This window comes from Equus caballus, chromosome 30 (assembly GCF_041296265.1).
Source record: "Equus caballus isolate H_3958 breed thoroughbred chromosome 30, TB-T2T, whole genome shotgun sequence".
Classification (NCBI taxonomy): domain Eukaryota; kingdom Metazoa; phylum Chordata; class Mammalia; order Perissodactyla; family Equidae; genus Equus; species Equus caballus.
In genome coordinates this window covers 21,445,035-21,517,123 of record NC_091713.1, presented here as the reverse complement: position 1 = coordinate 21,517,123, position 72,089 = coordinate 21,445,035, and the positions used below count along the sequence as shown (strand labels likewise).

Here is a 72,089-nt window from a genome sequence, read left to right as displayed (position 1 = left end):
GGTTTAAAAGAAATACTGTATATGGTGTTAAGAGAACAAGTTCTGGAGTCAAACTTTCTGTTTTGTTTGATGGTTTTTATTTTTGGTTTAATCTCAGCTTGCCAACTAACTCTTAATTCTAACTCCATGACTTTTGGCAATAATCCCCCCCATTCCGCCACTTCAATATTTGTAAAATAGTAAAAATCATTGTACATATCTCATAGGATTATAATCAAGACTAAATGATATACTACAAGTTAGAGGCACAGCATAATACCTGTCACACAGTAAAAACTCCATAAATGTATAAATATGTGCTATTATTACTCAGAAAGGATGAAAGACAGGTGCCCCAAAATGCCTTTAAGGTTACCACAAAGAATGCATATGTTTTCTCAAATTCATACAAAATATTCTCTAATTGAAAGATCATATCTCAAAGAGTACTGTTACTTATCACTCATATGGTGATATGAGATCAGAAAAGCATCATTTGGGAGCCTGACATTTAAGTTCAATGTTATCAAGACAGGCAAGATGTACAATAAAGACAGACCCAAATGAAGTGTCCATGCTAAGAATTTACGTTAAGTACAACAGAAGAGATAAATGCATTTTTGTGGTTTACTTCTTGGAACCTCTGGTATGATGAGTCGGCTCATTACATTTGTTTTTTTAAAGGAACCTCATAAGACATTATCCAGGGAACTTTTCAATCCAATCTATTTGTGATTGCATCTTTGTTTTCAAAGAAACTATTTTTGGAATTGTTGGTTTAGAGTTCCAGCTCTTGGTGTTGTCAAAATTAACTAGATAGAGATACTGGGCAGGATGTAACTGAATCAGCTAATGGAACTCATGTGTTGAAGAAAAATGACTTGACAAAAAAGAATTGAAAGTTGAGGGAATAAAACAACCCTTGGGAATGATAATGTGATGTGGAATATGCCTTAATACGCTGGAATCTGTAGAGATTTTATATCATCTTCTTTCTTGAAAGGAAATTAAACTGGAGTAAGAGGTTATGCTATCCTAAAATAGTAGCCATCTTCTTGTTTATTTTTAATTAAATTCCATCCAGATAAGGGATCTTCATCTTCTTTTATATGGGTTTGCTGACTGCCACTGCTCCATGTGCCAGATAAACAAAACACCTTCCAAATTTGATCCATTTGGGATAGCTCCTTTTAAAAGCAGTGTTTTAAGAATCAGTTAACCTGTAATATCTTTCGGTGGGGAAAGAGAAGCCTCTATTTATTTTGGTAACTGAAATCACCTCTGAGGGCTGAGAGAAAAGTTACCAAACAAAGGAGTATTTAATCTCATCCTCTCTGAATACTGCTAGGGAAAGTAAGCAGCTGCCTAATAGTTATCATTTTAACGGCTTTCTGAGAGCTCCCTACCCTTTAAAATAAGCAAACAAAGCAACAAAAACAATAATCACTTATATCCATTAGCCTTCCAAGCTGTTCACAATTCTTCCATTCATTCATTCATTCACTAGTTAGTGAGCTCCAGTTGTGCACAGGGAACTGTGCCAGGCACTAGAAACCCAGTGCCTGCTCTCGCAAGCTTACATTCTACCTGCATTATGCAACCCCTTGGTTAAAAAATGCTTTCCAAAGTGTGTTCTACACAATAAGCTTACCGCGTAATATAAATTGCAATCTATAAATAAGGTAGGAAGCTCTGTAAGAAAATAGACTTGCAAAATACAGTTACATATCATTTATACAATTTTCATTTCTTTAGTACTTCTTAGCATCTTTGATATGCCCCCAAACACTGTTGAGTGCCCTAAAGAGGAAACAATGAAGACAGCAGGGTCGGGTGAAGCTCTACCTGGAATGATCAGACTTTTCTATTAGCCCTTCTATTTCTCCCACTGTCACTGCATTTCAGTTCTATTGTTACTGCAAAGTTTTGCAATAAAAGCCAGTATTCAATTTTAATTTTGTCGCTTCACAGTTTCCCCCTGCTATATTATTTCAGGCTATACATGTTCCCAAAACCTGCACTGCTTCGAGACAATAGAGACTGGAGAAAAGGCATGAGTTTGTAACTTAAAACAGCCTTGGCACACCACAGACACAGAATGGAGCCTCGAAAGTACTTGTTAAACAAATGAACAGGAGCCAGCCCCAGTAGTTAAGTTGGGCACGTTTTGCTTTGGCAGCCTGGGTTTGGTTCCCGGGCATGGATTTACACCACTGGTCAGTGGGCATGCTGTGGCGGTGACCCACATACAAAATAGAGGAAGACTGGCAACAGATGTTAGCTCAGGGCAACTCTTCCGTAGCAAAAAAATAAGTTAAATAAATGAACAGATGAAAACATGTGGGCTCAAATTCCAGTTCTGCCATTTCCTAGTTGTTATTTGAACATTCTTAGCCCTAGTTTCTTACACTGTAATGTGGGATGATACCCATACTTGAAGAAGGTGATCAATAAGTCAGCTCTCTCCTCTTTCAGTGGAAGTAAATTTTTCTTTTCTTTTTTTGGAACCACCTTACCTGAGGTTTATATAGCTTCTCCTCCTATTTCTTCTGTTGTTTTAATGCAAATATTAACTAGGCCACTTATTCCATGTCTGGATTTTGCTGTTTGTTTGTATACTTGTCATCATCAAAACTTTTACAGATATCTGAAGGATCAATTCAAAGGATATTACAGTTCTTCATTCCTTCAATAATAATTTAATTGAATGCTGAGTATGCTGAAAGTTCTGTGTGAAGCACTGAGGATACAGCAGACAAGGGTGCTACCCATAGGAATATTAGCAGCAAAAGAAACCAATGGGATCCAGAATTAAGGGATACTCATCTCCAGAAAGACTGGGTACTTGAAGTACCCAGCACATAATTGGATAAAAAGCCACAGGGTAGCAAATCATCACAACACTTCTTCAGTACTATAGGAATAATGGGAAGATTTTTAAAGCAAAAGGGTAAAAAGAGGCTATACAGAAAGAAACAGAATCGGAACACCAACAGTCTTCTCACTAGCAGCATCAATGCTAGATGCCTGGGGAGAAATGCCTTCAAAACTCTTTTACCTCCCATGACTCTTCATTAGGAAATTACTGGAAGAGGCACACCAGCAAAATGAGGACGAAAAACAAAAATAAAAGAAGACACAGAACCCAGGAAACAATGATTTCAATACAAAAAAAGTGGTGAAACCAATCCTAAGGTAATAATTATGGAGCAGGTTTAGATAGAAAACTGTCAAATCGAAGCGAGGGGCAGAAAGTTCTGGAACAGAGGCTTGCATGAAGAGTGTGAGGACTTGAGGGAACAGATGGTCCAGTTGAACATTCTGAAAAGGATGTGTATAAAAATTATGCAAGTGAAAGTATGATGTCATTCATCATAAGGAAATGAGCTAAGCACTTGTATTAATTTCTTAGGGCTGGCATAACAAAATACCGTAAACTGGATGACCTAAACAACAGAAATTTGTTATTTGCACCGTTCTAGAGGCTAGAAATGCAAAATCAAGGTGTCGGCGGGCTATGTTCTCTTTGAAACTCTGAGTAGAACACTTCCTTTCCTCTTCCTAGCTTTCGGTGGTGGCCAACCATCTTTGGCATTCCTTGGCTTGCAGGAGCATGACACTCGTCTCCACTTAGGTGGTCACATGCCATTCCCCTTATATGTCTCATCTTCACATGATGTTTTCCTCTTCTTATAAAGACAGCAGTCATTTTAGATTAAGGCTCACCCTAATGACTTCATCTTAACTTGATTATATCTGCAAAGATCTTATTTCCAAATAAGGTCACATTCATGCATACCAGGGGTTAGGACTTCGACATATCTTTTGGGAGGGCATAATGCAACCCATAATTGCACTCACTACTGAATTTGCTAAAATTAGTGCTATAGATATTGAAAGAATAGAAGAGAAAAGGTGGTGCTGGTGTTAAAAGTCAAATGCCTATCTATCTTAAAATATCCATAGATGACATCTGAAATCTTGAAATTGAGATACAGCAGTATAAACCTATTATTAGAACTATGGAAGCAACTATTAGAACGAACAGTCACCTACAAGAGTTTAAAGTGGTTTCTTCCAGAAAATGGGACAGAGAGGTTTGAAGTGATAGGCGGAGGCTTAGTTATAGCCTTTTGGTATTAAATTTTCACTCTATGTGTATGTGTTGTTAATGAAAAAATAATAGAATATTAAAGGATGAAAAAGAGAAGAAGAAACTAGTGATGAAAATATTTGGGTTTTTATTACTTCAAAGTATTTTAGTATTATTGAGTGTAGATTGGAAGCTTCCTGTGATCATAGAGTATTAAAATAATGCTGAGTTATAATAATACCACCTTGATTGTAGACAGCATGGTATAATGGAAACAAGACTGGCCTGATTCTAATTTTAATTCTGCAGTTTCCTAGCTGCGTAGCCTTATATTCTCACAAGGATATAGACTGATATGGAAAAAAAAGTGCATTTCTGTAAAATAAGACGTGCACTAGAACAATTGAAAAGTAACTTCTAAATCTAATTTTATACGGCTCTATGAAAAATAAACTATGGAATGCATAAAATACTTACCCACCACAATATCTCATCTGGAGGGCTGGAGCTCTCTGACCTAAAGAAACTATATCAATTTATCCACAGAAATGAATGATCTGAATGTCCTTCTCAAAACTTTTAGGACTTTTGTGCAACATTGGGAGAATCCATTTAGACTGGTCAATTCCACTCTGATTCATTCTGCTATATTTTGTAAATAAACTTTTTAAAAAATTGTTTAGATTTACAGAATAATTGAGAAGACAGTGCAGAAAGATGTCATAGATCCCACACACAGTTTCTATTATTAACATCTTGCATTAGTATGCTATGTTTGTCGCAACTAATGAACCAATATTGATAAGTTATTATTAACTAAGTTTAGACCTCATTCAGATTTTTTTAGTTTTTACCCAATGTCCATTTTCTGTTCTAAGATTCATCCAGGGGACCACATTAAATTAGTCATCTTGTCTCCTTAGGTTCCCCTTATCTGTGACAGTTTCTCAGTCTTTCCTTGTTTTTGTTGACCTTGACAGTTTTGAGGAGTACTGGGAAGGTATTTTGTAGAATGTCCCTCAATTGGATTTGTCCAATGTTTTTCTCATGATTAGACTGGGGTTATGGGTTTTTAGAAGGAAGATGACAGAAGTAAAGTGCCATTTTCAGCTCATCATACCAAGAGTATGCGCTATCAACATGATTTGTCACTATTACTGTTAACCTTGCTCACCTGGCTGAGGTAGTGCATGTCAGGTTTCTCCGCTGTAAAGTTACTCTCTTTCCCCATTTCCAAACTATATTTTTTGGAAGGAAGTCACTATGCACAGTGCACACTTAAGGAGTAAGAAATTCCTTAGGGGTAATGTATTCATATAAATTATTGGAGATGCTTGTACATGAGAGATCTGTTTCTTCTCTTCTGTTGTTTTATTTCATAAGACAGTGGCCTTACTGGCACACCAGTGACTACTAACATCATCATTATTGCGCTAAACCAATACTCTAAAATTTTAAAACTTTGATGGGAAAAATAGAAACATGAAAAAAAATCCACGTTAAAGCTGCAAGGAATTTTCTTAACTGGAGGCTATGGAGACCTTGTCTTTGGTGTTCTTTTTCTTGGACGAGCTAAAGAAATGGCGCCTTAGTTATGCACACTTAGCAAAGACCATTCTTTGAAATGGAGATGTTTGAGGGCAGCAATTCTAAGGAACTGCCCTGTGTCGCATTTTGTAAGAGATGGTCCATGATGTAGGCAGATGTGATGAGTAAGAATTTGCAAACAGAACTTCTAATGTCCTATAAACGGTGTTTATTTTCTCTAAATTAATGTAAAACTGATTCTGAATCAATTCAATCTCAGCTATTATTGAATCTGACAAAGGTCCTACAGTCTTAAACACTCCTCCCTGGTCACTAGTAACGTCTTTGTCCCATCGCACCTGGACTCTTCATGTTGGTAGCTCTGCTGCCTCAATCCCAGAACAAGAAATCTCTGCCAGGCAATCATATACCAAAGTGCAGCCTTCTCAAGCATGCCATGCAGTCATCCCTTTGTGGTCTTGCTTTGCACCCAGGGTACTGCTATGGGGCAGAACTTGGCAGACCTGGGTGCTGTCACTAAGTGAGTGCCATGACTTTTGCCCCCTTTCCAGTATCAGGAATCCTCATTTGCATCTGTGTCTTGGATGCTCTCCCCTGACTTCCTTCCTACCCAGGACCCTTCACAGGTTTCATGAAGAAATTGCAATTGACAAAACAAACAGAAGCCTGACTTCATCAGCTCCTGCATTCTCCCCAGCAAAAGTTCTTGGGGCGTGGGAATCCAAAATGCCTGGCTACCTACTGGGAATCAGAAAAGAAAGCAAGAGGAGCAAGCCACAAATTAAAATCTCAAAAACAGTTCTCCTTCCACATTCTCTGCTTGTAAATCTATCTGTTTCAGCCAAGAGTAAGTATTTCCAATTCCAATGCCCCCCACTGAGAGGTTGGACCTGGATCTTTACCCAGAGCTGGGCAACTCCCTTTGACAAAGATTAAGAAAAGCAACCCCCACACACAAAGCTGCCCAGTCCGTTTGGGTGATATTTCCCTCAGGCTCCCTAGGCCCAATGAGAACTCAAACCTCCCCATCCCTCCCAGCACTGGCTCCCGCCCATCCTGGGGCCTCTGGCTCAGCTTTTGCTTAAAGACTGTTTGAGGGCTTTTTTTAAAAAGACTTTATTTTTAAGAGAAGTTTTAGGTTCACTGCAAAATTGAACAGAAGGTACAGAAATTCCCCACATATACCCTGCCCCACATACACACAGCCTCCTCCACTATCAACATGCCAAGCCAGAGCAGTACATTTGTTACAATCCATGAAGCTATGTTGACACATCATAATCAGCTAAAGCCCATAGTTTACAGTAGGGTTCACTCTTGGTGTTGTACATTCTATGGGTTTTTACAAATGTATGATGACATATATCTACCGTTATAATATTATACAAAATAATTTCACTCCCTAAAAATCCTCTATGCTCCACATATTCATCCCTCTCTCACCTCTAATCCCTGACAACCACTGATCCTTTTACTGTCTCCATAGTTTTGCTTTTCCAGAGGGTAGTTAGTATTATACAGTATGTAGACATTTCAGATTGACTTCTTTCATTGAGCAATATGCATTTAAGTTTCCTCCATGTCTTTTCATGGCTTGATAGCTCATTTCTTTTCAGTGCTCAGTAATATTCCATTGTCTGGATGTACTGTAGTTTATTTATCCATTCATTTACTGAAGGACATCTTGGTTGCTTCTAAGTTTTGGCAATTATGAATAAAGCTTCTATAAACATCCATGTGCAGGTTTTTGTGTGGACATAAGTTTTTAATTCATTTGGGTAAATACCAAGGAGTGTAAGTGCTGGTTCAAATGGTAAGAGTATGTTTGGTTTTGTAAGAAAGTACCAAAGTCTCTTCCAATTGTTTGAAGATCTTAATCTTGGCAGAAAGTCCAGCTGGCCTCCAACCAAATCTCCAGCCATGCCTCTTATTCCTTGGAATCCCTGCCCCAGAGGTTAGGAGTTAGTTCTCAGAACCTAAGAGGGAGAGCAGGTAAGTAGCTGTCTTGTGAGTGGCCGGCCACCCCAGGGCCAGGCATTCATCACTCAGGGAGTATTCTGGTCTTGATATCTCCTCTTCCAGATTATGGGAGAAAAGAATGCTAATGACTGAGCCTGTGCTCTTAGAAGACCAAAGTTGGTCTGTGCTCTGGCTCCTCTTTGGGTTTCTGAGCCCCCATCCCAAACACAAACACACACACATGCACACAACCACTCTTAAGTTTCCACTTCATTATCTTACACATTATTAGCTGAACCAAGAGGGTGTTTATGGATGTTCCCCTCTGAGGCTGGAGAGTTGTCTCTCCAGTTATGCTATGTGGCTATGAAATTCCAGCTTCTGCACAGGTGCCACCACATCAGTGGCAGGTAAAGGGACATATAGGCAAATGACCTGGAGTGTCTTGCCTCAGTTGTACAATTAGACAGACTCTGGAAGGAAATATGTCCACAGCTAATGTCCTAAAGTCTAAAAAGAGGTTGTCAGGGCTCTTAATTGCTCTGCTAAGTCCTCAGGATCCCTGATAGGCTCGAGGCTGGTGCCAGAACCATGGGGGTCAGTTTCCCTTGCTTGAGAAAGGGACCGACTATCTCTACTTCTTCCTCATCCTTTATCATCTACAGTAGTTGCACAAAGTTCGCAGAGGGGTCATTTTCAGCATGGAGAGGATCATGGATCTGAGCCAGGAGACTTGGAGCAAAGACTCCATGAGAAAAGAAGCTAATCTGTGAACTCCAGGAACAAGCCATGTGAAGTGGCAGATGAGAGTCACTCACAGTGTTAAAATTTCATTTGTTACTCCAAAGCCTTCAGGAAAATGTTGTGAAAATTCAGAATTGTAGCATTCAAAATTTAATTTCACCAAATCAAAGATTTGAAAACTAGTGTGAGCCAAGCTTGTAATTTAAGTATTTACTCTAGTAATTTGCACTCTATTTTGATTGCATCCTCTACTTTTTCATAATCCTGAGCAAAGACAATAGTTGTATTGCAAAATCAAGTATATTCTCAATTTCCTTATGCTCCTAAACTGGAGTTGGAAGCTGTTCTTAGAAAGTAGAAGTCACTCACCCACTTCCCTTAAAATTGTTCAGTTTAGTTCAGGGCAGTTCAAACATTGATGATTTTGCAAACCTCTTGAGTAACCTACCCATAGCCTATTTTTTTTTCTCCAAAGACTTTCTTCATAATTTGATAATGTTGCTTTTGTTTGAGTAGGTTGGACAATTGTTAATAAAATTGCTGACCACTTGCAAAAGAAACATTGAAGTGTCATGGAAAAACACATCTCAGAAAAGAAAAAAAAAACCCACAATAATTAGAACCATGCATTTTTCCTTACTGGGGCATCTTTTATTCCTAACCACAAAACACCATTAGAGTGAATTCTGGGTTTCTAAGTTTTGGGAATTAATTTTAATGTTGGATTTCATATAAGTAGATGTAGCATACTTTTTAAAAAACAGACAAAATAATCTAAATCTATTCCGAAATTTTTGTTTTGCAGGTTAGTTATTTTAATTTAGAAATATATAAAGTATTTCTAAATGGAATCCACTTTAAGCAAACACCCCCTGGGAAATCTAGACTGGTTTTGAAATTTGAATTTTTAAATAAAAATTCAAGTGAAAAGTAAACAATTTTCTTGGCCATTTGACATGGCCAATAAACCAGAAATACCTCCCAATATGATCTGAAATATTTCACAATTTTGGTGAACTGTGTGTAACATAAAATTACTAAAGTAATAATTTTAAAATAATAGATTAAGCCCAATTTAGGAACTAGTTGGGTCATATACTCAATCTAGCTACAGAATTGTCAGACATAAATGATATGAATATAAAATTGACTTTCAGCTATTCAATCCAGTGGCCTACAATGTTTTTCAGGGTGAAAGTTGGTGACATCACTGTAAGAAGTCAGAACATATGTGAACAAAATGAGCACCCTACCTGAGAACCCTGGGGAACAGCATGGTGTCAGCTGGAGCTGCAGTCACAGCCAATTCTACCATTCACAAACATTTGAGGAAGCCACTCAACGTCCTGAAATCTTAGGTAGATACTTCACAAGGTTATTGTGCTTAAGATATTTTGCTATTGAAAGTGAACAAAGCTTATGCCAGACTTCTATTAATTACATAATATCCTATGGATTAAACCCAGACTTGGGCTCTAACCCCAAAGATTTGTAATCATCCTCAAGGCTATCAAAAAAACACCTAGACATCCTCTTGTACTAGAAGACATATGAGTATTATCTGCCACGCGTGTATGCATGACAAAACAGAAGAGAAGGAGGAATAAGCAGAGGAGGAGGATGACAGAAGGTGGGCAGGGGGAATTTCAGGATGAGTTAATTTCTTGACAAAAAGGTAGATTTAGAGGATGACTCAATACGATGCAAATAAGGGAGGAATTTAGAAAAAGTAGGAAAACTCTGAAAAGTTAAAGGATTACTAATTTTAAGATGGTACATTTTACCACTCATCAAGTAATCCCTTGTATTTTGTGTACTTCTGTTTCATCAACAAAGATTTGATTGTGACCTTTCAGGATGAAAGAGGATGTGTAACTAGTCTTTCCGAAAGTGGTCAGATCACTCTGAGCTTTGAAGGAACTCTCAGTGAGTTACCACAACCGACTCTGATTGACCTCTTAGAAACACCCAGATATGACTTTTTTCCCCCAAATTAGCTATCAGATTTCCATTTGGGAAATAGCTTCATTCCTAAAATCTAGAGCAGGAGTCAGAGGATATTTTCTGTAAAGGGACAAAGAGTAACATTTAAGATTTCTGTAACTTTGTTGCAACTACTTAACTCTACCATTGTAGTACAAATCAGCCACAGATCATATGTAAATGAGTGGGCATGGCTGTGTTCCAACAAAACTTTATATACAAAAACAGAGAGCAGACTGTTTTGACCCATGGGTCATAATTAGCCAGCCCCTAGTCCAGAGAATCAGGAGCTTTATATTTTACCTATACATCAGCTTCTTTCATGAAAGATAAGATTTGCCCAAGGGCAGCAGGACATGGTGGTAAAACAAATGCTATGCACAGGACAGGAGAGAGATATTATGACTGGACAAAGGACCCATAGCCCCATCTATGTCACCCATTCCCTTTGTCCAGAAGAAAATAAGTTGGTGATAAGACATAGAAGAAATTTAATAGTTATCAAAAGGGTAAAAGCCCAGCAATTATACAAGAATCAAAACATAAAACATGAATGTCTAAAAAGAATTAATAATAAAAGAGCAGAACTTGAAAACCAGGATCAACATAAGACAACACCTAAGCTGCACAAATGACTATTTTACCTCTGGAGAAAACTGAGGGGAGGTGGAGTGGGAGGACATCCAACTATCTGGATGTCTACAAGGACAGTAGAAACTTGATCCTGGCACTTAGACTCCTTAGTAGGATAGAGTTATAGACTTAAGGAAATTCTAGTAACTTACAAATTTGGATGCACATATACCAAATATTAGTCATCTTTAGTCATTCACTTATTCAGTCAGCAATAATTTGCTCTTACTCATAAAAATGAAAATCTATGAGCTTGCACATCATTCCTTCTTCCCACAAGAACCCACGAAAGAACATGCAAATTGTTCACCAGTTTACAAATCAGGAAATCCCCAGATCATCCTTTGTGAAAGAGCAGTGTAAAATTTTCCCACCTTCATGTCTTTGCTCACAGACTCCATTTCTTCTAGAATACCTTTCTCTACTCATCCTTTCCTCCCTTCTCTCCTCATCTCCAGCACCCACATTTCATACCTTTACCGTCATAGCCCTGGCAAGCCCTTCTTCTTCACAAAGGATGGCAGGACATTTTCATTTTCTTCTCTTACCAACTGGAAGTAATTTGCTGGCCCCCAATCCCACGCAAAATATTCACAGAACTGTGCTACAGCCCTCACCTCATGGCATTTTTTGACATTCAACTTTGTGTTGTGGTTGTGCGCGTCCATGTTTTTCTTGTAAGTCCTTTAAGAGAGTGGCTATATATTCTTTTGCTGTGGTGGATCACTATGTTTTGAGCAGTAGTTTGAGCATAGGCAAATATCAGAAACATAAATGAACGTCTTAGTGGGATACGCAAAGTTGTTATACCTATCACATCAAAGTCATATGTCATTCTCTAAAGACTAAGATTGAATCTTAATTGTCAACTAGACAACTTCATTCCATTGTATATGCTTACTTACTAAAGTATTAAGTTGAGTACTTACATTACTGAAGAATAGTAATTATTTATACAATTATATAGAGTTTATGAAAACATTTTTTAGACATTATTTAATTGGAGTTGACAATAACCCTGAAAAGATGTCAAAGAATGTTACAGATGAAAATCCAAAGATCAGAGAGTTTAAATGGCATCATACTTAGTAAGTGGTGGAAAATAAAGCGCTATGGAAAATAGAAATGCTCTCTCTCTCTCGCTCTCTCTCTTGCTTTCATGCTGTCTCTCCACCCCTTGGGAATTTTACAAACTTTTAAGCAGAAGACAAATCCTATCCTAACAAATCTCATCCAAAGGCAATATACTCTAAAGAATATTATATTTACACTGAAAATAATTAGGATCACTGCATAAGGCACTTGACTTATTGGAAGAAACTACATGAAGAAAAATTTTATTTTTGAAAATTTAGGAGTAAAGACAGACTCAAGTAAAAGAATTTCATTCCAGATAAGTTTTGCTTAATTATTCATCTCATCTAATAAAACTATAAACTTAACATTGAGAATTTAGATCAACCGTCACATTACTCTGAAAGAAAAGTCAAATATACTAGGCTCTGAAATGAAACTTTTTGAAATAAATTTCAAATGGTTTAAAGTCATCTAGATTTAGTGAAGAAAGTAGTCACGCAATATCTGAGACTTTTAGTGAGCCCTAGTAGGACTGAAGACCGTATCACATTAGCCACCTGCCTGCCAAAGCAGTTACTCACAATTATGGTGAATTGGGTGCATTTTGTGCCCCAGACTGTTTCATATAGACTAGGTTGGGATTGGGACAATGCAAGGAATGTTAGAGGATGGCAAAGGGTCAGAGGAGGGCATCTTCCCTTCATGTCGAGGTGACATCCACACACTGACATCGTCACTCCTGCCATTCATAGCAACAGAGATCACAGCAAGAGGGCCTCCACCCACACTGCTTCTTCATCTTATCATGGCTCCCTTCCCACTTTGCCCAGAAGGACCACCTCTCCCCTTGGTTAGGGCTGATGTTTCAGGAGGAGCACAACCAAAGAGAGCAGGTCTTGAGATATGACATGGACAGGTTCAAGTCTTTATTCCCTACCATGAGTAGTGTGACCTTGACAAAGTTACTTGACCTCTCTGTCTTTGTTTTCTCATACGTAAGAGAATAATAATAAGATAGCTAACATATATTTAGGGCTTATTATAGGCCAGATATTCTTCTAAGCACTTAAAGTATACAAACTCTCTTAATCCACACATATGTTACCATTATTATCCCATTTTATAGATGACAAAACTGAGGCACAGACTGTTTAAGTGACTTTCCCAAGTTCACAGCTAATAAGTGGCAGAGCTAGGATTCAAACGTAAGCAGTGAGAGTTCCAATTCTTTTCATCTGTCCTTTACTGGCCATAGCTCTAAAGTTAATACAGCTTAAAATCAGGTACTTGTCTGTGTGATTACTAGTCTAATGTCTGTCTCCCTTGCTGGACTGAAGATGCCCAAACCTCTAAATGCTCGATCACCACATTTATAAAATGGGGACAATAATGATTGCACCTACCTCATTGAGTTGTTTGTAGGATTCGAATGGGAAGTATATGTAAAGCTTTCAATACAGGGCCGGGCCACAGGGAGTGCTGAATTCCAGGTGCCTTATAGAATTGGAACTTTTAGTGACCAGATGCACTTATTGTCCTGTGGTTGGTTCCTTTACCATTTTGATGATATATACAAAGATGCCATCTCCTGTCTAAGTATATCATTATGCTTCAGCCATCTTATTTATTGCCTACACTCAGGTAGCCTAAAAGAAGAAAAGTTTCTGAGACAAGGAAAGAAAATTCTTACCATTTCAGGAGAATTTTGTAGCTCCTGAGGTCCACTTCCATTATGGAAGCATTTTTCTCCCCACTACTCAGTCACTCTAAAGAACAACTAAAAATTATCTTTCAAGTTCTACATAGATGTAAGATCCGTGAAGTAGAAACTTCACAAGAAGATTTCAGAGCTTCGTGTGGAGAGATGGGTTTAACATAACTGACCCCGAGTCTCATAAGTGAGTGTTTATACTCTTTCGTTTGAGCCACAGGTAATTTTGGCTTGTTTGTAGAGAAGCTGAGACAAAAGATGAAACATAATGATGTCCATCCACATACATCTATGCTTCTGACTCAAAACCTGGTGGATCTGTCCTAGAGGAAAATTAGAATGGGATTCCGGCATGTAGCAGTTTTTATCATTAGTATTTTTCTAAATAGAAACTGTTCCTCTCACTTTGTCCTCCTCGTGCCATCAGCTTTCAATTCTGTCCCTCGCAGAGTTATTACTCACATGAGAGAAGTGTCATAGTCAGAAAAACACTTGTAGGACTTGGTTTTTGCTTTTGTTACAGAAGTTTTTTCCAGTGGTAAATGTTGCAATAGTAGCAGCAGCAGGGTTGTTGATCAGAGAAGCAGGAAGGGCCAGCATTTATTAACTGAGGCAGGTTTCTAAGACACTTTCGTAGTTTATCTCACTTAATTACCACAGCAACTCCATCAAGTAGGTTCTTTTATATCCCTAGTTTATGAATAAAGAAATAAGTGTTAGTGGGGCTGATTCTCTTGGCCAAGGTAATATGGCTAAGAAGGAGCAAAACTGAATCAGATCACTTCATTCTACGACCTCCTAATCCCATTCTAATAACATGCATCATATTTTAAATAATCATTAGTTTTATGTAAACAAGTGTAAAACATCCTGAAGTCCTTTAAGGTTTCCCACTTGGTCCTTTGGACTTCCTTGATATTCCTCATCCTGCTAATAAAAGTTTTCTTCCTTAGTGTTGCCGAAGCTGATTCTTATATGATATTTTGTGGCTTTTGCACCCATCAATTACAGCATAAAAATGTTGAACCCAAATGGAAAAGGCTTTCTTGCTTTATAGATGTCAGGTAGAGTCAGATTTGAAAGATGGAAAAAAGGAGTAGATCTAGAGACAACATAAATATGAATTCAGTGGTCACCTCTTTTGAAAATATCAGGCTGTTTTGTGGATGAGCTTTTGAATTTGATATGCAGATATTTTACAGAATGAATGTTTTATATGCAGTCATCCTGTGCATACAAAAGAACACTGCTTGGTTTCTGAAATGTGAAATGCACTATTTTCACCAAAGTTGCAGTGCAGTTTAAGAAGACGAAAGTTGGAAGTTGCCCAACCTTTCCTTCCTCCCCCCAACCTCCCTGCAAAAGGATGGCAGTGACTCCGGTTGTCACTGTTAACTTTGCCGATGTTAGAAAGGGATGGTTGGAGGAAGTGCTCATCATCCACCAAGCTCTGCTTCATTCTTTTCCATGATCATGTCTTTCCCAAGCTGCAAAACAACATTAAAATTGCTACTTGTATTCATGAGCTCAGAAATTTTTGAGAGTTTTATTTTCCATTTAAATTGTAGTTTAAATTTGTAGGAAAACCAGAAATGGCCAAATTTTCCATTTAAGATATCCCAGCAAAGTTTGTGACCCAGGACAGTCTCTCAACACAAATTTCCAAATTAGTTTTCTCGTAACTTTGGCCCTTAGGCAGGTACCAACTATAAAAGGCTGTGGCCGTGATGGTTCTGCCTGGGAACACGCTTTCAAAAATTTCCAGATTTCCATCTTGCCATGACTGTTGGAAGACTTTTGGCTTCATTCAGAAAGCCATAAAACCATAAAGCAGATCTGAGTAAAAACCCACAGCTGCATACATCTGATGACAGTCTTAAACTGATTTTCCAAAGATAGGGAGATCAGCAAAACCCAAACTCCATGATGTCAACAATACTGGGCTTTTACTCTTTAAGCCAGTGGGTATTCTGTGGAAGATTTAATCCATGTGTTCCTAATCTATTTACAGTTAACTCATCAAAATGCCATTTGCATAAGTATTTCCAAAGTTTCATGGGCTTTTATTTGTTGGTCTCTCAAATGGTTGCTGGTGGGAGGCAAGTTTTGCCAGAGAAACACAACTTCCACGGTCTAAGTTATTTTCAAAACCAAGACTTTGTAAATTTCAAGTAGTTATTTTAACTATCACTTATAACAGTCTTTATTTTCAGCAACTACATAGCTCCTCATTAAAAGTGTTGTAGAAAAACAGCCTTTTACTACCCCACCAGAGTAGTGGGACAAGCTTTTTACCAGGCTTTCTGCTCCCTGTGTTTTTCCACTTTAAGGAGTTTACAGTTTAACAAGGATATTGGACATGGCCACAAATAACTGCAAGATGTGGCATAATCTTACAGTGGCTAAAGATCCTGCAGTGGCTCCCTCTTGTACCAAATTAAAATTCATCAGTTATCACCTTCCTCCTTCTGCACACAGGTAGCATTTTCAAACGCAACTTCTAAACTGCAGGTGCCTTTTTTATTTCACCCTACCTTATATAGTCTTCTGCCAATAGTTTTACTGTAGTCTTACTTCTAATGTATGTTTTGATAGCTAGGTAAAGACTAGCCTAGCAGGGTGACCCTCTGGTAATTGTATGTGTATATGTGTGTGTTTGCTTCCGTAGCAAGAAATCTGGCCTTATCAGGAAAAAGATACTGTTGCTATCATTGAGCCAATTTTACCTTTGAGAGAAGGTAAATCAGTATTTCTTGGATTGCTACAGTGGGACACCACAGATTGTCCATCAAACTTTTCATTATGGACCACAAATTACTTTGGTAAGAGAAAGGAGCAAAATGGGCTTTTTAGGGGCTGAAAGACCAAAAGAGAGAGAAAGCAGGAACTCTGAGGAAAAATAGGAGTCAATGTATGTATGCCAGTTTGTTTGCCCCCTAATCGTGGCTCTTGTAAGAATGTATATGGCATCTCTGTATCTAAGCATCAAGACTGCATACGCAAATCTTTGGACCATCACATCCAGTAACACTTGGAGTAAGAACTCCCATGCCTATTTTGGGGTTGACTTGGGATGTTTTCTGTACCCCAAGCTGAAGACAAGGGGTAATAGAGACCTCTAGACGTATTTAATCTGAACTCTTGTTCCCATTCAACAAATACGTATTGAGCAATATTCCAGGTTAACACTGTACAGTTTAATGGGAAATTCAGTTATACATAAAATGTAATCCCTGTCCTCAGGAAGCTTACAGTTATCTCGCACTTTGAAGCATAGATCCTTAGAGCTAGAAAGAACCAAGAAAATCCAAGTGCCTCATTATTTAAACAGAAAACTGAGGTTGGAGAGATGATGTGACTGGCTTACATCAAAATCCTGTCTAGAACTCAGGGTTTCTGATTCAATTCTGTGCTTTTCCATTACATGAAGCTTTGAGAACTTACATTGTTTTGTTGATTTTTTTCCCTCCCTAGCTAGATTATGGGGTTCCTGAAGGCAAGGAGTAATGTCTCATATTTCTTTCACATTCAGCCCACCCAAGGATGTTATGCATAACTAGACAGATTTAAGTACTCAGTAAATGCTTGTGGGATGAACAAGTAAGAAAAATAATGAATGAATAGGTGATATTAACATGAATTGCTAAATGGGTGAGAAAGCCTAGAAAACCCACATTCCTTCCTATTCCATGCCTCTAGAGTGATTGCCCTTTGGTTTGTGGGTTAGCAGCCGTTGGTGTGAAAAGGATTTAGAAGATTAGTTGACTCAAACTGCTAGTGTAAACTTAGGTCTCATTAAAGGACATGTAGTGTCCAACCAGGGGAGGTCATATTCCACTCAAACCCTTCTGATGGTCCATGCCTAGGTATTAGTTTTTAAGGAGACTTTTGACAATAGCTAATTTTATGCAATTGTATTTAAGGGAGACTTAAAAACCCTAAACGTGTCTTATTCAATTTTATATACTTCACCTAACAAAATTCTTCCCCCAAAGTGGAACTGGAACTGCAATGTGCCTAAAGGAGACAGACTAGAATGGTGAATGGTTCAAATCTGTATCTATGAGGGATGGTTTATGGAATTGAGGGAGGGAGCGCTTTAAATATCTGCAGGCTGTGTGGAAAAAGAGTTGGATTTATTTCACATGCTGTCAGAGGACAGAACTAACAACAATGACTAGAGGGGCACTACAGATGCTACTGGGAAGTGGATTTTGGATGAACACAAGCAATTTTTTTTTGGTTAAAGAGTTATGTGCAAATATAGCTGACTGTCTCCTGAGGTGGAGTATGCCCTGCTGCTGAAGGTGGAGCAGGGTCTGAGTGGCTGCTTGTCTTAGGTGATGTGCTGTACCAGACCTTCTAGATGGATCCTTCAAACCTTGAAATTTAATGATGATGATGGTTGCATTTCTACCACTAACATGTTGCCACTCAATACCTTGGCTGTGTAGCTTGTTCTTATTTCTTCCCCAGCATTCACTTCTATCTGCCAATTTCTTAATAGTCCATAATTGTCAATGGAAACCCGACTTTAGCAGATTATTAAAGCATTTCTCCTCTCTTGCTAGTCCTGTAAAATTAATTTCACTAGACAGCGTGTGTTATATTCATCCCCCCAACACCTCAACCTAGTATGATTTTTAATTGAAAAGACAACATCACATAGTTCCCAATGTGATCAACAGAGTTCAAATCCTCGCTCTAACACTTAAAATTGGGGCAATTTTCTTAGCCTCTCTACCTCTCATTTTCCCAAACTATAAAATAGGGCAAATAGTGTTATCTGTCTCAGCAATGCAGTAAGGATTAAATGAAATAATGCATGTGAAGTGCTTAAGCACAGTGCCTGAAATATAGCAGATACTCACACAATGTTAGCAACTGTGTTCTATTGTTAATAAAAGAAACAAATTTCTTTGAGCTGCTTTGATTTAAGAAGACAATACCATTTCCAGACATCTCTTTCCTGGGGTTAGCTATATTAGTATTCTGTCCTGATGGGAAAGAAGAAACATCACTGGCAGTGAATTGCCAGATTAGAAACAAGATGGATATGAGGGATGGATATGAGGTAAGCTGAAATGTTACCCCCTGCTGGCTTTTTGAAATGCAGATTCATCAATCTCTTTGATGTCCCTAGCCACTTCCAATGAACATCTTTCAGCATATTATTTGCTTTCTTAACCACATCACTTTTCACTGAGTTCAACATTCCTGTAGGATTCAAAGGATCTTGGTACATTCTTCCAAAATGAATTCAGAAGGTAAGTCAAAGAGAAGGGAAAACATCTTTGAATAGGACTCAGGGTTCAGACTGGGGGTGGAAGGAGGGGGGTGCCTTGTGACTCAAAGGGCTAACAGTAAATTCATCCTCAGGCTTTCCGTGTGGCAGTCCACTCTGCCAGTGGCCTGATGACTAACCACAGCCAAGTAACCCACCCTGCTCCTTTGTCTAAGTAAGGGATATAATGGCACTCTGTGCCTCCTGAAGGGGAAGGGGAAGACCACACAAGGAATCAGAGGCTCTCCTTGGGAAAGCAGAAGTTGAAGGAGCCGTCACTTTTAGTCTTCCCTTGATCTCCTTTGCTATTTCAGAGGGCCCACGTTAATAATAGAATATTTCTCCCTTTAAAGTTAAGCACTTTAACATATGTGTTTATACTGAAAACACAGATGCAAAAGATTGCTCATCAGTGGCCTTGTCCATACCTGTCTCTAATACTGTGCTGGCAACATGGAAGGATACGTCTCTGTTTATGTGTCTATGTCTTTACTAGAGTGTAGGCTCCTTAAGGACAGGAACTGACCCTTACTCATTTTGTATCCCCAGCAGCTGGTAGGAATGTACATCAGATACTACACATTTGGCTTACTTAACTATATTATATCCTTCTTGCAGAAAACCATACTCTATGGTGGAGGCCAGAAAGCTAACAACATTAGAGACATTTTGCAGACTCCCTTAGAGTGAAGGTCCCCTCTTGAACCAGCTTCCACCAAGCAGACTCGCCCAGTGAGATTTAAAAATGACAGTATCATGAGGCGGACCCATGATCTTGCTTACCAGTGCAGTTATGAATACACCTGGCTTTTCTGTGGCAGCTAGAGTCTCAGTTTTCAGGCTTTAGTTACATGAGTATTGGCCTAGACCCCTGGTTTCCAGAGTCTTCTGTTTTGTAAGCACCTAATTCTCCATATTAAATAGCTTTCTGATGAAATTAGTTCAATAGTTTCTATTATCTGCAACTGAATTCTGATTTGGTGCTCATCAAATGTTTATGGAACGAATACACTGGGGAAACTGGTTCCATCTGCGAGGTCCACTTTAAATCAGTTACTCACACCTGGGCTCCTGAAATCACCTGTTGATTCTCAAAGTGGCTGATTCATTAACAAGTGAAAAGAAGGAAATCCCAGAAATGCCTCTCTTAGGATTCTAAAATGGAGTAAAAAGAAAAAAAATGACTGCAAAATCCCACTGAGACAGAGAGATGCTTTTCTCTTTTAATCTTACCATTATCTAGAAAAGTCACAGAGTAGCTTATTCTTGTCACTTAGTTCTAATCAAAATCAGGGTGTTGCTGTATTTTCTAAATGACCACAAAACTGCAGGTGATAAAAGATTATTCATTCAAAAAAGATTATTCATTCAAATTTTGCTTTCTGAAGTAAATGTTTTGTGTGAAGCTGGGGAGCTAATAGAATTATGAGAGTGAGGCATTTCCTTCAATCCCCAGATTTGGGTAAGAGGCTCGACCTCTGAGAACACATATTTAAGATGCTGTTTATTCCTGTGAATCTCGTAAAAGGCCTTTGGAACCCAGAAGTTTTGCTAGATTAACTTAAGGCTTGGAGCAACACACATCAGCCTAAGCACTCCGAGGCAAGGCTTGACTTCTACTTGTGCAGATGAGGAAGAAGGCAAAGAGCACTCCTCTGAATTTCTTCGGTGCAAGAATAGCAGCTGGACTCCTTGAGCTAACACTTCTCTGTAAAACTATTGTCTTCATGTAATTGAAGCCTCCTAGCTGTGGCTTATGCCTCTCACCCTATCTGAAAAATGCCCTTTCCTTCAGCAATATCGTGTTTTTCAACTCTTAAGGCTGACTTATCAGCGCTATCCCAGTTTAGCCAAGGATTAATGCAGCCTGCCCAGATGTTTCTGTGATGGATCGATGTGTTGACTGATGAGAAAAGCTGCAGTCTAAAAGGAGATTGGAAGAGAGCTGACTTGCCTTACAAGAAGAGTGGGGATTAGTGAGCCCTTGCTGCAATCACAAAATTATCGGCATTGTTCTTAGGACATCCCACCCTCTTGTAACTGAATGTGATGTTGGACTGGAAAAAAAATAATAAAGCACAGTGCTGGGCCTGAAATAATGGTCCAGCTAGTCCGGATCCCATGTCCCCTTATCTTGGGAGAAAGCATTCCTTCCTTCTTTCTTGCACTCTTTGCTACAACAGATATCTAATGAACACCTATTATGTACCAAGCTCTACTTGGTGGGCGCCAGACATCCCTGGGTGAACAAAAGCTTCGTAGTCGTTGCTGTCTTGGTGATTATACAATCAAGTAGGGTGACGTAGACAACAAACAAAATAAACAAATAAAATTACAAATCCTGTGAAGTGCCTGCAGAAAAAGATAGGCTCCTTTGGGAGGGGAGTATGGAGGAGAGGATACATGTACCACTGCTATTCTGCAAGAGATTGTCACACCACCTGGCTGTTGAGAGACAGTGATGGTGGAAGGAGGAGGGATAAGGGCTTGTTCTGCTGTTGGATGAAGCTAGGAGAGGGGATGCGGAAAAAATCTTATCCCCATCCTGTCAGTGGTGTCACTGTGCTATGAGCCTTCTCAGGACTGCCTGGGGATGGTTCCTGGAGCTGTGACAGCATCCTTTTTGATGCAAGAAATAAAAATTCCAACCAAACATATCTTAGTGAGAAGATTCAAAAACTAAGATATAAAGTGATTCCAAGAGGGGTCCAGTGACTCAATAATGTCATTAAGGACGCAGGAACTTTCTGTCTTCTTGCTTTCATCCTCAGCATGTTGGACCTTTCTATTTCAATAACTTTTTGAGATATTTTCCTAAACAAAGACAGTTCTTCCTCAAGAGAAAATCACCTGGTAGCTGTTAGATAAAATTCGGCATTAAATTATTTAACAAAAAGTTATTAGCCTTTGCTTTACTTACACCTCTTTGACAGGTTTAGTTTACAATGTTATCTTCTTAATGATAATAATAAAAGGTCAATGATGCTTCCCACATTCATTCAAAACTCTGTAATGTCTATTGTCACACAGCTCTGCTCAAGTATTGCTGTCCACACAGTCTGCACTAGAATGCAATGGTGTGAGCAGAACTACCTCAGCCCTCCTCTGCTGGCCTTTTCATCCCACCTTCAACTCCATCTATCACTAGAAGCCCCACAGACAGATGCATGGACATGTTAGCCCACACATCTAAACTCCAGCCACAGATTCTGTAAAGAGTGGCCCCATGGTCATGGGTGAGCTTTGAGGTGCTTATGCCAGTAGTGCAGTCTGCTCTTAAAAGAAGAAATGGGGAAGAGACTTACACAGACCTGGAAGCAGGCTTGGGCCATTTGAACGTGGAATTCTGGGGTCCTGGGTATCTAGGGGGCAGGGTTCTATTACGTCTTCATTAAGCCTAAGGCACTCTTACCTTTATGAGCTCCCTTCCTCCCTAAGAAATATTAAAAACCACATGTTACAACCAAATTGACATAGAGACAAACATGTTAGTATTATGTAGAACATATTTGCAACCTAAAAGTTCATGTTTTCCTCTGATTTTAAAAGAAATTAAAACATTTTTGCAGCTTCTAACAGCATCATGGGCCCTTGGCACTGTGCCTAATGCATACATCAGGCTTCCTGGAGTGTAGTCTACAAGGGGAAACGGGAATGTGCTCTCAGTAGGCACATCCATTTGGCCTAGAGATTCACTGCCCCATAGGGACTAGCGTGGCCAGAGCAGAGCTGGATAGTTGGACCATGTAAAGCACATGGCCCAGATTTGAGTTCCTCATCCCTGAGTCTAAGGTTGTTACTATTTTAGAATAAACCATGTGCATTCAGGTAAAGAGTGATTTTATATTATTATGAAGAGCATTGAATTAGTACCTGCTTTACATTTGTATTAGTAAAGGATCTATTCTGGTGGCTTGCCCTCCAAAAGAGAACAGGAGACCCTGAGAAGTGAAACTACTTCTAGGGAGTCAAAACAATAGCAGCTTTTAAATGATAGTTTTTCCAGCTTCTATACATCAGTGTTTAAAAAAAACAAAACAGGGCCAACCCCAGTGGCCTAGTGGTTAAGTTCCGCATGCTCTGCTTCAGTGGCCCAGGTTTGGTTCTTGGGTGCAGACCTACACCACTCCGTTAGTGGCTGTGGTGTGCTGGTGGCCCACAGACTGAAACATAGAGGAAGATTGGCATGAATGTTAGCTCAGGGAGACTCTTCCTCAGCAAAAAAAAAACCATAAAACAGCTCAGGGTTTAGTTTGGGAACTCTGCTCTACTCTTTTCTTGATAAACTAGAAAACACAGCATTAAGCAAGAAGGCCACAAGAAAACTTGAGCATATGTAGTGTTCTGTGGTCCATCTCTCTTGCCTCCAGTGTATATAGTGTGGGCTGGGCATTTGTGACGTCTTCTGCTCTGACTGTAGTTTATTTCTCTTCTTACCATTTGTTTGAAATGCTCAGTGCTTCTCCCTGGAAAGGAATTGAAAGTGTCTTCCATTGGTCTCGAGAGAGTCAAAGTGCCTGGGCCTGTCTTCTTAGCCTTTAGACATGCATGTGAGTCCATGTGTGAGTGTAAGACGGACTACCCCCGGGCCGGGGGAGCTCAGAGCAGGAATGTGTGTCCCTGCCACCATTAGCTTTTGAGACTGTCACCTCTTCCCACCAGGTTTCCAGATCCTACCCATCATCACACTCTTAAAGTCCTATTAACATAGAAAACTTCTCAGTCCCCACTCCACTGTATCCCTCCTAAATGGCTCTCAAATCTGCCACTTCATCATCATTTCCAAAGCCAATATCCCATTTCAGACCGTCGCTGTGTCTTACCTGAACTCTTGCTATAGACCCATTCCTGGTCTCCCTAACTCTGATCTCTTCTCTCCCTATACTTCCATATCCAAATGGCTGTGGGAGTAATCTTACACAGGAAAACTGATATGTGCTGCGTGATACCTGTCCCAAATGGAGTTTGGAGAAAGATTTCAGTAGTGATAGATATATACCTCCTCTTGCTCCACTGAAGCAGTCTTTTATTCTATTGCCTTGGGGATGTGCAACATTTGAGAGCCCCTCTCTCCCTGAGCTGGCAGATACTCTGATTCTTTTAATCTCAATGAGGAAAAGAAAAAGTGTAGAGTCCTATTAGATAGTGGATCACCAAAGAGTTTCACTTACCCTTTACTCCCTATTGAATACAGTGACAAATAATATTTCAATATCATCAGCATTATGTCCAGCCCTCACCTGACAATGCAAAACCTTCACAGTCACACCTCTTTATCACACACCCAGGGGAGCCCAAACTTAGGGTTATTCTAGCAAGCTGAAGTATAGTATCTACCTCTTTTCCTCATCTTTCTTGAGGTAGGTTTTTGGGAGAAAGGATGGGATTTACAAACTTTGTCCATCAGAAAAGCCTATAACACTATGTTTTTTCTAAATTTGGGACCTTATGTAAACTACTTGTATGTATCCTATATTCCTCTCATTCAACATGCAAATAACTTAAAGGAAAAGCCTAAGAGAAACTTGTTACTCTTATCTGTTCTGTACCAAGAAGAAGGAAAAATGATTACATGGTCTTGCTGAGTTATCGTCAGGACCTATTTGGGAATTTTCCTGGGGATTCCCGCATATCAATTATAAAAAGAATTCTGACTTTGCATCTAAATGTCTTCTTCACAAACAAGTGAATTAGAGGGTAAAATTATTGACACTGCAACAGAATTTCTCACAACACCAAAACATCACAAAGACCCTTTCCATGTCATTCAGTCAAGTGTTAATTCCAGATCAATGAATAATCAACAGAAGAAGAAACTAAAAAGGGAAGGGGCCTAAGCCACTGTTGATTAAATATCTATCAGAAATAAAACCAAAATGATAAAAGGACATTAGTATGTCAGTGGTTGTTGTTTAGAGTTTAGATTTGGCAATTTTTATTTCTTTAGACAGGAGGCTAAGCACCTGATAATGCTATTAAAATTTTTTCATAGTTCCCCCTTGCCTACCTGGCATGTAAGACCCTTCTTCACCTTGCCCTTTCCTCCAACTTTATTTCTCTTAGCTCTCAAACTCCCTCAAACTCTATTTACCCTTCAAACTCATTTCTGAACTATTTCCTTTGCTTGGATTGTTTTGCACTCCATTCCCATCCAGCCTCACTCCACCTTATGGGCTCACCTGACAAACTCCTACCTCTATAAGACTCAAATCAGACATCAGCTGCTCTGTGATACTTTTCTGACTTTCCTCAGGTTCACTGGACTCTGCTTCTTTTAATCCTCCTTTATACCTTTCACATACCTCCATTGGAGCACAAATAACACGGAACTGTTTTTAATCTCCCCACTAGAGCACAAGTTCCTCGAGGACCAGAGTGACCTTCCTCTTTTCATAACCAGTGTCTAGGTGCCCCACACCTCTTTATGGAATGAATCACTCAATTTCAAGTTCTACCTCATCCATGAGACATTTTCCAACCTCACCAGCCCAGAATTCTCCCTTATATTCCTGCTTTCCTATAACAAACTGACTTCTGTAGCACTTATTTATTTAATAAATGCTTAATGGAACTGATGTGATAGAATGAATAGCAAGGTCCAGTATTGTGGACATATATTATTCACATAGCACCTTTGCTATTGGGAGAAGCATTCCTATTGTAGCTTATGGCTCTAGGGTTTGTATGTGGCTTACTCCATTACCTCTTTCCATAAATGGACATGTGACCCCCACTCTAAAGGCATATTGATTGGATTCAAGGAAGAGCTGCATTGATCAGAGTCACATCTGAAACTTTCCTACCTGAGCTATTCTTGATTATCTTTTCCCCAGGAAAAAAAATTGTGAGGAAATGTAAACTGAAGCTTGTATAGGCACATTACCAATCACAATGGTGAAAGCCATTTGTAACAGGAAAAAAAGAGACCAACATGCAAATATAATTAAGAGCAAAGAGAAACAAAAATCTTGAGCCCTAATATCATCATTTGAAGCCCCAGATCCTGCTTTGAACCAGTTCCACTCCTTGATTTTCAGCTACATGAGCCAAAAATATCCTTCTTTCAGTTAAGTTGACTTTCTGTCACTTGTGTTTTTCTTTATAGATGTCATCCAAGGAAAAGTAACAGGAAGCTTGGGTTGAGGAAAGCAGACCTCGCTTTGAAATCTGTTTTTTATCACTTTCTAGATTTTTGATCTTTGATGATTATAAAGGATTCTTAGTTGCAAGCAATGTAATTCAATTCTGGATGATTGAGTAAAATAAGACTTTATTTAAAAGATGCTCGAGTAGAAGAGAAAGAGGTAAAATTATCTCTATTAGCAGATGATACGATTTTGGAAAAGCCAAAATAATAAGGGGAAAAGCTACAACCAAAAGATAAGAAATTTTAATTTTAAAAAGCAGGTTATGAAATCAACATACAAAAATACTAAATTTCATATATATTCATACATAAATTTCAATGTAAAAGGCCATTTACACTACATAGTGGAAAAGATGACTCAGTTTATAATAATGAGGGAAATACTATATATAGAGAGAGCAAACTTAGAAAGAAAGGTCAAAGTCTTTATAAGGAAAACTCTATAACACTCCTGAAAGACACAAAAGGAGACTAGTACAAACAAAAAGACATATTACACTCTTGGAAGGAAGCCTCAATATTATAAGATATTAATGTTCCCTAAGTTAAATTGTAATGATCTCAATATAAATATTATCTTACTAGTTGATTTTAAAACCATTTGTTTGATAAGACCAAGTATAAACATCCAGAAATAACTGCAAAGAATAGCAACAGGAGGAGGAGAAAATCCCAGACATTAAAATATAGTATAAAATCACTATGCTTAAAGTGGCATAGTATGGATGCACAAAAAGGTCAACAGGCCACTAATACAAATACAAAATCCAGAAAAGAATTCAAATGCAAATTTAATATAGAATAAAAGCAGTATCTCAAATCAGTTGAAAAAAGATGGACCTTTTAATAAAGCATTTTCAGATAAGTGGATAGCCATATTTTTAAAAGCATTAAATTGTCTCTCTTCCTCACATTATACGAAGCTAAACGTAAAATATATCAAAGATGTAAATGAAAAAAATCTAAAACACACTAGTACTGAAAGATAACATAGATCAATTTCTTTTCTACCCTGGAAGTGGGTAAATTTTACTCTTATTTGAAGTCCAGATGAAAGAGAAAAGATTGATACATCATTTGACTGTGTAAAATTTTAAAGAAAAAAAACTTTCATAGGGCCAAGAGAAACATCATAGGCAAAGTAAAATGATAAACTGGACAACATTTTGCAACTTGTACAATAGAGAAAGAAGTAATAAGCTTAATAGATAAAGAATATCTGGAAATAGAGAAGAAAATGAACAAAAACCTATTAGAAGAAAAGATCAAGAGATATGAACACATAGTTCACAGAAAAGGAAATGTATGTGGTTCTTAACCATATGAAAAGATGCTCAATCATGCTCATAATAATAGGAACGAAAATAAGACTACTCCAAGATATGAATTCTTACCTATCAGGTTGTCAAAAATCCAAAAATTAGATGACATACTATGTTGCTGATAGGAATGAAATAAAGTAAAACCTCCACAGAGATCAATTTGAAATTCCTAGTAAAATTACATATGCATTTACTCTTTGTCCCAGAAATCCCACTTTTAGAAATTTGACCTAGAGATACACTGACAAAAATATAAAAAGAAATACACCCATGCCTATCTATTGTGGCTCTATTTATAAAAACAAATTAATGTCCATCACTAGGGGTCTGGTTGAATAAGCTATGGTACATCCACACGATGGAGTATCATGAACTCTAAAAAGGAATGAGGAATAGCTCCATATACCATTATGGATTGATCTTGAGGGTTGTTCTTTAATTGACAAAAGCAAAGTGTAGGAAGTGTGTACTGGATGCTACCATTTATCTAAGAAAGGGAGTGAGGGTACAAACACCATACACACATACATATCTATATAATTGCTTAGATTTTTTTAGAGGAGGATAAACCAAAAACAAACAAAAATGGTTAAATATACAGGGGCAGGATGAAACTGGATAAATGAACAAGGAAATAAGCTGGAGTACTCTGACTACCCTTGTTTTATAGATTTCATTTTGTTTTATTTATTTTTATTTTTATTTTTTTCGGATGTACATCATATTTCGAATTCTGTATGCATTACATCATGTTCACCACCCGAACATTAATTATAGTCCATCCCCTCACATGTGAGCCTAATCACCCCTTTTGCCCTCCCCGCTCCCCCCTTCCCCAAAGGTAACCACCAGTCCAATCTCCAATGCTATCTGTTTGGGGTTTTTTGTCGTTTTTATATTCTACTTATGAGTGAAATCATACGGTGTTTGACTTTCTCCCTCTGAATTATTTCACTCAGCATAATACCCTCAAGGTCCATCCATGTTGTCACAAATGGCCAGATTTCGTCATTTCTTATGGCTGAGTAGTAGTCCATCGTGTATAAATACCACATCTTCTTTATCCATTCGTCCCTTGATGGGCACCTAGTTCGCTTCCATGTCTTGGCTGTTGTGTATAATGCCGCAATGAACATAAGGGTGCAAGTATCTTTATGCCTTTCTGTTTTCAAGTTCTTGGGGATAGATACCCAGCAGTGGAATAGCTGGATCATATGGTAGATCTATCCTTAATTTTCTGGGATACTCCATACTCCTTTCCATAGTGGCTGCACAGTTTGCACTGCCACCAGCAGTGAACAAGGGTTCCCTTCTCTCCACACCCTCTCCAACATTTGTCATTTCCCGTCTTGTTAATTATAGCCATTCTGACCAGAGTGAGGTGATACCTCATTGTAGTTTTGATTTGCATTTCCCTCATAGCTATCAAATATTTTTCACAATTATACAACAAAATTAAATCTTAAAGAAGAATCCCTAAAAACCAAAAGTAAACTAAAACAAGTTAAGACCCACTGGGTATTGAGTTGAGGCATAACCATACAGAGAGAAGCTATTTAATTGCCTCTAAAATACAAAAATGGCTATATATCCTTAGTGGGTTTTTCCTTAAGGATGCAAAAAATTTCAAACACACGAGACACACAAATACTTTTCAGTCATCATATTATTCGCAGTAATGTTGCTATTATTATTCTAAGATTCATTCATTGGGAATCCAGCATTTTCAGTACAGCAAAAGAGACACAAATGTAACATAGATTAGACTAAGCAAAAAGTCTGTAGTTTTGAATTGGAATTGGAAGTACTAGTATGATTTCATGATAATTTTATCTTTGAAAAAAATATTTACTACCTCTGTCCACTGAAAATGTCTAAAAACAAACAGCAGGCCAAGATCAACGAGTACCCTTAACCACCATGGAGAAATGGCTGATGCCAGGTCTGGAAGGAAGTGTACAAGATCAGCCTGAATCACCTGGTACACAGAGGACGGACACTATCAAGACGATTAAGGGTTTGTCAAAAGGACTCAGGAGCCATCCTGAGGAGGATCTCGTAGGTCAAAGATGGATCAATTTAACTGTCAGTAATAACTGCAATAGATTGAAAGACATCAAATAAATTTAAATCACTGCGTTCATAATGACTAAAGAAGCAAAAAGACAGCAGTGATCGCTTCTGACTAGAGAGCCATCGAATTATCTTGAAAATTGATGAATAAAGGGAAATGATTAAGCATTTATCCCGACTTTCCTATATCATATACCTCAAGGCAGCTAAATAATTGACAAGAAGAAATTTCTCTTTATAGAAGGATTCCAGCTATTAAATTTCAAATGAATGATAGAATTATAGTAGCACGATTTTGCTACTCTTAATGAGATAATGTCCCTAAATAATGGTCATCAGTCTGTGTTAACTTCACAAAAAGAGAGACAAGCAGACACTACATGCATTCATAGAGGTTCACAATGCCACCTATGAAGTAGACTTGCCAAATAAAACTGAATCTGGGGCCAGCCCCGTGGCTGAGCGGTTAAGTTTGCGTGCTCTGCTTTGGCAGCCCAGGGTTTAGCTGATTTGGATCCTGCACGAGGACATGGCACCTCTCCTTAGGCCATGTTGAGGTGGCATCTCACATGCCACCACTAGAAGGACCCACAACTAAAATATACAACTATGTACTGGGGGAATTTGGGGAGAAAAAGCAGAAAGAAAAAAAAAAGATTGGCAACAGTTGTTAGAGCAGGTGCCAATCTTTAAAAAAAAAAACGGAATCTGATCAAGCCTTTGGACCTAACTAATAACAATTTACAGAAACTACCTGGGACAGTGGCCATGATACAAGACACCACAAGGATCCAGTTAGTAAATCTTAATTGTAGGAGACACTACAGGCAAACAATTTGGCTTCTTCAACTTCAAATTAAAAACAAAAAAGTAAGAGGGAAATTGAATGTATAGATTAAAAGAAATTTAAAAGAACTTGTTTTGATCCTGATTTGAAGACATTTTTTAAACTTTAAAAATTATAAGAGAATCAGAGAAATTTGAATACACGTATTTAATAATATTAAAGAACTATTATTATTATCAGGTAGGATAATGATATGGTAACTTTTGAAAGTATATTTATAGTTAAGAGATAAAGACTGAAAATGTTATGGATAAAATAATATGAGGTCTGAAACTTGTTTAAAATGACCCAGGTGAGGGTGGACATTGGTAGGGGTAGAGATGAAGCAAGATTGTCCATGTGCTGATAGCTATTTAATAAGGTAGTTGATATACAGGGGCTTGTTATACTCTTCTCTAAACTTTTACATTAATGTTAAATTTTCTCTAATAAAGGTTTTTGGAGAAGATATTGGATAGTTAAAAAAAAAAGCACAGTCATGCACCACGTAACAGTGTTTTGGTCAAGGATGGACAACATATATGACAGTGGTCCCATAAGATTAGTACCATATAGCCTAGGTGTGTAGTAGGCTACACCATCTAGGTTTGTGTAAGCACACTCTGATGTTCGCACAATGACAAAATCACCTAATGCATTTCTCCCAAAGTATCCCCATGATTAAGCAATGCATGACTGTAGTTTACGGGCCAGTGAATCAAGGCATAAGATCCAGCTTCAAGGAACAACCCCAAATCAAGTCTCAGAAAAACTTTAGTAAGGAACACCCTGCAGTCACCATGAAGCATTAGATTCTTGTGCCCTACACTTGGAGCCACTAAGAGAGAGAGGAAAAGAAAGAAACAGAGATAGAAAGAAAGACACAGACAGAGACAGAGAACGAAAGAAGAGATGCTGCCAGAGGGGAAGAGCTCTCTTGCACTCTTTCCCTCTCAGGAACTTCTGAGAGGAAATTTGCAGCAGATGCCTCTGGTTACTCATTAGAGCCTTGGCCATAGCTTCAAGGGATGCTGAGAAAGTGAGCACCTAGTGGTTTCTGTTTCAATTGCAAGAGGGGTTTACCTGCCCCATCCCCATTACTGAAAATCAAAGAGTGGCAAAACCCAAAATATAGAAAAGAATTCTGACACTAGACACAAAAATGAACGAACAACGTTTACCTCACTTGAGTAACAATCTCCTTGAGTTTCATTTTCCTCATCTGTAAGATGATTAAACACTACCACCTACCTCCCAAGAATTCTGTGAGACCTAAAAGGGATAATGTGTCTATGAAACAGCACAAAAGGTCGCTCTGCAAATTTTCCTTCCTCTCTCTCTCCCCTCTTCCGTCTTTCCACCCATCCTTCCCTCCTCCTTCCTTCTTTCTTGTCTTACTTCGGTTGCTACTTCCTTTATTTCCCCAGGATAATATTCTGTTCACTTAAGCAACACAAACTAAATAAATTATTTTGAAATTGAATTGAATCCATATTTTCATAGGAAAAGAAAAATGCTCCCTTTCCCCTTAGCTATTCTTGTACACCTGGCTTTACAGGAAAAGAAATTAGCATTTGGAAATGCACATCTGCCTCTGCCACAGGTGAGATATTAAAGCATTCCCACATGTACCAAATCCCCAAGCTTTGATCAGTATGGTGGGAATGTTCATTGTCTGATAAAGCAATGGACAGACTTTTTGTTTCGTTGAAGTCAATACTTCTAATGAAAATGCTTCCCAGAAGGAAACAGCCCAGCATTTCTAGCAGTCTCCTCAGAGTCAGGTGGCCCTTCAGTCTTCTAATACTGTAGGCAGGATTGAGTCAGCAATGGTTAGCTGACTTGTAATTCTTTTCTCCCTGCCTGCGCATTCATAAAATCAACCAGTGGGAAGGAGCTCTGTGTCATAAAGGTGACCATGGCTGGGTTGGTCTCTCCCACTGCCAGTCAGGGTGGTAATTTTGGAAGGGGGCAAGGATATCACTACTGGAAAGTTTTGTGATTAATGATGATTTTTATCTTTGGACTTCAAAGATTGACTCACGCAGAGAATGAACAATCTGTAGGTCAGATACCCTACATCCCAGTCATTTTCTTCCTTCCATCAGGAATTCGGAGAACTGAACACGGACCAGCTGTAAAAGACATCTATCTGTCAGTAGGAAAGCCTGCTGAATGGGTCCCTAAAAGGAATTGTTTAAAATAATGCTATTCAATTTTCACAAGAGTTTGCATTGAAAAATGAACAAATGGAAAATTTAACATCTAAACAATCTATACTTTATTCATAAAGCAAGGTTATTCTCTTACCTTTCTCTCTGCAGTTTAGGCATTTTGCAGCCGCTTTTAACAAGTATGACTACCTTTTATTTAATAATTTAACAAATATTTATTGAGGGTTTTCTTTGTGTACAATACTGTACAGGGCCATGGGATCACAAGGATAAAGATAAATGGCACCAGCACTCAAGGATTTTAATAGCAATAATGTTAACCATGCTATTAATAACCTCTAATATGTTTATTAATCTTTACTTTTCACAGTGCTTTAATATGTCCTGTCATTTTAATAATTCTTATAATACAATGCGATGACCCTAATTTTTTCAAAATCTGTTTACCATTTTATTTCATCCTACCTTCCAGGAGATAATATGTTTAAGGTGCTTAGCCCATAAGCTCAAGAGAGAGTAGTACCCTCCTTCCCCCAGACGCTTCATACCATTGGTAAGATGAATTTAAAACAGAGTTTGCATGTTTAATCAGATGTGTCACAGAGCTGCTCTCTATTTGTTTAGCTAGGAGGATGCCGCAACTTAATGAAAAATTGACACAGCACCCTCCTGTTTTGCCTTGACCTAGTTTCCTAGTTCCTTGATGCGCACAAGTGGAAGGAGCCTGGACTGTATCCTTGACTTGAAGTTTGAAACTCCCCAATCATCAAAAATATTCACCTCCCTCCTGTTCCAAAATCATCTAAGCAGCCCTCGTGAATCAACTCCCACACCTGTTCATCATACAAGAAACAAAATAAAGGCAAATGCTGTTTAAAATCCCACTTCTTCAACAAGGTCTTCTGGTTTGAAATTCTGAAATGGTCCCTGGCCTATTATCTCACCAGCTGTGGCCTTTTATCTCCTAAAGAGAATAGCTGACATCACATAAGGCAAAGCCATTGTGCTTACAGACGCCATAAATATCTCCCCTAAATCCTGCATGATAAATTTCCCTCTGATTAGTAAAGCAGATACTGTAATGTGCAAGGGGGGAGGGGAGAGGCTTTGATGAGTCTAAACTAAGCCTCTGGAGACATCCCTCCCTCCCTCCCTCCAGAATTTCACTGTCCAACAACTGGAGTTACAAAAATGATAGAAAATGTAGTCTGGATTATCCACTCCTTCCCCCCCTTTTTTTTAACTGGTTTTCAATTATGGACAAACTAAAATTTACTTCTACAGAATCCAAAGCAAATTGAATTTGTTAAAGGTACAAATGGGAACATGCCTCTTACGCAAATCACAATATGCTTTTTAGACCTCAGCCAGAAAAGAAAAGAAAAAAAGAATCCTGTGAAGGAAAGTAAAACAAGGGCTTTCAGTTTTGTATGTGAATTTGAAATGACTTGATCCCTGACTCACCTTCTACTTTATTTTGATTCTTGGGCAGATCTGTCCGTTATACTGTGATTTTTTTTAATAACAAGTTTCTATTTGTACCTATTAGTTGGTCTTTCCATAAAATTAGGTTGCTGAAAGGACTGAGAAGGGAAAGAATAGTCCCGGATGAAGTGGAGCTGGTGAGTGAGGGAGTCCACTCAGATGAGAAAGCATTGTCAGTTCTCATAGTTGGACTAAAGGAACTAGATAATTCTGCATGTTTTTCTTGGTCTTCCTAATGTGTGTTTATTCAAATAGGGGGAAAAAAAGTAGACTATCACCAGGGGATAAAAAGTGAAAATAGGAAATTATTTTGGTGTTGTTTTGCTACTTTGACCTTTATTTGTTGTAGGATAAAGGCTTAAGATAATTGTTTTTGTTTTAGATGAGAGTTCTTTATGATATGCTGAAGAGGAGTGTAAGGTAAATAATAAAGTAATCAAGAAGTAGACAAGAGACACCCAGCTAGACTCTCCTTCCTTCTGGAGCCTGCCTCAGGGACAGCCATGAAGCATTTGGACAATGGAGAGAAAGCAAGTGAAGCTGGAAGGTAAGTGAAAGATAACGGGTAGCCCTGGGGCCGATACTCCAAAGAAGCTGAAAATCTCTGCTAATTTATCACGTGGTCTGTGCCATCCATTTCTGCACGTAGCCCAAACCCATTACCAGTTCAACTCCTTCCCTCAACACACATTTCCTCCCTCTGCATCCCGCCTTAAACAGAATAGGATGAGCAGGGTACTACGCATTTTACTAAGGCATCTGAATTTATTCAATTCCACACTTTGCTCAGGTGAAGGGTTTGGGGTCTTGTGCACTGCTCATAGCTGGGGGTTTGGTTGGGTTGCTCGGTTATCATTGTATGTTCTCCATTAACAGCTAGACACTGTTTTCCTTGGCCAAAGCGGCCAAGATTTATTCTTTGACTCAGGGACTCTGAGGCACTGTGTATAATGTTTCATGGGTATTGGCTCTTAATGCACTGCTACTGAGGACTGAGGGAAACAAAACGTAAGACTCTCCTGCCCAGTCCAGCTTCATTGGAGGAGGCGGAATTCCCTAGTGAGCGCTGCCACCCTGCTGATTCAACTGCCACTCAGACTGCCATCAGAGGTTACTGGCTTCAGGCTGGAAGTTACAGGAAACCTTTCGGTCTCTACTTGGTTATTTATAGAGAAGTTTATGGGATTCTTCCACAACTTGAAGGAGGAAAATCAAACAAATGTCACCTCCTATTATCGTGGCAGCTAAGTTCCACTCTGAAAATAGAAGCTGGAACCTTAACCCATTAACTAGTAAACCAATCCACTGGTGTGTTTATATTTTAGCAACACTTTTACGTTTAAAAAAAACTTCTTTCCTATTTTACCCCTGTAGAGAATTTTCCCTGATCAAGCCCACCCTCATTTGCACCCTTTGATATCTCTTTGCTAATGTTTTAATAATGGACTTCAAGTGTTCAGAATTGGATTATTCATAATGCTTTCCCACCTTCCTTTATTCCTTCCCTCCTTCTGTTCCTTCCTCCCATCTTCCTTTCCTCCCTCCCTTCCTCTACCTTACTCTCCCCCTCTCCCTCCCTTCGTTCTTTTCTATCTTTCACAAACACTAATCTAAAACTTATTATGTGCCATGCACTCTTATAAGAATTCTAATCCTTAGAAAAACTCTAAGGGTAAGAACTGTTATTAATCCCACTTCACAGATGAGAAGACAATTTATGATACACTGTCATCACTGGTCTATGCATGACTCTATTTTATTTCTTTATTTACTCATTTTTGTTTATTTGCTTATGACTTTGTTAGTAGTAAAAACCACCCAACCCGAGAATTAGATCATGAACAATACTTACATCTACCTGTGTGATCCTCCCCGTCCCATTACTTGCTTCATTGCTCTAACATGCCGCATTTTGTGTTTTTAGTATTTTCTTGCTTATTTGTAAAAATAATCTTAGCACCTGTCTATGTTTGGTCAAAAAATTTTATTGCTTAGTTTTAATAATGTTTGAACGTTATGAAGAATATCATGCTGTGGTCATTTGAGAAGTTACTATCACTTGGTGTCACTTATCACATGAAGCTATGGTTCACTCATTTTCACTGGCATACTATATTCCAGGGTATACCACAATTTATTTCTTTGTTTCCCTATTGATAGTCATTTATTATCTGCCCTTGCTATTATAAACAGTGCTATTCTGACTATTTTCGTATGTTTCTTGGGGTGCACAAATGTAAAAATTTTCCTTGGCAGATGCCTAGAAAATTATTGAGCCATAGAGTTTGCGAATGTTCACCTTTAAATGATAATGCCAAGTAGCTTTCCAAAGTGATTGACCAATTTACACCAGCAATATATAAGAAATTTGGTTGATCCATATACTCTCCCCCTTTTGGTATAGCTTTAATTCTTGCTGATAAATTGAGCATAAAATGGTATCTGTTATAGTCTTAATTTGCAATTATATATCTCGATTTGCTGATCTGTATTGCTATAAAGAGGCTGGACATCCTTCCATATGTTTTTAGCTATATATTTCTCTCCTTCTGTGAAATATCTATTCCTATATTTTGGTCTTTCATTCTTTTAATCTTTTTTCTATTGAGCTGTTTGACCTTTCCATAGTATTTTATAGGAGTTTTTACATATTCTTGATACTAAACTTTTGCCAGTCATATACATTGCAAATGATTTTCTCTTGGTTTTTAACTTGCATTTTCACCTTCTGTAAGAATTCTTCTGATGAATAGAATTTCTTAATTAAAAAGAGTCAAAGTCATAAATCTTTTCTTTTATAGTTTGCACTTTTTGCGCCTGTTGAAGAAATCCTTCCCTACCCCAAAGTCGGAAAGATATCCACCTATATTTTTCTACTGAGTGTTTTAACGTTTGCTTTTGACATTTAAGTCCCTAATCCATCTGGAGTTGATTTTTTGGGTAGGGTGTCAGGGTGGGATCCAAATTCATTTTTTTCCAAATGGACAACCAATTTTTCCAGCTCCTTTTATTGAATAATCCCTCTTTTCTCCACTGAAATGCCAGGCCACCTCTGTTCTCATTAAACTTCCCCATATGCATGGATCTATTTTTGGGTTCTATTCTATGCCACTGGTTCATATGTCTACACCTGCAGTGTGTATTTTGGTAAGAACACAGGACTTAGAGTCAAAAGATCTAGTCACTTATAACCGAGGGCATTTGAACAGACCATCTGACTATTCTCCTCAGTTTTCTCATTTGTAACACATGAATAACAATTCCTACCTCATCAGGATAACATGAAGATTAAAGAGACATCTGTGAAACTGTTTTATAATCTATAAAATTCTATAAAGTACTCTATATTGTTATTTGTTTTATAAATATTCTCAAAGTGTTTCTTTTTCCTTCTTTTATTTATTTATTTTTTTTTGTCTTTTAGAAATCTTTTGGTTGTTAGTAACAGAAAACCTGACTTACCCTGGCTTTAAAAATAAAATTTAATGGCCCATGTAACATAAATATCCCGGCGGTAGGGCCGGCCTTAGGTGACACTTTAAACAACGACTCTTGAGAGAGTCCACAGAAACATTTTTCCATCTCTTCTCCCTGATTCCTGCAGTGTCACCTTCATTTTGAGACCTTATGGTGGCTGTCAGCAGCTTTTGGGGCTGCATGCGTCCTTATTCACATTCAGCCTTGAAACAGCTTCCCTCCAGGTGGCTTCTGAAAAAGAGAGAGGAAACTTCTTCCCCAGACATCCCAGGCAAAGACCTCGGTCTCAGGTCTCATGGGCCTCATCTGGGTCATGTGCTCTGTCCTGATCCAAGCACTGGGTGGAGAAGCTGGGATGTGAGGGTGAGGCTCCCTTTCTCCAAAGCATAGGAACTGCATGCTGGGGAATTAAAAATCTGGTTACTGTTACTAAAAGGAAGCAGAGAATGAATAGTTGGGCAAGGGAGACATCCATAACAAATAATCACTACATTTTAATTTTAATTTTTTAATACAAAATAGCACATATATATGGCCACAGATCAAGTAGTGAAGAAGAGCTCAGAGTGAAAAACAACAGTTGCCTTTCTTACCAAGCCCACTCACTCCCAGAAAGACATTCTTTAACCCCATCTGTACTGGATCCTCCTGATGACTGCTGTCCCAACTCTAAACAGTATTTCAGACCTCTGTTTCTTTATGAAATCAGGCTTTATACATTTATACCTTCTACAATTTATCCTTTTTACAATACATTTGTACTTCTCCATCCTTATTACTCACTCATTTCAAAGTTTGATAGTAATGTTATGATTTTTAAATATTTTACTGTTTACCTTTGCAATTTTAAATAATGTATCTCTTTCTTTTTCCATCAATTTCAATTAGTATCTCAACTTTCTTCTCTGAAGAATTTTAGCCACCTTTTCCCTCTCCTCCAGTCACTCCCTCCTCCTTTCACTTCCTCTTTCTGTCCAGATGCGTTTTGAATTTTGCATTGTCAAGATTGTGAACACTCGTTTTCTGTCCTTCAACAATCAATAGGTCTTTTCTGCTCTGTGCATATTACGAGTGGAATTTGCAAAACTTGTTCACCATCTGCCCACGTTTTGTGCTGGAATAATATTCCTTTTCCTGTGCATCCAACATTACTTAAAGTAGACCCCTCCACCACTCAAAGTAAAACATTCCTAGCAGCAAGTTAAATAGAATCCATTTTATTATATTTTTTCAATTGTGCTTTTAATTTGTGTATTATTAGGATGATGACTTTCTAAAACGGATTTCATTTTTCTTAGAATTTCTAATTATGTTTGTTTTCTGTTTTTGTCCCTTCATTCATAGCTTCTATTACATGGAATCCTGCCCACCTCCACTCCCAAGAAACCCCCTTTCGTGGGTTTCTTGGTCCACCTACACCAGCCAGCATGTTTTCTCTCCAGGCCTGCTATATAGTGGTCATTTAGGGACTCCCCTTCTCTTCTATCCTGCGTTGACTCCACTATCCTCTGAATCTCATGCCTTTCATTTCTTGTATCTTTCCTCCTATTGCTTGACCAAAGTCATGACTTCAGCTAACTTCCTAAAAGAAATCATTAAAAGGTAAATATTGCCCTTCCTTGCTTTCAGAAAGTGTCTTTATTCTGTTCTTACACCTGATGGATGTGATGGCTCAGAACTTTGAGGGCACATGCTTCATTTTCTTATAACATTCAGTTACTTATGAGAAGTTCAATATCAATCTGATCCTTATCCCTTTACACATGGCCTGTTTTCCCTTCCCAGAAGATTTTTATGAACATTTCCTTATCATTGATACACTATAATTTAATCAGAATATTTCATGTTGTTTCATTTAAATTCATCTTGCTTAGAAGCTGGTGAGCCCCTTTAATCTGAATATTCTGGAAAATCTCTTGTGACATTTAAAAAAATAATCCCCTCCTCCTATTTTCTCCATTCTTTTTTTTAGGTGTCATATATCATTCATTTGGGACCACCTGAATTGGTCTCATGATTTTGTTTGTTTGCCATAATTTTTATTTTGTTTAGCCATACATACAATAAAGTGAACTAATCTTCTGTGTCTATACGTGTATACACTTGCATAACCACCACCTGGATGGAGATATGAAATGCTTCCAGCATCTCGGAAATCAATACCCTCATAACTCAAGGTATCATCAGTTAACTTTGCCTGTTCTTGAACTCTGTATAAATGGAATCATACAGCATATACTCTTGTTTGTCTGGTTTCTTTCACTCAACATGTCTGTGAGTTTCATCCGTGTGATTTGGAATATCAACAGTGGTTCTTTTTTAATTGCTGTAGAATATTGCACAATTTACTTATTAATATTCCTGTTAATGAACATATAGGTTGTTTCTAGTTTGAGGCTCTTATGAAAAATGCAAATGTGAACATTCTTGTACGTGTCTTTTGATGGACATATGTACTAACTCCTCTTAGGTATATAGCTAGAAAAGAAATGGATGGGTCACTATATTTAACTTTATAAGAAACTGTCAAACTTTGTCCCAAAGTGGCTGTACCAACGTACACTCCCAGCAGCAACATATGAGAATTCCAGTCACTCCACAACCTCACCAAAACATGTCACTGTCAGTCTTTTTATTTTTGGCCATTCTGGTGGGTGTAAAATGGTATTTCATTATGGTTTTCATTTGCATTTTTCTGATGAGTAATGATATTGAGCACTTTTTCATATGCTTGTGGTCCTTTGGATATCTTCTTTTATAAAATGTCTGCTCAAATGTTTTGTCCATGTTAAAATTGAGTTACATGCATTTTCTTATTGATTTATAAGAGATTTTATATATGCTAGACACAGTTTTTAGATATGTATATTGCGAATATCTTATTGCATTCTGTGGCTTGCCTTTTAACTCTCTTAATGGTGTTCTTGTATGAAGAGAAGTTTTTAATTTTAAAGAAATCCAAGCTCTCAATTTTTTCATTTATGGTTAGTACTTTTTGTGTCCTATTTAAGAAATCTTACCCTACCCCCAAGTTTACGAAGATATTCTCCTATATAACCTATAGTTTCATCAAAAAGATTTATTTTTTTACCTTTCAATTTAGGTTTATAATTCATTACTAACTAATTTTTCTGTGTAATTTGAGACAAGAGTAGAGGCTCATTTTTTTTTCCCATAGAAACATCCCATTGCTTCAGCACTATTTTATTGAAAAGGCACTCTCTCCACTGAATTGCAGTACCACTTTTGTTGTAAATCAAGATATTCTATATGTGTGAGTCTCTTTCAAGTCTCTCTATTCTGTTTCATTTATCTACTTGTCTAGCTTTGCATCAATACTACAGTGCATTAATTACTGTTTTTACTATGAATCTTAAAATTTAATAAGTTAAATGCTGCAATATATTTTCTCAAAGATTTGCACCTCGGCTAACAACTGTTAGGAATCTTCTTTTTCTTTTTTTTTCTTCTTCTTCTCCCCAAAGCACCCCCAGCAGATAGTTGTATATTCTAGTGGTGAGTGCCTCTGGCTGTGCTATGTGGGACTCCGCCTCAGCATGGCCTGATGGGCAGTGCCATATCCACACCCAGGATCCAAACCGGCAAAATCCTGGGCTGCAGAAGTGGAGCATGTGAACTTAACCACTTGGCCACAGGGCTGGCCCCTGCAATTTTTTCCTTTTATTTTTTTTTCCAAAATTGTCTTGGTGATTCTAGGTCTTTAATATTTCCACATATATTTTAGAGCCAGCTCGTCGATTTCCGTAAAAAGTCTTGCTGTTATTTGTTTGGGATTGCATTAACTCTCCAGTTAAATTTGAGTAGACTTGAGGTTGTAACAAAACAGAATTCCCAATCCATGAATATGGTATAGCTCTATATCGATCTCCAATTATTTTAGGCATATTTATTTTCTCTCATAAATGTTTTATGATTTGGTCTTGCAAAATTTGCATTAGATTTATTGCTAGATATTTGATAATTTTTACTGCTACTGAAAATGGTATTTTAAAATTCATTTCCCATTTATTTCTCTCATGTATAGAAGCACTTGAATTTTGTATATTGACCATGTGTCCAGTGTTCATGCTAGCTTCATTTTTTATTCCTAATATTTCTTTGTAGATTATTTTGGATTTTCTATATTCCCAATTCTTTCATCTGTGAGTAGCAATGGTCTTTTACGTTTCTTTATATTTTTCTTGTGCTTTCTCTTTTTTCTGCCTCTTTTGCGTATGTACTGGGTAATTTCCTTAACTTTACTTTTCATGAACTTTTAGCTCTTAATTCTGTGATTCATATTACTAATCTTTAAGAGCTCTTTCTTGTACTCTGATTTTTTTAGAGTATCTTGTACTTGTTTTGTGGATGTAATACTATTTCAAATTACTCAAATTGTATATATGTTTGTTTTTTAAAAAAAAAAATCAGCTCCTGAGCTAACATCTGTTGCCAATCTTCTTCTTTTATTTTTTCTCCTTCTCCCTGAAGCCCCCCAGTACATAGTTGTGTATTCTAGGTGTAGATCCTTCTCGCTCTGCTATGTGGGATGCCGCCTCAGTGTGGCCTGATGAGCGGTGCTAGGTCCATGCCCAGGATCTGACCTGGCAAAACCCTGGGCCACCAAAGCAGAGTATATAAACTTAACCACTTGGCCACAGGGCTGGCCCTTCAAATTATATTATTTTTATGTTGTTTTTGTTCCCTGAATGATTTCTTTTTTCCTCTATGATAGGGTTTCCTGTTTTGTTTTTTTTTTCAATCTTTCTCGTTTATTCCATTTGTTCTCATATACCTATTGATCCTTTCTTGTCCACTCATATTTAAGAAATAACTGCTTAGCTAGTAAGAATTTCCTCTGCTCTTATGTCTCTTTTGCCTTCAATCTCTCTCTTCAATAAGAGTATGCCTGACTACCCAGCGTGAGATAGAGCAGAACATGCAGCTGATCAACTTTCCTTTGCAAAAGTGAAGAGGGAACATTCTTAGACTATTTTTCCCTTTCTCTCATAAGAATGTAAGGAGAAGGACTTAAATCTGTGATGTCAATATCTACACTAGGCATTTGCCTAAATGCTTATTCCATTTCTTTAGAGAAGAAGCCTCCATGTTTGGGTAAGAAATGACAGCCTCACTGCCTGTGCCAGGTCAGGGAGGTTGGGAACAACTATTTAGAGTCTGATCCTACAAACATACGTATTGTCACTTCTCTGAAGCTCCTTTGGAGCATATTCTGAGCAGTGGCTTTTTCATGCACTATTTCCCTCAAAATGTGCCTATCCACTGTTCTTTCATAGGTGTGTTTATTACCTAGTAATCTCTACTCTCCCTATCTGCCTCATTTGCTTTGCTTTTTGTATATACAAGTATATTTGTGTAGATGTATATATGCATATATAATATGTGCAATTTTATATATATATAATTACATATACACAAGAATATATATGATATGCAGATTTTATATGTTTGTGTGAGAATACATATATATAATAGTTTTTATTGGGATCTTGAGAAGAACATAAGTCTGCTTTCTTGAACTAGATACTTAATTTTTTCTCATACTACCTAGTCAACTTACAAATTTAAACTTCTTAAAATTAAAATATTAGTTTTTGTAAATTTTATTGAATTATGTCATTGGTGGGAGGCAATTCTCCATCGATCTCTCATGTTGTTGCAGATCTTACCTGACAGCCTTTTGTTCAGGGCTCTCTTTTCAAAGATGTTTGTATAGTGAACAGCCTTGGAAAATAGAGATGGCATATTCTTCTGGAGCAGAAGACAGGCCTGTTTGCTGTCCAAAAAAATAAAAGTAATACCTATTTCCAGGACAAAGGTTGCAACAGTTTACTAACAACCATTATAAAAGACTGGGATTTCCTAAACTTAGTTCCTGAGTTGTGATGCTAACCTCCAAGTGTATAGCATTCACCTGGACTGGTCTGTGTCTCCCTGTGGGGCTTCAAGGGCAAGGTAAATCACAGGGACATGAAGTTCTATGTCCGCTATGTCATGAATAATAGAGTCTTTTGTCTCTGACCCAAGAGCATTGTGTCTTCTGCCATAACCCATGAAATTATGGCAGGTTAATTTGTTAGCTTGCAAATAGAGTAAAATTTCAAAACTATACATGGGATAAAGAAGAAATCTAAAAAAGTGATTTCAAACTAATCGAGATACCAAGATTTATTAAAATATAAGTTGAAGTCATTTATTCCACCTTCTAAAATTTGATTGCTGTCACTATATTTGGCCATGAGAGTTTATGATGTTCATTTTTAATTTCATTTACAGTCATTTTAGAGGGGATTCTAGAGGGATTAGAACTAAAGTACTCAATCTACTATACTGAACTAAAATCCTACATAAATTCTTTAAAGTTAGTATATTAAACAACAGAGAAACAGAAATTAAATCTATTTAAAAAATTATCTTGGGGTGTTGGAGCTGAAAATGTGCACAGAGAAAGGCTTCTTTTGCAAAGCTCCAATGCTTTTGTCACTTGCACATATTTAGTCTATATGTTGATGCTAAGATTAGTTTAAGATTTTAATATATGGGAATAAAGTCATTGGAAGCATAGGGACAATACAAAGCAAAAAGACTAAATGTGCTATAAAAGGGTTGTGTCTGAGTAGAGGGAATAATTTTGGGTGATATTTCCCTATATGCATAGTTTTTGATCATAAAAATATTACAAACTTAATTTTGTAGAGTGTAGGATAGTGGAGAAGAATGAATCATAAAAACAAAATCAATCTGAGATCAAAAATTTATCTAAACCAATATCTAGGGAATATATAGTGGCTAATTCGGGGAAAGGCCAGTGTCCTGCACCATCTTGTCCCCTAGCATGTAAATGAAAATTTGTATTTCTAATATTGACCTAAAGGCTCTAAAACTTCTCAGACAGCAAAGAAAGATGCAGCTAGGTTTACTACATGGGACTTTGCTAAGGGCATTTTATAAGGATTATTTAAAAGCGTTGAAATAAGAATGATTTTCTGACTAACCTGCAATTAACCATAACATTAACTTACCCCAATTGTTCCAGTCCCTTAAAATTCTGTGCAATTACAATCTTCCCAGTGTCTCACTCTCACCTCCCTAGGATTCTTTGCCAGTGTGTTATTCTATATTTTAAACTACCAAAATACAGTCCAGTGATTCAAAGCTGAAGAAGACAACTCAACTTCTCTCTATGCTTTAAGTAACACTATGATGTCTGGCTCTTTGGGAATCTGGTTAGAGACATGTCCCAGTATCCTGAGTATATTGAGTTACTGTGGCCCAAGGACGTGATATTAATTTATGGTTCCAAAAGCACCAGTAATATTCTTGGTTATCTCTGTCTCAGTCAAGACCTAGAATGTGAGCAGCTGTTTACAAGACACGACAGAGGACACAGAAGAAAACAAGATCGATCTTTGAGAAGGTTACCACTCAGAAGGTAACCAGATAAGAGAAGAAGGTCTCTCAGAAGAGAGGCCAGATATAAACATAGCAAACCATAAAAGATCGTGTTAACAAGTTGTTTTAGGACTTTCATGTGGGATGAACTGTGCGGGAAGGTGAAGAGTAAATGTTCAAGGGAATCAGAAAATACAGTCATAAATTTGAATTACATCCATATTTTTATACCACTATAATAAAGTCCTCAGCTTGAGACCAAAAGAGATTCAGATGTGTCTGAGGACATCTGGCAAAAGGGCAGTGTCAGCCTCTGAAAATCTATTTGCGTGAAGACTGAGAAATCTTCTGGGAGAGACTGGTCCTGAAGGAGGGAGGATCCAGCGTGACACAGTGACTCAGTAAAAAGACCTTAGTCATTGGATGAGGAAGCTGATTTTGGATACAGCAAATCTGAGATTTATCCCCAACTTAACCCCAATTGGGCTTAGTCTGAGAATTATGGAAAGCAAGCAGTTCTAAGTAAATGCTGAAATAGTTGTTTTACTTTGTGACATACGCAACTCTGCTTTGGGATTCCCCTCTAGCAGAACCAAAGAGAAAGGGAAACTTTTTCCCCACTGCTTTTCCATAGGTCATCACACAGGGGTGGCATCCTAAGGACACTAGCATGGTGCCCGGCAGAGTCAGAACTTTGTCTCCCATGCCTTGTCAGTAGTCTGAACGTGGTTATTCAAGAGGAAAGGCCATGCTTTTGCATCAGTGACAGAGACCGGGTACCCAGCAGTGGAATAAAGGTAGCTTCTGAGACAGGCTTTTATATCCAGCTCGGCATCAACAGCCACCAGTAGGAGACTGCTGAACTAGCAGAACCACAAGTGAAATGCCAAACCTGGCAGAGCAGAAATGTACCTGTCATGTCTAGTAAAGCAGCAACAAGCTCCACCTAAAAAGTGCTGTGCCAAGTACCATGAGACCTGACTTATTTGTGGCCATGTGAGACTACAGGGCAAGACTCATTGCAGGGCAAGAATTTCTGGAGACCTAGGAGACCTATGTCAGCATAAAAAGGCATGAGATAATGGCATTTAGGTCTTTAATATTAGCATACTTCATAGCTATCTACAAGAAGGAGAGGTCATGAGAAATCTAGGCTACACAATTAGTTATTTCTCAAAGTAGGAAAAATTGCCTTTAGCTGTGATGTTCAAGATTAGGTTTGTAACAAAGCCAAAACTGCCATAAAGCATATATAAAGAAATAGAGTCTAAACGGCCTAGGATGATTATCTATTCTGTAAAAACTTTAAGGAATTACAATCTTAAGATGTTACAATGGTAGAAATCAAGTAGACCAACCCTCTGATGTTCAAATATGAAAGCAAGGCCCAGGAGAAAGAAAGCCAACCACTGTCTGGTGGTGGAACAGGCAGTAGAACAGAAATCTTCTGACTTCCAGTCCAGGGCTCTTTGAATGACACCATAAGGACTCAGGGAAACCAACTGAGAAATAATAAACTTGAGCTTGTGATTCCTGGAAAGTGTCAGCAAATTGCCTATAGCCATTCTGTACAAATAAAAACCAAGCTGGGAATTTGTTTAAGAACTGTCAAAATGCTCTCTCCTTGAATGTGAATGTGTTTATATGTATTTCTGTCAGTTTGGAAATGTACATTCCTGAATTGATTTATGATATAACTCCTTAAAAATTAGAAGCAACATTAGAATTAGCTTCAGAAGAGAAAATGGTTGCAGAATTTTTTATTTTCTCTTAGGAATGGATGAAGAAAACATGACGGGAAATGAAGAAAGGAGGAATGCAAGCAAAAACAAGAACAGGAATGAGGAATAAAAATATGAGAATAAGTAAGTAGAGGAGAAAAAGCCAAATGAGAAGTCTGGAGTCTCCACATGAATGAGATGGGTGGGTAGAACTCTATCAAGAGTATATTGAACGTGAAGTTCGTCTGTTTTAACTGGTGTAATTTACTTGACATAAGTGACAGACCGAAACGGAAATAATAATCATCTGTCAAACAATCAGTTTGACTGTTTCTTGACTGTCCTGGCTATTGTTTTCTTTTTTTAACTTAACCTGCCTGTTTCCTTGACCAGTCAAGTCAGAACAGACACCCAATTTGTACATGTCAACACGGGCTCTCTCTTGAGTCAGTGGCTCAGAGTCTGAGTCACTGCCCTGAGAAGCTCAGATCCCAGCTTTTCTCCTCTTCTAAATTAGAATGGGATGGCCTCTGTTTATACTTTCATTAAATAGAACCACATGATTACAACCTTTCCACTGGGGGGGTTAGCAGAGAATTTATTAGCATGAGCCAGTATCCTTGACTGCATGGCTGCTTTACCTGTGAGCCATCCAGTGGCTGAGACACACTTTTGATTTGCTATTTTTCCTCATGAGATATGGTTTAGAGGGTTACTTCTAGGGGCTTCTAGGGCTTGAGTCTATGTATTGAAGGGAGAGAAAAAGATATGAGTATTTCTTTTACTTGACTCAGCTGTCTCTGTTCCTCCTATGTTATCAGAGATTTTTCATTTGAAGCCCAAAGTTTCTCTTTCACTTGTCCTGGGAAAAAATAATGGACAGATTCCTGGGAAGCCATAGTGGCTTATTAATCTGAGATCTTTTATTACATGTGATAATCTAACTGGAATTTTCTTAAGGGTCTCTTTTTTTTATTTAAAAGGTCCTATCCCCTTTGAATTCTTCTATATCCTTTGAGAGCCAGCCTCTGTCATGACCTCCTTGATCCCCACCCTCAACCCCATCTGAAAATCCACATACTCTTTGGAATTAATCTTTCCCTTCTCTGTGTCCTTACCACTTGACTTCTGCATTTCCCGCTGTGTATCATGTCATGTCAAACAAATGTGATGGTTCCATGATGATAGGAACTGTGTTTTAATCTAACAGCATAATGAATATTTGTTAAATTAAACTGAATTGCAGAAGGCTAAGGGGGAGGCCTGAAGAAGAGATAGGGAGAAGAGTAAGACAAGGTCATTGGTAGTTGAAGGGAATGTAGAGAGAGAAAGAAGATGGGACGAGATTATTTGGCAATATCATAGGAGAGGATACAGCGTGATGGGAGGTACTTGCAGGAAAGACAAAAGGATGCTCAGAAGGTGGATGACTAGGATGAAGACAGAAGAGGAAGAGGTCAGAAGTGAGTAAAGTGCTGCAGTCATAGTAAATGCCATAACTGATATCCTTGATGGTATCTCCCTCCTTGTGGGAAGAGAAGGAAGAGTAGGAGAGCAGGGAAGGGCAATCATCCCACCCCAGGATATCTGTTCTTCCCCCTTTCTCCAGGCAGTCCACCTTGTTTCTCAGGGTCTCCAGCCTCAGCCATGCCTTGCTGGTTCTATACCCAGACTGCATGCAAGAGGTTCAAGCCTGTTCTTATCCCATAGCTCCGCCACCAGGTTCTGAGATGAAATTCTCTGAGTCTATTTCTCCTTTTAAATATAGACAAAACATAATTGTTCTTAGATTACGAAAATATACAATTAACATATAAGTGTGGCCTTATAGTTCACCCGTGTCTTAGTGAAAATATAGATATATAGAATGGATACAGGAGTGTCTTTTGACTTGTTATTCCCCTTCTCTTATGAACAACTAATGAAATTTATTATGAAATCTTAAAAAGGGTGTTAAATCTTTGATAAATTGAGGAGACGTTGTACTGCTCAGAAGCGACAGGTGTTGACAATGAAACCAACAGGCCAAGCAAGAAACCTTAGGGTCCTAGGAAGAAAATATAGGGGTGACAGAGAGCAGCCTGGACCAAGCAATAATCTTTGAGTATTTATATGGGACAGAAGGTCCTCCATCCTAAGGTCCCATCCTGCCAGCCCCTTGGTCTCGTCCCTCAGTAGCCTCTGTTCCTACTGCTTCATTGTCTCCAAATCTCCCAACCTCTTCCCCAAAAATGGGAACCATATAGAGGAATTTGAATAGATGGCAGTCCCTGACATCCCCTGATGGCAAAGTTTAGGGAGGAAACAGGGGAAAACTGTAGTTCTGTTATTTCAGGGGAAGTTGAAATACAGTAGTTGTCAAATGGCTTCATATAGGTTATCTTATTTGATCTTGCAATAACAACCCAGTGAGAGATAAAAAACAACTTTTTACCTGCCCTCCTCCCCACTATTAAGTTAAAGAAATTTAGGGCTAAAAGATTTCTGGGAATTGTCCGAGGTCACACAATTGGCGTGAGTACAGCCTAGTCTTCTGTCACCAAAGGTAGTGTTAGTTTCACCACCCCTCCCTCCTTCTTGGTTCACCCATAATGGTTCTATGCTATTAAGATGAGAACTATTTATTGGGTACATTATGGGTCAAACAGACTTCTGTGAACTGAGCTGACCTGGGAAACTAACCATTACGCCTGACTTTATTTCATTGGAAAAATTTGGTCTGGATTCTAAACAACTGATTTACATACAATATTTTAGTACACAGCTCATTCTAAATTGGGGACTGCCTGTACTAAGCTTCTAGCTTCTAAGGATAGAAAGATAGTCCTTTTTATTTTTCCTGTTCTGCTTTTGGAAACTACCAACAAGGGTGCCAATTAGCACCAGATGAGACAGGGACTGTGTGATGTGGAACTCCGACCACTGGGAACTGGAACGAGTCCACTAATGTATTAAGCAATCGAAGAGCCAGAAGTTGGGCAGGATTTGAGTTTGGCACAATGTAAAGTTCTGATCTGTAAAGGCCCAACTTTATACACAGAATCTGTCCCTTCTCTACTCATCGCCTATGAGGAACGGCAAGGGAACCTGGAATTTGAAACTCTGGTACCCTTGAGGATACATAAACATTTAGGTGCATACTATCTTTTTCTCTGAATCTTTCTCCACTTTGAACTTGAATTAATCTTCACAGAATAATAGTAGAGGTGTAAATGCCTGTTGTCCTGGAAACTGGATTTTTAAGTATATAGTTCTTACTTAGCTGTCTTTACATTTCTGAACATCTTGATTTTTGAAATTATAACTTTGCATATGTACAAAGTCAGGAGTGGCATTGAAGTATCAGTTAGCTAACCTAAATTTGAAGGTCATGCAAATTGAATTGGCATATGTTTACTGAAAACATAGATAAGTGAAGCAACATAGGAATTCCTATTGATATTATCCAGAGAAGTGTCCATTCTTTTCCTCACCTAGCTAGTTGTGTGCCTCTGGTGCCAATGAATAGACTACAGCACAGTCCATTTGGCTTGCTGAGTTCTGTTACTTACCACTCACTACATAGTTCATCAGCTTTCCCAGGCAGTGATCTAAGTCACCTTGGAGACAGCTGAACACAAGACAACTTGAACACAGTTTTGCCTCAGCCTGATACAAACCTGCATTTAATAGAAATGATCTTAGTTAAGCTTCATCCATAAAATTAGTGGGTTGGATTTGAGCAATTTATCCCGACTTTTTTCTCATTATGGTACACATAGAAAATGATACTATTTGTAGAGCTCACTGGGCTAAAGAGAGCAGACAACTCATGTCCAGAGGAAAACAACTGTGAGCTGGATGTACTTCAGGCCCTGCCCAGCCAACCCAATGGCTGATGGAATTAATATCTCAGCTCACCTGGAGCCCATAGGTAGTGTACCAGTGTGTTGATGCCTACCACGGGGCACATCAGTTTGGCAGCTCTGGAGTAAGGGATATTTACAGATGCCTTGGAGATTCCATGACTACTTTTTAGCATAACTTCACTGGACTTAACCACTGGTTTGCGATTTGGGCACCGTGGCCCAAAGCCTTCTAGAACATAACTGATCCCAGAATCTGATTCTCTTGGTTAACATCACTGATAAGATACCTAATGCTGGGGTGACCAACTGCCCCAGTTTGACAAGGATTGACAGGTTTCCCATGACATGAGACTTTCAGTGCTAAAACTAGGACAGTCCTAGGCAAACCACAAACAATTGGTTCTCTACCTACTGTGTATTAAAATATTCTGTTAAAGAACCAAAGAAAAAACGAGACATAGTTTCTGCTTTCATGGGCTCAAGTGTTTGTTGCGGTCTTCCCAGGTCATTGGAACCAGAGGCAGCAGCCCCATGAGCTGGTCATTGAATCCAGGTCTATGGTTTATTCCTTTCTGGAGTTGTTTTTGCCAGTTCAAAGAGGAAATAGTGGGCTGAAATCAAGTGGCATGACTGAATGACTAGTGTTAAGCAAATGATTCGTGCGAAGGCTTTATTGGAAACATTCAGACTTATAACAATAGTAGTTCTGACATGATTACCTCTTCCCTGAGAAACTCATAAACATGGCCTCTAGGCTATACTACTTTTCAGCAGCTGCTGGCCCTTTAATTTAATTATAAGCTACAAGTAAGCTTCTTAAAGAGGCAATGTGCGTACCAAACAGTGTCCAGAGGACGCTCTGTTCACAAAATTTAAGACAGTCAGCACTATTGGAATTACATGTTCTAATATGAGATGGATGGACTGGTGTGGGAGAAATAAGAGCCACCACCCCCCTTCTCCCCCACTCAGACTTAAACCAAAATTGTTTTTGAGGTTCAAAAATATTCACACGACAGCTTTCTATGTTTGGCTGGTGCAGGCTAAACTGCAATGCCAAAAAAATGGTTTCTTCTATCTTTTATGCTAATGTGGATATCAGAGGACTTAAGAGATTCCACAGCCCTGGCTCTCCACGCTCCTGCAGAGCTACTGTGTGTATTTCATTTTTGACATCTATCACACGCGTATGATGTGCACAGAAGCAGGCTTTGCCCTAAAAGAATGAGAAATGAGTAAGATGAAATCCTTCCCTCAATGCACACATACCTTGAGGGAAAAGCCACCTAAGCAAGCAACTTTCACCCAAGTCAGAATAAAATCAATACAATAGAAATGTGAAAATAGGAAGAAGGAAAGAAGTGGCATTTGAGCCGATAGCATTTGTCAGGGTAGGGTTCATTCACCATGTCAGTGAGAAGGGTTCTAGAAACAAACCATAGGAAGTCTTTTCTCTTGCAATAGCCCATCAAAATTAGCATGCCCTTGCTTTCCTGACAGCCATATCACATATAAGCTCCCTTTTTTGAATGGTCATTGAGCTTGAAGTCAGATAGACTTGAGTTTGAATTCCATCTCTGCCGTGTGTTACCTATGTGACTCTGGGCCAATTATTTAGCTTCTCTAAGTCTATTCCTGCACTATAAAAGGGAATGAATAACAAAACACAGTTTTATTAATGTAGAAAGGTAAAATGAGATAATATATGCAAGAGTGCCTTATACAGATCTTATACAAATTAGGATATATATCTATATCCTATAAATATATAGATAGAGAGAGAGATTGAGTTCTCAGGGTCGCCTACATTTTCCCTTCTGGTTTCTTATGAGACTCACTGTGTATACTCCAAACTTAAAAGTTTTTGTAGTGAGATGACTTGTACTGACAGCCTGGTGTGTAAAAGCTCCCATTTCTTTTATTATTAGGGAAACCAATAAATGCATTGAAAACTTAGAGCTCGTCAAATCAGATCCATTGTTTCAGTACAAATGTCTTGTTATGTGGGAGATGTGGAGTTAAAGATGAGTGGAAAGGGTGCTGGAAAAAGAAAGGGAGAAGACATATTTAAGTATGCAGACAGCCCAAAAATCTAAAAAGGCGAAGTATGAATCTTATTCCAGAAGACTAAGTCTTCAGAATTAAACAGAAGCGATCACAGTTTTAATGCTCAAAATTCCAGTGAAAACCAGTAACTATTCCTCTTTTACACGTCTTTTATACTATCTTTGGGTTCTGAGTTTTTGGTCTGATGGAAACAGAATGTTCAGTGGACATACCAAGCACCATTTAATATGACACAACTTTATCTGGTGGAGAAACTGTTGTAGGGCATTGCAATGTGGCTTTTGCAACATGTGCAACATTTTGGCACATGATACAGATATGGTTGCAATAATTTTTTCCTCTCCTGAACGTATTCCAGAAACTTATTTAAAAATCTATTATGGGCAGAACTGGACAATGGTTCAGGGCTAGCAAGTGGGATATGATATCTGTAAAAGTCAAGTCTCTACTCCCTCCTCCTTTACCCATCGTTTCCACTGCTTAATTTCTTTTCCATTAGTAATATTTTTTTCCGAATACCTATTTCAGCTTTTCTTCCTCAATAAATATCCATCTTTAGCAAGGACAAAAAACCACACTCTTATTAAAACTGCAAAGACAATATTATGTTTTCCCTTTTAGACTCAAATATGGAGAGAAGCCATAGAATAAATAGATCTGGGTAAAGGAAGAAAGAGGCGCAGAGCGACAAAAGAAAGGAGAAGAGCCAGCATCATCTCCATCCCCTCCTTTATTGACCCACATTCCATTTTCTCCTTCAAGTCTCTGGCCAGTTACAAATCCATTGAGGGAAGTTGCTATGCTTTCTACCTGATTTCCATTGCATTGGAAGGAGGCCAGTGCCCAAGACACATTTCAGTGTGTGACTTAGAAACTTCAGGGGTTGAGAAATCCCTCCGAATGATATTGGTAGATAAGTAACAAATCACATTTCCATCAAGTCTTTTTTTTAAGTATCCACATCAATTTCCTTGTGCTGAATGAGTCAAATACTTACAACTCTGGTTCTGTCATACTTGGCAGAGTAACACTACATTTATTGATTTTTTTTTATGGTTGAGAAGAATTCTATGATCTTCAGCATATTTGCCTTGTTCTGTTACTGGTTCCATCTCTTTGGGATTTTTCTCTAAATTATCACAGTGTCCATTGTCGTCAGTTTAAGTGGTGGTTATAGTAGGTCTATTATTTTTATGAAATGCTTAAATTCCTTTTAAAAAACCTTTAAGGACTTAACTAATGAATTCAACAAATGTGTGTAAAGGGTAACCTGCATCTATTAATTCATTTGTTTATTCATTTATATGACAATATTTATTGAGCTCCTACTATGTACACTTTTATAGACTTTGGGAATACAACAATGAAAAAGAGAAAAGAAAAAAAGGACAATCCTTCCAATTATGAATTTTATAATCTGCTGTGATAAGACAGACAATAGACATAATAAATAATTGGATTATATAGCATTTCAAAAGTGGTTAAGTGCTATAGAGAAAAACGGCTTAGAATAAAAGAGATGGGAGGTGCTGGATAGAGTGCTATTTTAAATAGCATAATCATGAGTATCTGAGAAGGTGATATTAAGCCCTGAACAAAGGGAGTAAAGGAGTAAGCCAAATGACTATCCAAAGGAATACTACCCCAGGCAAACTCTGAGGTGGGAGCATGCAGTGTGCTAGTTACAAAATGTGGTCCTTGACTTTATGTGGCAACTTGATTGGGCTAAGGGATATCCAGATAACTGCTTACACATTATTTCTAAGTGTGTCTGTGAGAGCGTTTCTGGAAGAGATTGGCATGTAAATCAGTAGACTGAGTAAAGATCACCTTCACCAATGTGGGTGGGCATCATACAACCTGTTGATGGCCTGAATAAAAAAAGCAGAGGAAGGGTGAATTTGCTTTCTGCTTGAGCTGGGACATCCATCTTTTCCTGCCCTCACACACTGATGCTTCTGGTTCTCGAGCCTTGGACTCAGACCAGGACTTACACCATCGCCTCTCCTGGTTCTCTGGCCAACTGGGACTAAATTATATCGCCAGCTTTTCTGGGTCTTCAGCTTGCATGTGGCAGATCTTGGGACTTCTTGGCCTCCGTAACCATGTGAGCCGATTTCTATTTCCTATAATAAATCTTTCTCTCTCTCTCTGAATATATATATACTATTGATTCTGTTCCTCTGGAGAACTCTAACTAATACACAAGATAATACCAGCCAGACTGGCCAACCATATTATTTCAGGCTATATGGAGAGTCAGAGACACAATTTTCCCATAGCATTTGAAAATCAAACTAATAAGACATGTTCCAATAAAATGCTACTCTATTTCTTTCATGTTAGGCTCAGAAAAATTTTATGCTAAGTGAAATCAGTTTTCCTTCTGTTTCGATTTATCAATTGGTATGCACAAAACACCATAACAATATGACGACAGAGTGTTATCATTATTCAAAATCAGGTTATTAGTTTTTGTAAGATAATGAATATACACACAGAAACACAGATGTTTGCTTTTGGAAAAAGTAAACGTTGGAATATATTCTATAAACATTGTGTAAGTTATGATATAGAGTTACATTTTATAGGCAATTTTATTGGTCTTCTATCCATCAGCCAAAAGTCTCAGGTGCTTAGGTTGGTGGAAAAATAAGCTACTGTCTGTAGAATTTTCAATAAAACAGTCAAAAAAAGAGGTTGATGTTAAAGAAAAACTGACATAAAAAATAATATTATTTTAGAGACTCCATGATTTTTTCCTTTTTATATTATGCACATTAGACCAATTTATAAGTTTATTTCTCTCAAAGCATTTAGATTTTTCCAAAATATCAATTTGGTCTTCAAAGTGAGTTTAAATTAATATCTAATAAAAATATACTTTAAACTCTTGAAATTGCTAATTATTTTTTAATCACGTCTTTTTTCGACATTTTGCTTCTCTGCATGAAAAACCTCAAAAAAGACATTAACAATGGTAGAAAGTGATTCTTGAGTCACCAGCAGAAGGAAAATTTACATTTTCAAAGGGGACTGTAGGTAAAACTGATATAGTCATGTTTTTCCAAAACAAAGTAGGAGAATTAATTGCAAATAATTAAATTGGGTTTCTAGGCTAAATGATAACTTTTAAGAGCTGACATCTGATCACTGAGCTCACCTATCCAAATAAGCGTCGTATTAGTTGGTCTGTTTTTCTTTCATTATATTTGAAGCTAGGAAAATCTAGATGGAATAACCAGCCTCTCACTGACAACTTTGTTTTTTTCCACTGCAAATGAGCTAATGTTCTGTACTCTTTCTTTCTGTGTTTAAACAAAACTCTAAATAAGTTCTTCTACAATTTACACACACATATCCATACACACCCAACCCAAGAGTAGATAAAGTTAAACTTAAGTAACCTCCTTAGCTGGGAGTCAACTCACAGGTCACCCCCTTCATCTCCCACACTGTTGTCACACCAAGGCTCGAAGACCTCCATCATGACCTGTGGAATCTTCTCGTGCCTCCCCTCCATCAAATTTATCCCTCTGAGTACCATGTTCTTTAAGTTCCACTAGGTAGCTGGCTCATGTGCTGAAGGTAACCCATATAAATGTGACATTATCATGTTGCTTCTGACATGGCGATCGTCACTAGGGCTTCTCTGAGATAATTGCCGCAGTGAAGCAGGAAGAGCATGATATCAGAAAGAAGAGTGTGTTGACTGAACCAGTAAAATCTTAGCGAGAGAGAGGACCAAAAAGACAAGTGAACATCAACAGGAAACACTCTCATTGACTTAGACCAAATACACTAGATGCTGAAGAACCTTTTGGTTTCAAAGAGGACTGGAGAAACTAAGGCTGATAGGTACTTATTTTAGTTAACTAGTTAATACAAACTTGTGAAAATGTTAGGCCAACAAAGGATTAGTCTTCTTCCACCTCAGTCCCCAGGTCCCATCAACAGAAAGGAGTACTGTTAAGCATAACAGTACTTATACCTATAGAATGTAGGTATTCTATGCCTATACAGAAAGGATATCTGTGTATAAGACATCGATATGTGTTTGTATGTATATATAATACATAATATATAGAATAATATACATATATACTACACACAAGGTACAGAATTTGATATATAATTTACATATACAGATATATACATATAAATATTATATATCTGTGTATATATATGTGTTTGTACATATATATGAAGCACACTGACCCCACCCATTGCTGGTGTTATTCTAAACTGACTATCTCAGACTTTGAAAACCTTCTCCTTTGGATTATTCGATCCTCTGGATTGCATTTGGGGAAATGGTGCAGAGGGAAAGGATTCTAGGACCAGACCAAACACAGCAGTGGGATTTTCCCCCATGGAACGGGGATGGAGAAATTGATACTGAGAAAGCTTCAGGACACAGTACTTCTTTAGGGACAGAAAGCAAAGACATATGTCAGGGATGAGAAGAAGAGCTAACAACGGTGGCTCTTTATGGAAATCCTGGCCTTTGCTGATCTCCAAGCGGCTGAGGGTGCATACACATTATTACAGACAGTCATTCCAGAGCTCCAGGAGAAGAACAACAGCAAAGCAAGCAGCAACTGACAGTGTCTCTGGTCATGACTGTGAAGAACATGAAATACTGAGAGTCAGCTGCCAAATGAATGAACCTGGGAAAGAACTAAGACTATCCCCCGATTCCCTAAATAGACTAGAAGAAAGCTTCCAGCGGCTAGTACTTGGGATCTAGAAGGTGTACATGACTACTTAGTTTACAAATTGGGGTCCATTTAACATTATATTGTAAGATGTAGGGAGAATTCCTTTTTGCTTCTACATTCATTATTGGGCCTATAAATATGGTATGCTGCAGACAGCTCACATTGGCACATGAGAGCCACTTATTAAATTTTCAGAAATTTTATAAGCCAGCTGTTAAACATAGTCATTATGAAAAATTAAAGTGCATAAACCTTCAAATAAACAATTGCATTAAAAACAAAGATAATACATTTTCAAAATTCAACTCTTCCTAATTATTTTACTATTATCTATGCTCTCGAGTTTATTTACATCTGTTGTATCTGCATGATGGAAACAGTATGTGCTACTGCATATCTCTTCCCAACTTTGCTTTTAGTTGCATCACATTGGCACCTTGAAAACAGCTAAGGTGGGAGTATCCACGCCACAAAAATTGGCCAACACTAAAAACCAGGGCTTGATTTGTTTTGTGGATTGTCTAGACCACTCATTCTCAACCAAGGTCAAGTTTGTCCTTCAAGTGCTCAACATTTGGCAATGTCTGAGGAAATTTTTGGTTGTTACACTGGTATCTGGTGGGTAGAGACCAGAGATGCTGCTAAACATCCTATAATTCACAGGGCAACCCCTCATAACAAAGAATTATTCAGCCCAAAATAACAATAGTGCTGAGGTAGAGAAACCTTAGTCTATATCTAGTAAAGCGATGTAGAAAATGTTAATAGTGTAGATTACATTTAAAGTTTCATGTCTGTACCTGTTACACTGGCCTATGTCTGCCGTCCCTCCCTGTCATCACATCAACTTCAGCCAGCCTCTGTTTCCAAAATTCCCCAGGCAAAAGGCAGGCATCAGTCCCTCTGTTCTCAAAAATTCCCAAACTTGAAAGAATCCACATCAAGCACTCTTGAATGATCTCTCACTGTGCTCCACTCTTGTTTCACAGCAATATCTGGCATATGACCCCCACGTTGCTCTTGCAGCCCCCTCGACTTTGCTTGGTGGAGACAGCAGCAGCAGCATTCACTTATTCTATGAATTATCTCCAGATGTAATCCTCCAATATATTTCCATCCTCCATTATATAGATTGGAATTAGCTAATGAGATGTTGGTCTCAGTGGCTTTGCTATCTCATGATGAATCTTAAAAGTTGTGTTTAGAATGTGCGTACTTAGAACTCATTGCTCTTGGCTTTGGGGCTTCGACTGAAACTTGAAATAGTTGGAAAAGTTCCAGTCCACATCCTATTATATACACTTAGAGTCTCACTGCAGAGCTGGAGAAAATAAGGCTCTGTTTATACAAAAACATTTAGCAAAACTAAAACAAATCTGCCATTACTGTGAAATATATGGTGGACGCCAACCAAGGCCTCTAAGGTTGTACAACTCAACCTGGGAGTGGTCACCTGCCTAAAACCAACCAAGGTTCCAAAAGGAGACTCTGGCTTTCAGTATTTGGACAGAAGGACCCTTTGCACATAGAAGACCCATAGAAAGAAGCCAACTAGGCACTATAGGTTGGGGTCACTCTCTGGACAATCAAGGTAAATAGATTCAGTGGTTACACCAGGCCAGCAAATCATCTCACTGAGTAAGAAATTCACACGATGACACATGCTGAGTTTGGATGACATATCCCATGTGGTTATCTCCCCTTGGCTTCTCCCATTGATCACTGTGGAGCCACAATCAGTTTCATGCGCTACCTCAGTCTGCACAGAGGTGGCAACATTAGCCAATGTTAGTTTTCTTTGAGGAAGCAAAATAAATGGTTATTTGCACAAACTTCTTAAAGTTCAACAAAAACAATGGTCAAGAAAGTAGAGAATAAAATGAGTGGATTTGAAAAATCCACGTTCAAGAAAGAAAGAAGTTCTGTGAGTCAACGATCTGAGAAAATGAAAACCATAACTAAACAAGTAAAGATGTTCTTTTTCCTTGTATCCAAAATGCAAGTAGTTTGTTGTTTTCTTTTCTAAAGCACTCCAAGAAGTAGCCTCTTGTAAGTGCTGACTTTAGAAAGAGATTTATTAGAGGTAGGAAAGCTCTAGTCAATGCCTTACCAAAGCAGTAAGCACAAGGAATTTACTTTCCATAACAATTTCCTTATATATATTTTTAAACACTTTAGTAAGAACATACACTCTAGAAATGTTTAATGGAAATGGGTGTAAGACCCTAATTAAAACAAGGAATAAAAAGTGTTGGCGAGGATGTAGAGAAAAGGGAACACTTGTGCAGTGTTGGTGGGAAGGTAAATTGGTGCATTCACTATGAAAATAGTACAGAGGTTCCTCAAAAAAATTAAAAATAGAACAACCATATGTTCCAGCAATCCCACTTCTGGGTATTTATCCAAAGGAAATGAAAACACCGACTCAAAAAATATCTATACCCACATGTTCATTGCAGCATTATTTATGATAGCCAAGACATGAAAACAACCTAAGTGTCCATAAATAGAAGAATGGATAAAGAAAATGTGAGATATATATATATATGTAATATATATATAATGGAATATTATGGAGTCATAAAAAAAGAATGAAATCTTTCCATTTGTGATAACACGGATGGACCTTTCACTTATCTGTGGAATCTAAAAAAGAAAAAGCTCAAACTTATAGATGCGAAGAATAGATTAGTGGTTGCCAGAGGCAGGGGCAGGTGGGAGGTGGGCAAAATGAATGAAGGGGGTCAAAAGATACAAACTTCCAGTTATAAAATAAAGAAGTGCTAGGGAAGTAATGTATGGCTTGGTGACTATAGTTAATAATACTGTATTACATATCTGAAAGTTGCTAAGAGAGTAGATCTTAAAAGTTTTCATTACAAGAAAAAAGCTTTGTGACTTTGTGTGCTGATGAACGTTAACTAGAATTATTGTGGTCACTATTTTGCAATATATACGTATATCAAACCATTATGTTATACCTCTGAAACTAATATAATATTATATGTCAATTATATCTCCATTTTTTAAAAAGACCCTCACTATAAGTTTGGAAACTTAAAAGATACCATATGTTGAAAACTAAAATATTATCAAAAACTGCCAGAGACATAGTGGAACTGTCTAATCACAAGTCATTATAACTTAAAAACTACTTTATTCATTGTTATGACAGCCAATAGGGATTCAAGGAACAGGCATATAAATCTCTTCTTTAATGGTGATTGCCAGACTTTTGCCTCCTTCTGTACAAATGTTTTTCTTGTTTTCATCTGAAGGTGTGAGAAAACTAGACCAACGAGTGGAAGAACAAGAAGTCATATTTAAAATTCATTTTTAAAAGTGGAATGAGTATGGAATATTATACAGTCATCAAAAGGAATGAAGTACTAACAGGTGCTACAACTCAGATGAACTACTAAGTGAAAGAAGCAACACAAAGGACTATATATTGTATGATTCCACGTACATGAAATATCCAGAATAGACAAACTCAGAGAAAGAATGCAGACTAGTTGCTGCCAGGGGCTAGGGAGAGGGTGGAATGGGGAGAAAGTGCTTGATGGGTAAAAGGTTTTATTTTGGAGTGATGGAAATGTTCTGGAACTAGACAGTGGTGCTGATTGCACAGCATTGTGAATGTACTAAGTGCCACAGAATTGCTCATTTTAAAACGGTTAATTTGGAAATAAAAAGGAAAACGAAAAAGGTGGAATAAGTAGCCTCAGGATTTTTGAGTTCTCCGTCCCTAAAGTTGTTTGCTCCGGCATAAACTGGAAGTTCACTCATTAGACATGCAGTGACAGCAGTAATCAAGATTGGAACAAAATGAACCAAAGTTCCTTCTAGCTTCAGACTATGATATTCTGTGATGATTTGACATGATTCCCAGAGCTCTCAGAATAAAGACAAAAATCTTTCATGTGACCCACAAGTCCTTCATGATCTAGGGAGACAGACGCCTGCCCACCCCCAGGCTCATCTGAGCCCCAGCTTCCCCTAGTTCTAACTGCACTACTTGCTTTCAGTCCCTCATACTCACCATCATCCCAGTTTTCTCTGTATCTTTACACGTTTCCACTCTGTAATACACCTTCGTCTCTTTTTTTAATTGCGGCGTAATCGACATATAACATTATATCAGTTTCAGGTATACAACATAATGATTTGATATACGTATATATTGCGAGCCCTCCCCTCTTTATCTGGTTAATTCCATTCATCCTCCAAGTATCATTCCTTCGGAGAAGACTTTTTTCTTTCATTACACCAAGACAAAGAGGTTCAAGGATAGTGGAACTGGGAGAGGAAAAGGGAATAAAGTAGGGAAACCACTGCAGAGGCAAAAAGGACAAGACTGATGGTATCAGGGGTTAAGATTCATTGAATTTTGCTGAAGGCAAAATTTCTTCTTTATTTAACTTATCATGATTTGCGTAATTTACCTAGTATAGTTTATATACTAGGCATTAAACTTTATTATATTCAACTCTAATGTCATTTCGTTGTCTGTCTGCATGCTGCTTAGAAACAAATCTTATCTTTCTATGCTACACTTACCTTCTCCAATGCCTTATGCGTGGTCAGCATTCTCTCTAAATAAATATGTATGGAATTAATGAAAGTTTCCTGTGGTTTGTTGTTTAAGTTTTCTAATATGTTAGCAGTCCCCAAATTTGTAAGACACTTAAAGGGCTGTGTATTATACCCCTTTGTATCTTTCCTTGTGCTTTGGAAAGTGCTAAGCATGCAATAGGGCTCAGGATATTTTTGAAGAAGAAATGAATGAGTGAGTGAATGATTTCAGCATAAATCTCCAGGAGAATTCAGAGTTGATCAAGTCGCCGTCAGTTTCTATGTGCATAATAAACGCATTCAGATGTAAGTCTCCACAAAATCTATTTAGGAAAGGCAAGCCACTGGAAGCATCCTAAAGAGAGATGGTTATTGCTTTATCATGACTGTCCCATCATCACAGCCATGTACTGGTGTGTGGTGTAGCTACGTAACCACAAGGGGACTGCCAGCTGTGGATCCAGAAAATACCAACAGACACTTCCTATTACAAAGAATGACCCTTCTGTAGTTGGTGGTTGCAGTTTCAGGCATGGTGGTGGTCGAAGTTTGTCATACATCTCTGCCTTTCACTTACACCATCTCCCCAACACATTCCCTACTGAGAAGCAGCAACTATGTGACCAGGTATTTTCCCAATAAATCTCAGCAGGGAAGCAGCATGGTGTAATGGACAGAATGCTGGATGAAGAATTAGGAATCCTGAATCCTACACAACAGCCCTAGTGAGACTTTAGGAAAGGAAAGGGAGCTAGTGTGGTTTGCTGAGGACCTATTCTGTGACAGACTCTTTATATGCCATTCACTTAATCAGTACAATATTTACTTAATCAGAGCCCTAGAGAGGCTAAACATTTTGCCCAATGCCAAATATCTAGGATGTAACTAGGTCGAATTTGTACCCGGGTTTTCCTGGTAAAAGATTTCATTTATTTCTGGGTCTCAATTTTGTCTATAAAACAAAGGAATTAAGATGTAAATGATTTCACATCTGCATAATTTTTCAGAGAATACTTAAGCTATTCCCCGATTTGTAACCATAACCACAGGAAGTAACCGTGACAGCAGGAAGTCAAACAGAAACTGACAAAAAGTAGATCAAACTAAGAGGCACACTAAACTGAGTTAATATCTTTGAATGTTGGTCAATCTTCATACATCTGCCTTGTGTATTGCATTAAGATTTTTTCAGAAGTTCAAATATTATAGTGTTTCAACCGACCAGTTTCATTTTCTAGAACGTTATGCTGTCCTATCGTTTCATTTGCTCAAAAGACTTAGGTTTCAGTGCAGCTATTAGTGTGCAGCAATCTCATTTTGGTGCCTGGATTGAAAGCTTAAGGGAAACGTTTGAGGACTGATGAGTGGACACATTTCAACACACACCATTAACACTGAGTAAAGGAACCTTCTGCTTTGTGCTTATTCTCTCCTATGTAAGTCAGTCTAGATAGGCGGAGGTTGATGTCTTTCTCAGATGAAGGAGATAGACAGCCTGGTAAGCTTATTTCACTGGCACGTTGCAAAACTTTGAAGCCGAGGACCAGGCTACTGTGTCTCCCTAAGGTAACAGAGGTGTCCTCTTCTTCAGCTCCTCCCCCACGCAGAGGAAGGATGAGGATCTTCTGCTTCATACCTCTTCTAGGGATCAAAAGCCAACATCAGCCTTCAGAGATGCCAACCTGGCACTCAGAAGTAGCCAAGTCACTTAAGGAATATGTGCAATAAAAAGAAGAGAATAAATGATGTTGGAACACCATCAAAGATGCAAGAGAGGGCATTCTGTGGCCAGGCAGAAAATGATAAAGGATCCTGGGTTTTATGTGCTTGAGAGGACTGAACCACACCATTCTTACGAAGCCATAACGAGACGCTGGCTCAAGTGTTATTCTGCCTGTAAGTGCAGTTTCTAAGAGGGAGACTGGATTCACAAGGAAGACTGTGATTTGTTTGGGAATTTGCCCCCAAAGTGTAAGAATAGCTTAGGCATTAGGTATTCCTAATTTGTTATAACTTGTGAGCAACTGGCTAGGTTGGCAACTGTAAAGAGGCTGGGACTGCATCAGAGTCTAATAAAAGCCCTAATAAAAGTTTTAAACTAGTTCACACATCTGCAGTCGAATGGGGGGTATTACCTAATGTGTGCCATTGCCACAGCAGCCCCACCCACCTCACTGGATACTCACTAGAGATTGAGGGGTATTGGTGCAACATTCCTCCCAGGCAGAATTTACTGCTTCTTGGAGAACCACAACCATCTTCAGAAGAACCTTGAGGGGATTTATTGAAGAAATATAGCTAATTCTCTTGGGTTCCCATAATTTGCATTTGCAAAAACTCTTTGCAAGGGGCTGAAGACTGCCTCTTCAATATAGAGATAGCATCGCCAGGAGATGAAAATTGATGTCTGGCATTTTAATGCCCCCATGCAAAAATAATCAACTACGTCCCCAGGACCCCAGCAGCAGTTCAAAGAGCCTCCCCTCCAAGTGTCAGGATTGCTTGATTTCACTCCAGAGCAGAGGAAGAAGCAGGGAGCCAGTGACAGGAGGTGGGAAGCCCAAGATTTCTTTCCACGCTTGGAAAATTAATCTAGAACCTTGGGAAAATACAAAAGGTAGAATTTTTAATTAAAAGTTTAAAGGTTTGTAAAATGTTCATATTAAATGAAAGAAAAAAAACTCTTGTCCCATTCCAAAATAAGTATTATATTTCTCTAAGAGAAAGTGTTGAACTCTGGGCTGACATTATGATATGTTTAATTAGGTGATTCTAAAGGTTATTCTAGCACCGTGCATAAACCTGTCCCACAGAAGGCCACATAGCTGGCTGGGTCTCAAGAGGGTGAGCATGGCACTTAGCTGCTAACAGTAGCAGCTTTCAAGACCTGTACCCACCAGGAGCACATAGATCAAATTGACTCTTAGAGTCTAGTCACACGTTTATATTAAAAGGGAGAAAAGCTACCTTCTGGGATTTTTCCAGAGCTTCAAATAGTCTCCCTTCTCTCAGCTCATCAAGTTTAAAATGGTTTCCTTTGTTAGTCTTCAACCACCCTTGCCTTCCAGACTTAGGAGATTTGAAACTCCGCTCCCCAGGTTACGGAAGACACAAAGGACTTTTCAGTTCACTGTATTTTCCTGACAGAAAATCTCTCTGTCCCATTAAAGCAGCCCCAAACCACACAAAAGTGTGGGAGCAGTGGGAAGGAGAGAGCCCGGGTCCAACTCTCCATTCAGTTACTCCGCGCCTGGCTGAGAACTGCCAGGTGTCCATGTCAGGTGATTAGCATCAGGTGATTCACCATGCCGGAGAGTTAGCAAAATAATCTGCCTTGTTCTGATAAGGAGACTCATTGCAATGCATTTATTGCCCCCCAAAATGAATGCGTTGATCAGGCCTTTACATTTGTGCATGCACTCTCAGACAAAGAAATAGAGACCTGTTTTCACTTTGATGGAGATTATCCTCCACCAGGCAAAAAAAAGAGGCACTATTAAATTTAAGTCCACTAAGGAACCACAAGCAAAAGTATGTTAATTCCACTTTAAGAGTTCTATTCTCTAGTTGTCTTTTTTTTTCCTAAATCTAGTTCGTGAAAATTAAAATGGCCTGAATTTGAGCTATTAAATTAGTCCCTGACAATTTCATAAAGTCACAGAACATTTCTTCTTCTGTAATGTTTTTATTTGTTCTGTTTGTACAACAGGTAGCCTGGTGTCCCATTTGGTTCTAACTTGTCTGAAGGATGTCGGAGGTACTGGCTTCAGGTACTGGGGAAACTGGGACTTAGGAAGCTTCCTTCACACAGGTAGTGGAAGAGTGAAGATTCAAATTCAAGTCTGTCTGAGTCTAGAACATACACATGCTTAAGTTTTTCATGATGCTTCTTCCCTACCAGCAACACGTAACAGTCCCAGAAGTTCTGAGTCAATGCATCAAAAGGCAAGGACACTGTTCAAGGAAGAGAATGCCCCTTCCTTCCTTACTTGCAGCTTGGAACATCAGCCCACAGGTGCATTTTCTGACTAAGAGACACGGTGACAGCAGAGGCCATGAGCAGGTTGGTTGTTCGGAGGAAGAGGTACCTACCTCTACCTGTCCACAGGTAGGAGTGGAGCCAGGGCAGGGGCTGGGACAGAGGAGCTAAGTGGAGTAGGAAGCAGAGCCCTGTACAGGCTCCAACATCCTTGTGTGCTATCTGGACCCAGACACCATAGAGAGGAATTAATATGTGTTCAAGGTCACGGCCTTTCCATCATAGAAGATATTTTTTTTGCCAAGTTACCAAGAATGCCTGCTAGTGTCAGAGCTGGGCTTGGGTGGGGACTCCAGCCAAATAAAACTTTTCTTGTGGCTTGCTACTATTATTTCTCAGTGGTAATAATGACTCAGAAAACAATCTTTAAAAATATATTTTATCATCTAGATATTTTCAGTTGTGTCCTTGCATTGTGATGTCTCTCTTGTCCTGAGTTGGACCCATACCCTTTCTAGTTTTCTGTAGCCACTGTATTTGCCATGTAGAGGAGACACCAGACATTATCATCCTCTATTCCAGGCTGGAACTTCAGTCCCATCACTCTAGCTGGGAGGTCCTCAATGCTGGCTGCACTTTAGAATCCACAGGGAGTGTAATCAGCATGAAGATCATAGTAAAAAATAAAACAATCTAGTGTCCTTGGTAGAGAATGATTACAAAATATGATCTATTCACGCATTTGGAGAGGATTAATCTCTCTGCTTACCCCCATCCTGTAACAAAACCATTAGCAATTAGTAAATGATGTACTGAGTTTTCACTAGAAAACCAGCCATAATATGGTACAAATGAGTAAAGATGGAAGCTCTGAGTCTGTGGCAAAAATGGTTAAATACAATTTCATCCATCCTCTGCCCTCCAGGCCTCTGAAATGGTCAGTCAGAAGCTCTAATATACATTTATCCACAATTACGATAATGTTCAAATAAAGAAAACGTGTTAGGCAAATCATTTTTCCATTTCAAGAATCACTTTTTTTTTTTTTTTTTGCCTACTTGCTTCTTATTCATATATGTTTAATTGGATGTGGGAGTATCCTGTTTGACTATTTTGCATATTATTTGCTTCAATGGTGTCTGTACAAATAAGGAAAAGGTGACCTCTCTGGAACCGTTGCTTGGTAAGCGGAAGTTACTTTTTTAAGGAAGAAGAAGTTGCCCACCTCTTCCTCCAGGCAGGACTGAGCACAGGCTAGATTCCCTCTTCCACTCACTCCTGTCTAACATTCACAGCCCGTGTTTGAAATGTGCAGCCTAACCATGTAGCCTTGAAGGATCACCCACAGTCAACTCACAATTATTCTATCACCTTAGTGTCATTCAATGGAAAGTCTCCAAGGAAGATTTCTGAAATCTGCCATGTGTTTTGGTTGAGACAAGGTTTGGGAAGTTTCTAGAACTTAGTGAGAAGGGACCGGGTATGTTAGATGTCTTCTGATGCTCACAGAAGTGCCAACTACAAATAATTGTTCCACCTTCTGTAGATGTAAGAAAAAAAGTTTTTACTGGTACAATTACCTGACCTTTGCTCCAATTCCTTTATACATATAAATTAAAGAACTTACTTAACAGTTTCTGTGTATTCCAAAAATGCAACTAACTGTGTAAATCAAGAGAAGATTGTGTTTTGTTACTTTTCAAAGATTTCCTCAACATTTTGGAAAATGGTACTCAAAGAAATTCAGATCATAGGATTTACATTTCTAACACAAAACACTTGTATTAGTCTGTGCCATAGTTTTTCCACTCATGATAATTGAACATATGTATGAATATATTTCTTTAGATCTTATTTCAAAATATCAAATATAAAGGAAAGTGACAACAATATCCAGCTGACTATTTGAAATTGGGTTTTATAGTTTTGCCTGTAAAAGTCACCAGTGTGCCTTCAATCCCTATGTGTTTTTTTCCTAATGAAGTAACAAAATCATTAAGATTAAAGAAACATTTTACAAAGAAACATCTGAATAAAGTTGTCAAAGATATGCCACATTTCCAAGGAATCTTGTCCTTGGAAAGTTTATAAATTAATCTAAAAAAAACAAATCTTAGAGAGTAGTACAAATGATTGCAAAATGTGGTAAGCTACTCAATATTGGAAAAAAGCTAATCTTACTAGCCATACAAGAATTTACTAGAATGGTGATGGAAAGGAATATAAATAAAATAATTTTTTACTTTTTCATTAAGTGATGTTACTATTTCAAGAAGAATTGATGTTAAATGATGTTGAAAAATTAGCCATGTACTAAGCTGCAACAAGCAAATTTTTATGAGAAGTGTATGAAAGCATCCTATGTGACAATAAAGATTTACTGCTCAGAAATGTAAGATTTGCAAGGAAATAAAAAGCTGTAAGAAACTACTATTTTCAAAATTACTGGCAGAGGACAGAAAAAGGATGTCAGTAGGGGCCAGCCCAGTGGTGTAGTGGTTAAGTTCACGTGCCCTGCTTCTGAGGCCCAGGGTTCGTGAGTTCAGATCCTGGGTGTGGACATACACACTGCTCACCAAGCTATGCTGTAGCGGTGTCCCACATACAAAACAGAGGAGGACTGGCACAGATGTTAGCTCAGGGACAATCTTCCTGACCAAAAAAAAAAAACATGTCAGTAGTTGAAATTCTTTAAAAAAATATGAACAGAAAAAAGTCTCATTTGCAATATTATTGTTTGTACCATAGGTGATGAGACCAGCTATGACTTGTCAATAACAAGGCTTTATAAACAACCTAAAGTATCACCACGTTATGGCAGTTCATTCTATTTTTCATAGACAACTAGTAGAGAAAGATTTTGGTGAACCATATTTTTATGTCTTAAATTAATAAGATTAAGACCAAACCCTGAGTGACATATTATTTAAAAACCTGTGGAATGACAAAGTTACTAAAAAGTTTACCCAACATTATAAGTAATCTTTTCCTACATTTGAGATGGCTTTCAAAGGAAATTGCTTGTAAATATTGGGCTCACTATTTGATAATGTTGAAGAATTATTTCATGCAGTGAAAAATTAGTGACACATTCAATGCCAAAATTAAAATATTGAAACATATTGTACTTATTTTTCAGAGTTACTGATAAAGTTAAATAAGGTGATCCTTGAGTTGCAAGGAAATGAGATTAATCACATTAACGTGAAAAGAATTTTCATAGGAATTATCAAGAAATAGATTACTTTTATTTTTTTTTAACGATTGGCACCTGAGCTAGCATCTGTTGCCAATCTTTTTTTTTCTTCTTCTCCCCGAAGCCCCCCAGTACATAGTTGTATACTGTAGTTGTAGGTCCTTCTGGTTGTGCTATGCAGGATGCTGCCTCAGCATGGCTTGATGAGCAGTGCCATGTCCACGCCCAGGATCCAAACGGGTGAAACCCTGGGCCACCAAAGCGGAGCACGCAAACTTAATCACTCAGCCACAGGGCTGGCCCCCAAGAAACAGATTTCTTTTAAAATAAGCTTTGTCACTGAGCATTTTCATAGTTCTTCTTTCTAGAAAGATAAGGATAAGGATAAGGTTAAATGTAATAATATTGATTTGGAAATATATCACTCTTATATGGCTGCTACCAAAAGATGAGATGTAAAGATCTGAATGAACTTTCATCAGCAATTGGATGGGATTCATTTATTTGCAATGGAAAAAGGGTGTATCAGCCAACATTTGCAGAGGGAATGACCTGAGAGAGGAAGAAAGGGCAGGAGCCAAAAAATTAAATCACTCTAGTTACGTTTACGAATTTCAAACCCGTGTCTTTGGAAATAAGCTAAATTACTTATTAAGCATTTCCAAGTTCATCTTTAGTTGGAAGAGTTTCAGTGCTATCTCACAGCTACTACAAAGTACAGCTAATGTAAATATATTGCAATGGTCACTGTAAATAAGCTTAAAAACATATAGCAAAGATATTAACATTAACAAATTTAAAACCAGTATTATAAAACTAGTGGAGTTGCATGAAAAAACATAATCATATTACATTTCAAGAATTACTTTTTAAATTATTTTTAAGGATTTTTAAGGATTATTTTTTAAATATTTCATATTATTACTCCTATATATGTATATATACACATATATATACACATAGGTATACTATATAGAGTGTAGCTCAATGATGAGAAATCTGTGCTGTAAAAAAGTGAATATTTATTTTGTTTGAGTTGCCTTTTTTACCGAGAAATGTAGTATTTTATTGAGCCAGTTGTTTTCTTAGAAAATTAGGATTATAGTTTACATTTTATATGAAATTTGCATCTTCAACTTATCATGGTCTACTTTCAAATAATGATATGCTTACCTTACAAGTAACATGAGGCATTTATGGCAGTATTTTTCCATTTTGCCCTCCAATTCTTTGTAATACGGTCATTTAATTTTTCGCTTCTACATATATTATAAACCCCACACTACATTGTTACTCACTTTGCTTTATATGGTTACTCATATTTGCAGAAATTGGAAAATAAGAAATCAGTCTTTAATGTTTGCTTCATATTTTCCATTTCCAGTGGTCTTAATTCCATCTTGCAGATGTGAGCTTCTAAGATCTTTCTCCTTCAGACTTAAGAACATCATTTAACCTGTTTTGTAATAACTAATGAACAAATTCTCCCAGCTTTTGTTTATGTTAAAATGTCTTTATTTCATTTTCATTTTTGAAGGATGTTTTTGCTGATTTAGGATTCTCGATTAACAGGGATGCTCTTTTTTCTTTCAATATTTTAAAAATATCATCCCTTGTCTTCTGGCTTACAGCATTTCTGATAAAGTCAATGGTAATTGTTCTCTGTTTCCTGGTACATAATGTATCTTCTTTTCTCCAGCTGCTTTTTGAGATTTTTCTCCTTCTCCCCGGTTTTCAGGAATTGTATTATAATGCGCACCTTTGGAGTTTTCTTTGTGTTCCTCCTATTTGGAGTTCATTAGGCTTCTTGGAGCTGTGTGTTTATCATTTTCACCAAGTTGGGAAATTTTTTGAAATATTTCTTCAAATATTTTTCTATTCTCCCCTTCTCTTTTCCAGGGACTGCAAATTACACATGAGTTAGACCTTTGCAATTATGACAAGTGTCACTGGGAATCTGCCTTTTCACATTCAACATGCTTTGGTTTCGATTCTGAATAGTGTGAATGTTATAATGTTGACTTTCTCGATCTTGTTGACTTTCTTTAAAGACCGTTGAACTTTTGTTCCAGCAGCAGTTAAATTACCTGTGGGTTAGCTTGACTCTCTTGAGTCTTGTTATTAAGCTTTATCAGATCAAGCCCTGAGCAACTAGTTTGGTCCTACTTCCAAGGCATAGCTTTTCTGGGGTCTCTACTGAAGGCTCCAGATGTCTAATGAGGTCTTTCCGCTCTGACTAGACCAAACTCAAACCCTTCTCAGCCCTGTGCATGCTCCAGGAGTTGCCTACCTTATAGCTCCTGGGTACTCGTTCTTTCCTCAGTAGTTGTTTTTCTCCAGCCTCATGGAGTTCCATCCTAGATTCAAAGAGACTTCTATGCAGGTTTCTGAAGCTTTCTCTGCATTTCTCTTTTTTTTCTCTGGTTCTCTGCCCTGCAAATTCTAGCTCTCTCTTCCTCCCTGGGCTTGATCTCAGGCTCTCTAGCTCAGCAAGATGGCTGTGCTCTGTGCAGGCTCCTGTTCCCTGTGCTGTGGTCCAGAACACGACTTCCAACTGAAAACCAGAGCAATCATGACACACCTTCCCTGTTTTCCATCTCTCAGGAATCACAATCTTGTGCTGGCTCTTGTCCAACATCAGAACACATTTGTTTCCCATATTTTGTACAGATATGTGCTGTTTACAGCAGGAAGGCTATTCCAACACTAGTTCCTCAGCTGTGACCGGAAGCAGAAGTGAGTTGCCTATTAATTTTAATTTTCCTCTTCTACTTCCCCCAGAAACATATCATAAAACAGTTTTCTACAGCCTCCTGTATGTACGTCTCCTTTTTTTCTTAATCCACCCTCTGCTCCCTACCACCTGCCAAAATATTTGGCCTTCAAAGTCTTAATAAATACCAGAAACTGAAAGTATTCCCCAACACGTGGCAGGAATTTAAAATAGAAGATATGTTTTCTGTGCTGCTCTGTCACTACTCTGCCCTAGGTCATTCCATATGAATCATTTTGACCCTCTTCTTACAAGTAAGACACAGCTCATTTCTTGGACTG

At 38.1% G+C, this 72,089-nt stretch overlaps 1 long non-coding RNA gene across 1 annotated transcript; it reads left to right on the top strand.

Moving 5' to 3' along the window:
• The first annotated feature begins 34,420 nt into the window (after positions 1–34,420).
• Positions 34,421–61,902, top strand: LOC138921602 (uncharacterized). Its single transcript, XR_011434298.1, has 3 exons — positions 34,421–34,585; positions 46,703–46,793; positions 60,564–61,902. It is a non-coding gene; the product is annotated as an uncharacterized lncRNA (long non-coding RNA).
• The last annotated feature ends 10,187 nt before the right edge of the window (positions 61,903–72,089 follow it).